This window comes from Peromyscus californicus, unplaced genomic scaffold (assembly GCF_007827085.1).
Source record: "Peromyscus californicus insignis strain IS unplaced genomic scaffold, ASM782708v3 Scaffold_3__1_contigs__length_106647218, whole genome shotgun sequence".
NCBI lineage: Eukaryota > Metazoa > Chordata > Mammalia > Rodentia > Cricetidae > Peromyscus > Peromyscus californicus.
In genome coordinates this window covers 82226987-82299075 of record NW_026294551.1, presented here as the reverse complement: position 1 = coordinate 82299075, position 72089 = coordinate 82226987, and the positions used below count along the sequence as shown (strand labels likewise).

General features: G+C 41.2%; 1 long non-coding RNA gene across 1 annotated transcript; it reads right to left on the bottom strand.

The window, feature by feature from the left end:
• Window positions 1-17987: 17987 nt before the first annotated feature.
• On the bottom strand, window positions 17988-45032 carry LOC128122988 (uncharacterized). Its single transcript, XR_008222545.1, has 4 exons — window positions 44931-45032; window positions 44070-44261; window positions 24995-25074; window positions 17988-18589 (listed from the first exon to the last, which is right to left on the bottom strand). It is a non-coding gene; the product is annotated as an uncharacterized LOC128122988 (long non-coding RNA).
• Window positions 45033-72089: the final 27057 nt, after the last annotated feature.

The following is a 72089-nucleotide window of genomic DNA, read 5'->3' as shown; positions in this document are numbered from 1 at the left end:
CTCCTGGATTCTTCTGTGTCCCAGTAACAGGAGAAGAGAGTATAGCAGTTATTGCCTTCTATTCACCTTGTCTTGGAGGAGGAAAGTGCTCAGAGACCACATCCCTCTGTGAGGCAGATAATGCTGCAAGGGGCTAGAGAGACATTATTTACAATGGTGTGGCTACTGGTAAGGCATCCATGCTTCTGTAAATAACCCTCACCCATGCTCCTGTTAGCAACCCAATGAAACTCATTGAGTCACTGTACACGTACACACACACACACACACACACACACACACACACACACACACACAAATTTAGAAGAGGGATGAGTATAGAAGAGAAATGGGATCGGCGAGCATGGGAGGGAAACAGGAGAGGGTAATGGGGAATAAACATGATCAAAATATATCATATAAATGCTTGAAATATCATAGTGAACCCTCCTATAATTGAATTTATTTTAAAACAGAAAGATTGGCTTCTTAAAACTCAAATCAAGGGAATAATATCTCTTTGCCTTTCAAAGAATGGCCAGGCACAGAGCCACAGCCAGATGGAAAGAAAATGAAATACTGAGTCGAGGCAGGCTATCCTGCCAAAGGTAGCCTTACACTGTAGAAATAACAACCTTAAATTTGGTGGACATTGTCTTCTACACTGCCATAGTTTCTTGTATGAAAGTAGCTACCCAGGAGTGGTTTTGAGATGTCAATCATTTCAAATTTTGTGGATTATTATATTACGTTGTCCTGCTTCCACATCACTAATAATGTCAAGTGATTGTTCTTCAAGATCCTGAAGGAAATTTGACCAAATAATGAAGATGTCTCATAATGTATTGTTGGGAGATGGACTGTGACATAATCACCATTGCTGAAGAAAGACACTGTTGCCATTTTCAACCTTTCCTTCACTTTGGTCCTGGTTTGGTAACAGTGGTTGGTGCCTGATTCTCTCACAGGAACTTGGAATTCAGCACCCACATAGAAATCTGGGTATAGCTGCGCGCATGCTATGGAAGGCAGAGACAAGCGGATTGCTGAGACTTTCTGGTTGCCATTTTAGCTCCAGTTTCATGGAGAGATCATTTCAAAAGAATAATATGGAGAAAGGCATAGAACAGAACACTCAATACCCTCCTCTGGCCTCCATGCACGCATACAAGTACACAGACATGCATAGTGGCACACACAGGTACCTCACTCCCATCTACATAAAATAAAAGATTAGTCTGATAGACGCCAGGTAGAAGATGTTTATGTCACTCAAGAGGGAAGATGAAGCCATACAGGCGGTCATACAGGGAAGAAGAGTCAAGTATTTGGGCCATGAATTAGATTATTCCAAAAGTCTAGTTAAAAGGATATCTGACAACACTTGCTTCCACGAAATCATATTATGTGTTCCATGAAATAGAGCTTGTAAGCTACAGCTTTTGTCCAGATGAGTAATTCATTAAGGATCCAGGGCTGGAGTTTCAACTTCTAAAATGCATGATGGAAAGTTCTGTTGATTATGGAGTGTGATTTCCTAGTCAGCATCCACCAAAAGCAGCAACTGAAAGTGTCTCTGCTGCACAGTTCTGCTGACTTATGATCCCGACTTTGCCAGTGCTCATCTGCTTCTAGGCACAGCTGTTTTCAAATGGAACAGTGCTTTATGCAGACAGTGCCAGCCCGCCTGGCCTCAGAGCAATAGAAGAGAATTTGGGCATTCGATATTTTAGAGTTGGAGCCAAGATTGTGGGCCATCACCTGCAAATTCAGATTCCTGTGATCTAGTCCTTGCCACAGCAGGTCTTAGAGTAATGCTATGAGAACCCAACTCTTTAGGTCCTTGATGACTTCTTCAAGCCTGTCAAGAAGATGAATGAAGGATAATGAAGAAGACTGGCATGTGAGGCACCTTCTCTACCTTTGCCCAAGCTGGGAGAGAAAACTGCACCCAAGTTGGTAATTACAGGATTTGGATCTACTCGAGTGTCTTGTTGCTGTTTTGCTATCAAGTTCAGCCATTCAGAGTATATATTTTAAATATTTGTTGTCGTTTTTTTTTGTGCAGAAGCCAGGAAAGGCTGGCTGTCTCATTCTCTGGACTTAGACTTACAGGTGGTTGTGAGCTGTCCAATGTGGGTGCCAGAAACTGAACTTAGATCTTCTGCAAACAGAGCACATGCTCTTAACCATTGAGCCATCTCTCCAGACCCTAGAGTATATATTTTAAAAAAATAAAATATGTAACCATGGTGAATCCACTTTGTAGAATACTTGGAAGAGAATGTAATATCCGAGCCAGCGAGACAGGCACTGATGAGAGTGAGACCCGTGAAGAGTCCCATTCCCCAAGGGTTTTAGCAATGTTTCACAGTATCAGCACTCCCTTTGTCCTCTTCTTGATGAACACCAACTGCTACTGTTCAACATCTCCCAGGACTTCCTCAAGCTGAGATTTGATCCAAAAGACCAGGTATAAATGTGTTTCAAAGCCATGGCTCTGGAGTGAGTGCACCTTTGTTCATTACACACTATTACCACTTACTATATAACAGAATGTTATTCTATTGCATTTTATCTCTTAAGCCCAATTCAAACACCAAAGCATAAAATCTAAAGACATGAATTGTGTGTGTGCTTGTGTGTGTGTGTGTGTGTGTGTGTGTGAGAGAGAGAGAGAGAGAGAGAGAGAGAGAGAGAGAGAGAGAGAGAGAGAGTGTTTACACATGAATTTGTACTCGTTAGTGTGTGTGCATATAGAGTTCATATGGTGACACTGGGTGACTTTTTCAATTACTTCCTTTGTCAGGTGGGTCTCTCACCGAATCTGAAAGGGACTGATTTGATTGGACTGGCTGTCCAATGAACTGCCCAGGTCCTCAAGTCTCTGCCCCAAACTCCATGTCAGTACTGGAACTGCAGGCACACACTACTCAGATCAACTTTCTAGATGGGGTATGGAGGTACAAACTCAGGTTTTCTTGCTTGCATGGTAGACACTTCGCCAACTGTGCCATGTCCCAGCAAAATGCATACCCTTAAAACGTTAGTGGGGCTTAGTGTGACACTAAGCATTGAATTACTTCTACTTATCTTCCTTTTCTAAAATATGCTTACAGTGATCATGTATTATTTCTGTACTAAGAAGACAACTGCATCATACAATAAGTCTAAGGGGATGGAAGTAACAGTTTTAATGGAGAAATCATTGATGGATCCAAACAATAGTTAGATCTCAATTTTTCTACTAAATATTGAAAAAATAACCAAATTCAATTTTAAAATCAGTTGGTAAACTTAATTTTTCAACGTAGGTATAATATAACAAATTAAAATATACAGTCCACTTCCCATGCTGCACACTGTCATTTGATTCCATTCCTTCAAGCCTTCACAGGCTGGTGGCTGGTTTTCTCAAAGAGCCACCTAACCTTCTGAATCAGATTCCACACTGTTCCCAAGATATATATTCCTCTTTGGTTTGCCACAAAACCACCCTTCTACTGAAATGTTTTTAAACAAGTTATTGAACCACAGAAAGGACATTGCTTTCAAAGCTGAAGTCTAGTCCAAGAGCCCTGTTGGGATTCTTGGCTCGTTCTCTGAAAGCCCTGACACAAAATCAGCAGACAGAGGCAGCCCCTTTCTGTGATGACTCCCTGCGCAGAGGGTATGTCAACCAGCCTACTCATTAAGGAAGTCCTAGAAGATAAAAAGCCCGTGCCCCAAGACTGACAGTAACTGCGAACAAACTGAGAAGCCCTCAGCTCCATGCAGACAAGAGAGAAGGCCAAAGACAGCAGAAGCCCCAGATAAAGTCAAATTTATGGTACATTGGGAACATTCTGGAGACACCATAAGACTGTTGAGATCACCAGTGAGAAAATTAATGAAGTACTAGAGGACAACTGGTTTGCTGTCCCCTTTCAAAGCCTCTTCAATATATTGGGAAAGACAAAGCTTAAATGTATTCCTATAAATAAAATTCGAGATATCCCCCAAAGACAATTTACATGAGCATGGCAAAGACTGTGTGAGACTCCTAGCATGCCACAGTCAGCTCTTGATTCATGGCATGTAAAGCTAAGCACACCTCTGAGAATTTCTAGGGTATTTTCAGAGTTTAAGCGAGTAGGGAAGACACACCTGGATACGCATGACACCATCCCATGAGATGTGGTACTGATCACAATTAAAAGGAGACAGCCCTCAGTGAGGACTAGCTTTCATGGTACCAAAATGTACTATGCAAGCCTGTAGGGGAAGGAAGCAACCAATAGTCGTACCCAGTTATGATGCCTATGTCCTCACAACAACAACCAGCATGACACAATAACCCCAAGAGTACATTAGTGTCACTCATGTTTTGGCAGTAACCAACAGCTCTCTAATTGGACTTAAGACCTGCTCAACAAGAGGGAAATCATGTCTGCTATTAGAAACCTAACCAGCTACCCAAGGTTAGTGAGATCACGGATCTTGGAGGAAAACCTACAATCACTACTTTACTAAACCAGTAAAATTCCTAACTTCATTCCAAATATTGGTCTTATACTCACAGAGAAGTGCATCTCTCCCCCTCAACAAAAAAACTTCTCCTTGTGAGAAAAGCCATTACAGAAAACCATGACTTTTCAAAATGCAGAGAACAAGTGATTGTATGGTATCCGCCTCCAACTAATCCATCTACAGCACAACTCCTGCACCTGTGGTTCAGAGAACATCACAAAAGAAGGGACAGAAAGAATGTAAGGTCCAGAGGAACAGGACTTTTGCTGTGAGATTGTGTCTCCTAGAAATGACAGGAAAGTGACACCTATAAAGTCTCTGCACCATGGCTCCCTAAACAAGACCTGAACAAGGACGACACAAACAGACGCGGTAATGTGGAAAGGAGAACCCTCCTGGGTCCCCAGCCCTAAACACAGAACTACTGGCAACTAAGGGATGCCGAAAACAAGAGAAAATAGTCTTCCCAGGGAAAAGTCTCCCAAGTGGTTAGCCAATCCCAAGTGGTCATTCCTGAAGATTGCATTTACATGTTTATATCAACAATTAAAGAAAAAGAAGGCCATGAAGAACAAGAGGAGATTGGAGGGAGGAAAGGCAAAGAGGAAATGATGTAATTCTATTTTAATCTCAGAAAAGCTACTTGTAAAGGAGGAAAGATGCGAAGCACCAGCTGTGGAAACAGTGTGACCCGCTGCCTCACACTCCTGCTACCACGCCCTCCCTGACACAATGTACTGTACACTCAAACTGTGAGCCGAGATAAGCCCTTTCCAGCTCACAGCTCTTTTGTCGGATATTCTGTTACAACCCTGAGAAAAGTGCCTAGGGAGTAAGGAATGCAAACGTGACAGAATGAACAGTCGTTGGCAAATGCAGCCACGCCCACTTGTCCATGTGTTGCCGGTGGCTGCGTTTGCACCCTGTGACACAATTGAATAGCTGTAACAGAGGCTAAGAATGTGTAAAGCCAAAACTCTTTATTTCTGGTCCAGCTACAGAAAATGTTTTCCAAACCCTGGCAAAGATTTCCTTAAAGACTGATGGATGACATACGTGTCAATGATGACAGGAAGCAAGTAGGATCTCAGGCATTGCCAGTTGGGATGCAGATTGTCAAAAGCATTTTTTGGAACTATTTGACAGTTTCTAATAAAGTTAAATGATAGTTTCTGTTATCCAGAAATCCCATATCTATGTCTGTTTCTAAAGTCATATGTATATCCCAACAAAGACACATGCAGGCAGTTGTATCCATCATAACACAGAACAACCAAATAGGGTTATATTCATATAATGAAAAAATTTTGAAATAATATGGTAATTTGAAAGAACAAACTATTATAATCCCACCACATGTATGTAACTCTAATCCATATTGGTAAGTTCCAAATTATAATGACAGACAGAATCCATATTGACAGACACAAGAGAAAATTTACCATGTGGTTTACTTATATGGAGTTCAAAAAAATTTTCTTTGCAATGATAAAAAATCAGAACTGTGGATGTTTTGAAGTATGTGTATAGGCTGTAAAAGGGCATAAGGAAGATTCTTGGGGGCCAAAGAGTCTGTTAACTCAACGTGGATGCTGACTGTACAGGAAAACACATCTGCAAAATCTCATCCAACTGTATACTTAAATTTATGCAATTTATTTTATTGCTCTAACTACACAAAATTGTTTTAAAAGCATAGGTGGGGTGGTAAAAATGGTTTTTTCAGTAAATTGCTTGCCTCACAAACACATGGGACCTGAGTTCAAATCCCAGACTCTATGTACAAATGCCAGATGTAGTGGCATACACCTGTTGTTCCAGCTCTGGTGAGGTGGAAACAGATGGATCAGACCCTGGAGCTCAATAGCGATTCATCCTGGATAACTGGAGAGCTCTAAGCCAATGAGAGACTCTCTCTCAAAAGAAATAGACAGAGTTCTCAAAGATGACACCCAAGGTTGATCTCTAGCCACAACATGCACGCACGCGCACACACACACACACACACACACACACACACACACACATTCTTTTAAAAAGTGGAGCAAGGGCAGTCAACAAGATGACTTACTGGTTGAAGTTATTGGTCAAGCGAGCCTGACAACCTGAGTTCAATCATAGAACCCACAGTGAGAAAAAAATGACTCCAGAAAGTTATCCTCTGAACTCTGCATACACACAATAGCACATGTTTACACACACACACACACACACACACACACACACACACACACACACACACACAAATGATAGCAAATAAAATACTTTTTAATAAGCATAGGTAGTCCCCAAAAATCAATGTCTTGTACATACTACAATAATCACTACCGATTAGTTTGGGGATTAACCAGACTTTGGGATCAAATGTATTTGCTAAAAACATAGGACTTAAAAATATAAACAGCTAGAATAAAATATAAACACTTCTAGACAATGAATGAAAATAAGTCAATTTCAGAAATATTCAGAAAATTGCCTAGCAAAAAAGTTTAAGACACCAAAAAAATGCACATAGTGAAAATCTATTCATACAAAATTTGAAACTAGACAGATTTAGAGCATTTATATTAGGAATACATGCTTAGGTGGTAAAATCATATAGGAACAAAGGAAAGTGAGTTCCTGTAAGTTGGGAGAGTAGGCACTGTACATGGTAATATAGTCACGATAAGGAAGTAGTGGGATGCTTCTGGCGAGCATATTATGTCTCAATCTGCTTGATGATTGCACTCATGTTCATTTTATATAATTCCTGTTTAGAAACTTTACCCAATTTTTGCTTTATTTCAAATAATAAAAGTGTCTAAAGTGTACTAAAGATATAGAGGACTTGAACACAAGTCCGGTTTTACTATTTGTCATGCGTTTGCTCTTCACATATGGGTATAAATCTGAAAGATGACGTTTACAAAGGTACTCTTAAAGATTTAGTGTGCAGCATGTCTTTTTCATACCTGTGTTTGTGTATGTACAAATATTGAAGAAGCTTTCTATTTAAATGTCCGTAACAGATTTTTCTAAAAGTCTATTCTGGGCTGGGGATATTTCATCATTGCCATGGATCGATGACTCCTGCAGATTCCTCATGTTTCATTTTCCACATGGGGTTCATCTATGAGACTACTGTGTCATTGTTTACTGGATATAGGGGATAACAACTTATCATTCAGTCAATATGCTATAAGACAGAATCACATCCAACCACATCTAGCACAGGACCACACATTACCCAGAAAGTGAGCTTTGACTCTGATGCTAACTGAATAGGACTCAGGATTGCATTTCTTAAGGAGAAGTATGAGAAGAAAGGCACTTGTATATATTAGACAGCTAAAGCAATTGACCGGAATAAGGATTAAAAGATTGTGAAAACCTGTTGCATTTCCCCCTTAAGACAACACTGTCTTGGAAAATGACTGGCTAGATGCTTCACTTATTAGTAAATAATTTGCCATTATTTGTTGATCGTGTGACTAAATGCAGCCAATAGAACATGAGCAAAACAGAAGATCTCAACTACTAGGTCAGCTACATAAACCTCCCATACAGTACTCTATTGATATTCTTTATACTTTACAGCTATCTAAAAGGGAAATTAGCCCCTTAAAGTAGTCTTAAATTTTTGTTGAAGGTAGAAAAGTTTCCTTCTGCCCAGGAACCTGAGTAACTACAGGTTCAGTCCACTCCCTAAAGTCCTAACATTGACAAAATCTTATTCTGTGAGCAAGGAAGAAATATCAGTGGTGTCTGCCATTATTTCTTTTGAACCTCTCTGCCAGAGTAGTCAGCCTACACTAATGCAGGAAGTGGTACTAGAACCCCATGTGTAGTGGGAATTAAAGGAAAGCAAGAGAGGAGAAAGTTTAGCTCAGTGTCTTTCGCTTTGTAAGTGCTGAGTGTGTGTTAGCTTAGCAAGAACCCAGGAAATCGCTGCAAACTTCAGAGTCTTCAAAATGATTAAGTTTCAAGAGATGAGCTCTTGAAAATAAAGAAAAGTGATTGATGACAGTCTGCTCAGTCCATTTCTCCCTGCTAATCACTCCTTCCTCTAAAGAATCCTCTGGGTTTGGTTATATGAGTTGCACAGTGGGCAACCGAAGCACAATTGAGCAATAACGCTGCGAAACAAGCTCAATACGCTAACCATCAGGGACAATGATGAACCAGCTGGAGACGAGAAGAGGAGGCCCGCACATCAGCACATGGAGAGTGGGAAATCATCTTGAAATATGTATATTAAAGGTTGTTATTCTTTCCCTTCTTTATCTTTCTTTATGTGGCAGGCGTATGTGTGGGAGCACACACACACATTCCCCACACACACACACACATACAAACTCACACACACTGACATGCAGATAGATTGCTGGACTGCAAAGTGTATTGGTGATTTTATTGATGGAACTCTCAAATCATCACCCAGACCAAACAAAATGAGCTGTTCACTTCACAGCTGGAGTCACATGGAGTGAAGACTGTTGTCTCCCCCTTCTCCGATGATAAATGAGCCTTCCCCTGCTTATTCGGGTCCTTGACCGAAATTCACAGTTATTCCAGTGACCCACGCAGACCTTTGAGAAGAAAAAAACCACACTCACAAATGCCTAATGAAGCTTGTCCGGGCCATTACTATTGTACCCTGTCGCTCTAACTATAATTGATTTGCTAAACTAACTTTTTTTCGTAATCATCCCAGCAGACAAAAAGCACTGGACAGAAAAGGAAACATCTTGTCCCCTTTCCCTCTTCCACTTTCCATAGCCCTGGAATCTCATGCAGATTTAAAACTTCCAGTGAAATTTCAAATTCCCTTTTCTATGATGGAAGTAAGCAGATGAGTAACTGGTCTTTTAGAGAGTCGTTGATAAAGTAGGATCTGAGGATAACATAAAGAGGAGATTTTGTCCAGGGGACAATCACTTCCATTGAGGCAGAAATCTCATTTGATGAAGAGAGGCTTTCTAGAACACTCTGACAATGTTTTAGTTAGGTATCACCTCAGGGCCTAACTGGAGAGAATGCCATAATCAAATAGCAATGTCAAATGTGACACAGTAGAGGTTATTTCATGTATTTATCCACCCTAGGAGTCAAGGTGAAGTAATACGTAGAAAATTCAAGAAAGCAATATATCTAGTCTCTTGTGTAGAGGCAGAGACATTTAATATCTACAGCCTCCAAAGAAGACAGCACAACTTGTCTTCAAAGCACTCACCTGAAAGCTGAAAACTGGTAGCTCCTTACAAACATTTACTTTGAACTCTTCACAAAGGTAAAATTAAACAACGTTCTGGGGGAGGAAATGAAAAAAAGCAAAACAACTCTTAGACGAAAGGGCCTGGGGTTTCTGTGTTCCTTTCACAGAGCCAGCTCCCCACAAGATCCTCAAGCCTGAGTATCCCCTGGAAGCCACGTGCTTTGTGACTGCTGGGCATCTTTCTCCGACAATGGGAAGGTACGTGTTAACAGCCTGTAGTGACAAGACTCCATTATTTCTACAACATAACATCTCAGAAGGACTCCTAGCCACCCAGAGGCTGCCAAGAGTTCCATTCAGCCATCTTTGTGAGCCATGAGCACCTGAGACAGGATGAAAGCAGAGGAGCCTTGCCCTGGGGAGGAAAGGGCTTTTGCTCTTTCAAGTTTCTGAACTTTTCTAGTTCTGTGGAGCTCCAAACCACAGAATCAAGAAAGCTCAAAAGGAAGGCAACAAAAGAAGTTACAAATCAAAGAGCCGTCTCCACTGCCCAGCTCCTGCTGCTCTGCTTTCATAGTGTACCAGTGTCTCCAACGGAAGGCAGCACATCAGCTTTTCTATTCAAAGTCAACACACTGTATCAAGGAGTGTTGTACAACTTGCAAAGAAGCTTGCCAGCTGCCTCTGGTCCTCCTAAGTCTCTCTCTCCCTCTCTCTCTCTCTCTCTCTCTCTCTCTCTCTCTCTCTCTCTCTCTCTCTCTCTCTCTCTCCACAGTTTTATTTATGTTTGTGGGGTCGGAACCTAGGTGTTTTCTCTGTGCTATGTTTATGGGATTTCTCTGGAATCTTTGTAATAGATTTACCCCTTACACACTCCCCTTTCACACATATGGCCATGCTTTCTCACTGCTGTGTTGGTTTCCCTAGGAAGATGAGCAGAAACACCTGGTCATTCCAGATAAGACCGTGTATCAATAGGACAAAGAAACAGTTCTGTTTGCATCCAGCTTAGTGAGCCAGGGAACTTATTGGGGTTGTTTATAGGGCCATTCGTGAAGTCTTACTCAGAGGAACCTGATTTAAGGACATCTCCATCACCAAAATGCCTCATCCCAGCATGGACGGCAACTTACAAATACTACATCACTACAGTTGCCTGCACAACATGTTGGCAAGAACAGCTGGCTGTCCATCAGTGGTTTGTTTGTTCATTTGGTTTGCTTGCTGGCTTGCTTATATTTCCTGCCTGAGGAACCTTGTGAATATCCTGGGCCTCATAAGTTTCTTTAAGTCTGATGAGCTGATATTTAGGAAATAGCTACATAGCACCCAGAGAGCTGCCCCATAGTTGAAAACTTTCTCTGCCCACCTATCATATAGTTCACTTCCCCTTTTTAATGAGTGGCATGCTTCACTAATTGCTTTTTAAACAAATCTCACTTAGTTATAGGTAACAGAGAGAAGGAACATCCAGAAATCATGTGACTAGGTTAGTTCACAAGAAGAAAGAGGAGGAGGAAGAAGAAGAAAGGAAGGAGAGAAGGAGGAGGAACAGAGATGTTGTGGTTTAAAATAAAATGGCCCTCAAAGGGAGTGGCACTATTGGGAAGTGTGGCCTTATTGGAGTAAGTGTGGTCTTGTTGGAGGATGTGTTTCACTGTGGAGGTGGGCTTTGAGGTCTTGTATATGCTCAAGCTATACCCAGTGAGACAGTCTACTTCCTGTTCCCTGCATATCAACAGATAGCAGCTCCTTCTCCAGCACCATGTCTGTCTGCATACCACCATGCTCTTCACCATGATGATAATGGACTAAACCTCTGAAAATGTAGGACACACCAATAAAGAGTTGCCATGGTCATGGTTTCTCTTCACAGCAACAGAAACCCTAACTTAGACAAGAGGCAAAACCATGTTTAGTAGAATTTGAAGATTATGCCATGGTGGTACTAATAGGGAGTGAGTCTCTTCCATTTCAAGCACAATATAAGACAATTACATAATGTAAGAAAAAGAATACTCATTAGGAATAAGAAATTACAGCATCTTGCAACAAAAACAAAATAATGCTAACAAATACCACGAAAATCCACAAAAAGTACCCTTATGTCTTTGTTAATTAAGTGGATGACTAATAAAACTTTTGTAATAAGTTTCTCCTACTCTTTTTATCTATTTGCTCTTTGATCACCCCTACAGATGACAATAATTTTTTTTTAATTTATTTTGCAATACAATTCAGTTCTACATATCAGCCACGGATTCCCTTGTTCTCCCCCCTCCCGTCCCCTTCACCTTCCCCCCAACCCCCCCCATTCCCATCTCCTCCAGGGCAAAGCCTTCCCCACAGACTGAGGTCAACCTGGTAGACTCAGTCCAGGCAGGTCCAATCCCCTCCTCCCAGGCCGAGCCAAGCGATCCTGCATAGGCCCCAGGTTTCAAACAGCCAACTCATGCAATGAGCACAGGACCCGGTCCCACTGCCTGGATGCCTCCCAAACAGATCAAGCCAATCAACTGTCTCACCCATTCAGAGGGCCTGATCCAGTGGGGACCCCTCAGCCATTGGTTCATAGTTCATGTGTTTCCATTCATTTGGCTATTTGTCCCTGTGCTTTATCCAACCTTGGTCTCAACAATTTTCGCTCATATAAACCCTCCTCATTCTCGCTAATTAGACTCCCAGAGATCCACCCAGGGCCTAGTCATGGATCTCTGCATCCAGATCCCTCAGTAGTTGGATGAGGTTTCTAGCACAACAATTAGGGTGTTTGGCCATCCCATCACCAGAGTAGGTCAGTTCAGGCTGTCTCTCGACCATTGTCAGCAGTCTGTTGTGTGGGTATCTTTGTGGATTTCTGTGGGCCTCTCTAGCACTTTGCTTCTTCCTATTCTCATGTGGCCTTCATTTACCATGGTCTCCTATTCCTTGTTCTCCCTCTCTGTTGTTGATCCAGCTGGGATCTCCCACTCCCCCAAGCTCTCTTTCCCTCAACCCTCGCCTTTCACTACCCCCACTCATGTCCAGGCTGTTCATGTAGATCTCATTCCATTTCTCTGTCATTGGGCGATCCCTGTGTCTTTCTTGGGTTCCTGTTTTCCAGGTAACCTCCCTGGTGATGTGAGTAGCAGACAAGTCATCCTTGTTTCATGTCTAGTATCCTGCTGTGAGTGAGTACATACCATGTTTGTCTTTCTGAGTCTGGGTTACCTCACTCAGGATGATTTTTTCTAGATCCATCCATTTGTCTGCAAACCTCATGATGTCATTGTTTTTCTCTGCTGAGTAGTATTCCATTGTGTATATGTACCACATTTTGTTTATCCATTCTTCAGTTGAAGGGCATCTAGGTTGTTTCCATGTTCTGGCTATTACAAACAATGCTGATATGAACATAGCTGAACAAGTGCTCTTATGGTGTGGTTGAGCATTCCTTGGGTATATGCCCAAGAGTGGTATAGCTGGATCTTGGGGGAGATGGATGACAATAATTTTTTAATATAATTTTCTCTAAGGAGATAAATAGTTTTGTCTTTCTTCCAATTTGATGGATCAAAATCTATTACTGAGGGGCAGAGAATGTAGCTCAGTTGGTAGACTATTTGCCTAAAATGGATTAAGTCCAGGGTTTGAGCTCCAGCATTGCATAAACTTGGTGTGGTAGTGTACATCTGCAATCCTAACACTTAGATAGGTGAAGGCAGGAAGGTCAAAAGTTCAAGAGCATCTTTGGCAACATAGTGAGTTCAAGGCCAGCTTAAAATACATGAGAACCTGTCATCTATAACTAAATCTGGGGTACAAAAAACACCACCACACACAGACTCGCTCACTGTAGTTCTGCCAATGGAACCATTAAAGTGGGAACTGACAAATTGTATTTGTATCAATCACCCCAAAAGAAAAATGTACATTGTATAACAATGCATATTTCTCAATCCTTTCCTTAAAACAGAATATTTCTGATGATTGCATGTACAAACCTCTCCCAAACATTTTCCCTGTTCCTTTGTAGACACATGTTTACACGTTTGTTACAGGAGTCATAAGACATGTCCAAACAGGAACCACATCACATTTCTCCGTGCTTTTCTGTAGGAAACAATCACACACTCGGAGGTAAGAGTTAGGGCTACAGAATGGAAGGAGAGGCCAGTTCAGAGGCTCATTCGGCTGTGCTTGTGAACGCAACAGAAGTGTAAGCTGACATACTCATAGTAGAGATAAAAAGTGACAGAGTGAGACATAGTCCAAAGGGAGAGCCAAAGTGATCTGCAAGCTGATGTGAGAGGCAAGAAAAATAAGTTCAGAGTGGTGCTTAGAAAATTACATCTTTACAGAGGATTATTCTCGGTGCTTAAGTCTAGCATGGGGCCTGAAACAACTGTATCTCAAGACATACCCATTGAGAAGCTAGAGAGATATTCAACAGTTAAAAGTTACTAAGCTTTTGCAAAGGAATCCAGTTCAATTCCCAATACCCACCAGTACTGGAAAACTCCAGCTCCAAGTGGATCTGAAGCCTCTGACCTACAATCACATGCACATACTCCCCAGGCACATGCACACACATACACAATTAAAAATAATAAAACAAGTACTTAAAGAAATATTAATTGAACCAGAGGTGGTTTTTCCTTCTAGATGTTCTTCACATCTAGAAAAAAATCATATGGAGGAGTCTAAATTGTTACTATTATGATCCCAGCAAATATTTCTGAAAATTTCTCCTGCCATCCCCTGACAAACCTGCTGAGACCAGAGAAGAGAATACTCAGTCTGCCATATATTAGCCTTCCTCTGGCCTCCCTGATACTTCCTGTGTTTCTTTTATCCTTAATGCAGAGTAATTTACCAAATCTTCTAGTGAGCCATGTGCAAGCCTTCATAACTGGCATTTAGAAGACCAAGCCTAAAGCAACCTTCAGATCTCATGCTCTGTAGGAAGGCTGTATGTTGGTGTTAACTGTAAATGGCACTGTTTCCTTACATAAGGCAGCAAATAGAGTGGTCCACCTACTCGATGATGTCCGTTTGTTCTACTTTCACTACCTGCCCTGAGAGATAAAAATTCACTCTTTCAGAGACCACATTGAAACTAGGGGAAAAGGATGTGACACCTTTCCAGCCAGCAAGAAGAAAATATCTCTTGGGAACTTCTAAGAAAAAAAAAAATGTCCCTTTCTGCTAGCTCTTGCCTAGGAGAGAGGCGTAACGGTTGGAATGGTACAGCTATCTCAAGATATTAAGTGAAGCAAATAAAGAGACTCACACAGACTTCAACCTGGCCATCCATGCGCAGTAGTTCACTGGTAAGGCTCACCCTGTCCCAGCATCTGTGTATGAAAAACATGGCTTTATGTATTCATCCCACTATCAGCCCACCTTTCTGAGGCAGGCAGACAATTCCTAACGGTTCCATAGGTGGTTCCCTAAAATGACTTATTTCTTGTAACTAAATCTAAATTAACTTCTCATTTGTAAATTAGCTATTTTGTCCTGATACCACAATTTAGGAAAGCATTTAATAACAATCACCTGGGAGTTCTGGATAGCAACCATTATCAACCAAAAAAAGAATCATACTAATTTTATAAACACAGTATAATTAACATACAATAAACTAGTGAAATACAAAGATCTGAAAGTAGAAGTAAGATAAAATCCCAAAGTTAAAGAGTTTGATAAATAGCAATTTGATGAATGTTCCTTACAGTCAACAGTCTTTACCTTGGAAAGCTCCAACTTTGTCACTGCTCTTTGTCAACCAACCAGATTTGCTATAATAGACCTGCCTATGTGTTCAGAACTTGAAAATATCACTAAGTTCCTCCCTAGAAATGTTTTCATCTTGTCCAGAGACATGGGAGAAGCCACACACCCCAAACAAGCAGCATGCAGGAGCTATGGAGGCTGTGAAAAGGTAATGGGCAGAAGACAATCTCACCAAGATTACATTCCATAAAGTGGAATTGGCAACATCTGCTCAATCTACTGTAGATAAACAGTGAACTATTTTCCATCTCATTAACCGAGAGGATGAGATATTAAATAAACCCCAGGGGCCTTGTGCTTTGTTATCACATTTAAGCCTTGGCCCAGACTTGCTGCATTGGCTAATCTGAGTAGTGGTTTACTAAAATCCTCTCTCTCTCTCTCTCTCTCTCTCTCTCTCTCTCTCTCTCTCTCTCTCTCTCTCTCACACACACACACACACACACACACACATGATTTCCAAATGGATTAAGACCAAAAGTCTCTGCTTAATTTGACTGTTTCTCTAATTACTAGACACTTAGCTTGCATTATTAACTATGTCTTCAGCTGTGATATATGATACCTGTAGGTCCCCAAACAGGATTCTAATAGAATTATCTAATTCTATTAAACTGCAAACAACTGTCCATTAAATATTTATTAGCCAGCTTGCATTTACTGAAGATAGAGTGGCATGTCAGCAAACCTCTGGCTCCCCTTTCTCAGAGCCCAGTGGCATGAGGGCTCAGCCACAGCAGCTCATCAGAACTATGCGTATTGATCACCTGCCAATTACCTGTTTAATCAAAATCAATGAAAACAAAAAGAGTTTAGAAGAACTTACAAGGTGTGGTATGGATTTTTTTAATACTTGGTTAAATAAGTAAATTGGTTAAAATCTAGCTAAGTTGATTGTAAACACTTAAGGCTTATTTTACCATGGGAGAAACTACTGGCAGATAAATAATCAAATTTTCTTTTTCAGATTGGTGAATTGTATTTTTAATAAAGAGTTAAAGAACTGTCGGAGTTAGTCACCAGGGAGAAGAGCTATTTGATGTCAAGGTTTGGGGCTGAAATGCCTACTTTTTTAGAGCCATATGAAAGATAACCTGACACCTTTGGCATACACCCCTTCTTCAGATGGGAAGCATGTGGGCAGTTTTAGACAATCAGATTATGCAAGATGGCATGTATTCTCTCACTAAAAATGCAAGAACCATCTGGATTCTTGCAGAGGATCTGGGAAGAATGAACAAGGAATATCAGTGCTCCAGAAAATCCACTTGGATAAGAATTGTTCAAATTGTGAAACTCTACATCCACTCTAAGCAACAAAAGGCCAGAATGGAGAAGGAGAAGGAAGGGGAGCATGTCATCTGACCTTTGTTCGACTGGTTTCTCAACAATCAGGGAAGATCAGGCCAGAAGAGAAAGGCATGGGTATAGAATGTGAGCAGCAGGGGGCGGCAGGCACTGCTCACTCCAAGTGGTTACCTTAATGGGGTCAACCCCCACCACAGCCTTAGAGTTTGGTTTTAAGAAATGCTACTGTCCAGAGTAGAGTAGTTAGGATAAACGTGAAAATTAGCACTAGACTCCCACGTCATTGAAAACAAACCAACCAACGTAAAACAAACAGCTAGTGCAATCCAAACATTAATTTCATAAACTTGCACTGAATGAAACTACACCAAAATAAATGAGTGCTCTGTATAATTTTTTATTTAAAAACAAAACAAAAAACAAAGCCAGGAAAACTTTAGCCACTTTTAAGCAGAATTGTGGCTTCTTTTGGTAATAAGTAAGCACTTAGTGACTGGATAAGGGGTAGCAGGGATGGCTTCGATATGGTTTGGTAACAATCCCATCTCGAAGCTGGTTACAAGGAACTAATCTATTTCAGTGTTTTTTTTTTTTCCACTTTCTGGGATGTATATGATTTTTCCAATAAAACGTTTACTGTCCCTGTCCGAAAAGTGAAACAACAGAGCAATTTATTTGAATGGCCTCTGGCAAGTCACTTATCTCTGGACTTCAAAGTTCCCATCATGTGTAAAATAAAGCAGTTGAACAAGATGATCTTCAGATTTCTGTTGCAGAAATGCGCTGATACTACAAAGACTGCTAGTCGCTCAAGAACAAAATGGGTCAATAAATCTGTACTGCCATCAATCCCATGTTGGCCATCCAATCTCACATTTTACACCTTCACCCTCTTCTTTGGTTAAATAAGGAAGAGAATTCTAGAAGGTTTTGAGGCATCTGTTGTCAAGGAATTATCCCACTGGCTGGATTAGATAGGTAGGAAGATATATGTCAGTAGATACATAGATGGATAAATGGTTATAGATTGATATATACATAGATACATAGAGAGACACATAGACACATAAATAGATATATAGATACATAGACAGACATGATAGATACATAGAGGAATATACAGTAATAGATACATAGAAAGCTAGTCTTAGAAAATAAGACAAAATTTTTACAGGAAAATAGATGTAACTGTAGACCATCATATTATGTGAAATAATAGTGCATCTTTTCTGCCACATATTGAACTTCAAGAAGAGAGAAAGAAAAATACACAGAGACACAAAGAGAGAGACAGAGAACATGAATGTAAAAGGGACACTATTTTAAAAAGTAGTACTCAAAGAAGTATGGAGGAGACAAGAGAAAATAACAGAGGCAAACACGATCAAGGTACATGATATATTTAAACGAATTGTCATTATGAAACCCGTTCACTTTGTATAATAAATATACGCTAGTAGGTTTATGTTTTGGTTTGTTGAAATGGGATTTTACATAATCCAGGCCGGCCTGAAACTTTCTGTGTAGCCAAGGCTAGCCTTGAACTCCTGATCCTTCTGCCTTTACCTCCCAAGGACTTCAATTTCAGGCATGTGCCACTGCATCCAGCAAAACTATTTTTTAAAAAGAAAGAAGTTCAGATGAAACAAGGGAAGGAAGACAATAAACAGGCAATTTCAACCCACTTAATCTGCTGCTTTCTTTTTAATTTTTCTGTTCTTCCTTCTTCTCAAGAATCTGCCTCAGAAGTTTCTTTCAGTTCTCCATCCACATGGAATGTGTCCCAAGTCATTTGGTCTGAAGAATTTATGATTCACGGTTCTGAAATTAGGCAGAATGGACTTCTAAGGAATGTTGAAACAAAATAATACATCCCTCTGCTTTCCCACCTAATTACCCAATGTCCCCTCCCTCCTTTAGAGAATATTCCGAGATTAAGGCAATGAGATAGATCCCAAGCTTTATCCACCCTGAAGACGATGCTAAAAGTCAAGAGCCTTGTGCATTTAGAGAAGAGGCAATACTGACACATCTCCTCATCAGCTGAGGGCGAGAAGAAAGGAGGATGTTGTGTAAAGGGTTCCATTTCTCAGCTATTAGTTACCCATGGAACTGTACCGAAGCACTGCCGAAATTTCCATTCATCTGTGGTAGGAAAAAGAGCAGAGATCTCTCTGCTCGTAGAGCTTTATTAAGGCATGTTGGAGATTCATTGGGGAATGAGTAAATGTCACCAATTCATAGCCAAAATAATGGACAGACAGAACCTAAAACCCTCAAGTATGAAATATCACAACTTTTAAATTCCCTAGCAGTGCATCTCTTAAAAGGACAAAATAAAGTACAAATCAAGAATTGTTCTTTGGAGGAATATTCCTAGATCATGTTGTCAGGAAACGAATAATATGTCATTCCTCCTTAACTTCCTGGGAGAGTAGAAGTGTCAGGAGAATATGCAATGAGCAAGCTACCTGATGCTGTGCCTTAGGAATCTTAAACAGAGACCAGAAGCAGGTGGATTGCTTTTCCTTAACAAGGCACAAGCATCTCTGGAGAGCACCCCCTCCCCAGGCAACGAGCTGCCTTTTGAAATGTCTTTGTTTGATTCTCTCCAACCTAGGGCTGAGGTTCTGCTCTCTGCAGAGGAATATTTTGAATGCACAGTTAGCCCTCCTTATCCAGAGGCTCCACATCTTCTGACACAGCTAACCACAGACCAAAAATATTCAAGGAAAAAAAAAACCCTGCATATGTCCTGAATATGTACAAGCATTTTTATGGCCATTTTACCTTAAGCAATACATCATAGCAGCTATTGATGTAGCATTTTCACTGTGTTAGAAATTGTAGGTAATCTGGAGATGGTTTGTTGAGGGGGGATTGCATAGATTATATACAAATATCACAGCATTTTACATGAGGGATTTGATCACTCATGAACTTTAGTATCCCACAGGATCCACTGTGGATACCAAGGGACAAGTGTTTATGTTTAGACATCAATCTGCTTCCCGGATCTTTGAGGGAAAATAAGGCGGGGGGAGGGATTGTTCAAATGTTATTAACCCATAACAAATATCATGAATCGAAGCCCATTAAAGAAAGAGTCTATGGCTGAACAGCCTTTCCTACCCTCTGGAAGTGGAAAGGAGTCAGTAGAAGAGACAGAAGCAAAGAAGAGAGTCTAAGAGGGAACAGGGACACACTGCTGCTGCCAGAAGTATTCCATAAGGAGCTAAGGGCTGCACGGATGCTAATCCTCATGATGCTACATGTCACCCCTCAACCACTGCTGGGCCTGAGATTTCTAACCATCCCCTGCATACTTGTTTTCCATAGTAATAGGAGTTTTATCTGTACACATAGCTGCTAAGTTAGACTCCATTCCCCAGGCTTCCTTAAAGGGAGGCACGGCTGTGTAACAAGTCAAGGGGGAATAGCAGAAATGACGTGTGCAGCTTCCTGGCCATGTTTGAAAGACAAGGCACATGCAATCGCATTATTCTTTGTCTTTCCCAATTGCTGGAACTCAGACATGGTGACAGGAGTTAAAGAACCCATCACAAACCAAGAGAAAGAAGTCACATGGTAAAGAAGGAAAAGCACCCACTAAAGAGATGGCTCGGTAGTTAAGAGTGCTTGCTGCTCTTATAGAGAAGCACCTACACAGGACAGCTCACAACTACCTGTAACTTCAGCTTCAGGACGTCTAAATCCTTCTTCTGGCCTCTGTTGGAAACCACACATGGTGACATCCACTGACACAGATACACACACATAAATAAAAATGAAAATAAAATCTACTTTTTAAAGGAATGCAGGACAACAAATAAGGGCACGAGTCCACAAGCTAAGCCTTCAGCTGATTACACTCAACAGCCAAGCCTGTATTCTATAACCATCACCATCCTTTGTGCTATTGGGAATGATGATTTTTCTCTACCCCTTACTTTGTCAGGCACCTCCATTAAACATAGATGGTCCCTCGCCAAATAGCCTTGCCCAACCCTCCACCGTCACTACCAAAACCAGACATTAAGGCATATAAACAACTTGTAGAACTGTGGTCATCTGAATCACAGGCACCGTCCAATCCAAGTGGAACCCTGATGAACCATTTCAAAAAGTGCCCACTGATGCCTTTCCCTCCAGTAAGGAAACTTAAGAGGCAAGCCTGAACAGGAGCACCTAAATATATTACAACTGCCATAAACTGGTAACTGAATAAATAAGTGCATGGGGAATGGGAATGGGAATGGCAGGGGGTGGGGCTGGACCTAAAATAAATTTAACAGGCTGCCTCCTCTTTGTGTTCTGCTTTTAATCAGCTGGTTTCCAGGCCTGGCTTTGCAGAGGAGGAGATGTGACTCACAAGCACTCTTGCCAGAGACAGATGCCTGTGGGTTTTTTTTTTTTCTTTTTAATTCTATCAGACAGGGATCTGCAAGAAATTTGGATGAGGAAAAAGGCCAATGGTAAACATGCTTGGAATCAAGGCAAATTTTCTGAGGAAACTGTGCAAGATTTTTTTTATGCACTCAGAGTTGCTAAAACTCTTTTCAAAGACAAAACTAAAGGATGGATCAAGAGTTTAAAGACTGAGATAAAATACTCAGGTCATTCGGTTCAACTCTGTTTTCCTAAACAAGCATTATGGCATATAATACAAAGTGGGCAAGCCTCGAGCATATAGATTGTTATAGTTGAATAACTTATTGTATGACTAGCAAATAAAAGGGACAAGGACCTTGTTCAAAATCACACATGATTCAGGGAAGTTGAGGACAGAGCTGACTCAGCCCCAGGCCCAGCATGTTTACTATGCTACCCTTTTTCATTCAGCAACATAATCTTTCCCTTTGAAAACTGGCATCAAAATCCATGCCTACATTTCCCCTCTCCAGGGTTTCTAGCAATTAGGATAATTCCAGCTTTAGGTAAGAGGAAACTTGCAAAAGGCAACTGAAATTATGAGATGCCTGTGACTACCTCACAGAAAACCCACTTGCACCAGGTCTGATCCAGCGTCATCCCGGGTATAGGAATTTTCCATTTTTCTGCTACCCTATTCTTCCTGCTGCTCTCACCATTGGGAATGTTTCTCCACACTCGCCTTTTTGCATCTCACAAAAGCACCAAAACAGAAGGACCACAAAGAAAGGATCCTTAACAACTTCCTTCCTATGCTGCTGTAGTCTGTTTGTTCATGTGTTTGTACAAAATCTTGCTGTGTAGCTCAGGCTGGTCTTCAATTCAAGAGCCTCCTTCCTCAGCACCTTGAGGGCTAGTATAACAAGCATGCACCACTATACCATCCATACCTATTAATAAAAAACCAAGTGTCTCCCAAAGCCTTCATACTTCTGATGGTGTCTCATTGGTTAAGATTGGATTGTGTACCTACTTCTGAGCCAATCACTGGCAAAGAAAGGAATGAGATGGCAATAAAGAGCTTAAAGCAATTGTGATTCACCAACTAACGCTAGGCGCCAGTCCGTTCCATGCAAATGTGTTAATAAAGATGGAGAGCAAATGGCTGTTTGAAATTGCCTGTGAGATTCTACCACATACCTGGGTTATTTTAACTCCTCTTCTCCCCAAGATTAAGAATAACCTATTGGTATTGAGCCCCAGCAACATTAGACATGAGAGAAGGAGTTCATTCAGTTCAACAAATATTTATGAAGCACCGCCCTTTTAAAATTATCGCTAGTTCTTTGAGAATTTCATCCAATGTGTTTTGATAACACTTACCACAACCCCCTCAACTCCTCCCAGATCCACCCCTTTCCTCCCCGCCTGAGTTTGTGTTCTCTCTTTTTTAACACATCAAATGCAAATGGTGCTTCCCACAGTCTTGGATGTGTGACCTTCTGCTGGAAAGTGGTCACCTCACCAGGGGCTACATTCCTAAAGAACACTGACTCTCTCCCAGCAGCTCTCAATTGCCCATAGCGCCATGCCTAGGAGTGGGACTTCAAATCCACCTTCCCTCTCCATGTTGCTCTGGCAGGGCCTTGCACGGGTCTACTGTATGCTTTTATGACAGGTGTGAGCTCATACGGGCAACTGCCCAGCTATGTCCAAAGGTCACTATTTCCTCGTGGTCATCCACCACCTCTGGCTCTTACACTCTTCTCCCAACCCCCTTCAGCCTCAGGAGGAAGGGATGTGATATAGATGTCCCAGTCAGGGCTTGGCATTTTTCAGTCTCTGAACCTTGGTCATTTGTGGGTCTCTGTGTTAATCATCATCTACTGGAAATAGAAGATCAATAGTGACTGAGAGATGCAATCATCTATGGGTAGAAGAGTAAGTCATTATGGGTCAGTCTAATATTGGGTCCATTCAGCAGAATAACAGTAGTAGGTTCTTTCCTAGGGCTTATGACACCTATCTAGCTGCAATTTCTTGGCTTGATAATGATGCCAGGTAAGGTTTCAGCACATGAAGTGGGTCTTAATTCCAATCTGAAATTGACTAGTTACCACCATGATGTTCTATGAAGCATTTTCCATGTGCTAGGTCTTCCCAAAGGACTGAGAACTAAAACAGCAACAGCACTGATGCTTTGCTGTAATCCTCAGGGAGGTCACACTATACAAAAGCAAATGAAGACCACAAAAGACATTACTACAATACAATATGATGCTTATGCTTATGGAGAAATCTCCTAGAACCATAGGATTGTAAAAAAAAAAAAAAAAAAAAAAAAAGACATGAGCGGGCTGGTTGTAGATGGTCATGCAAGGCTCCAAGTGCTACCTCCAGAAGCTAATATGGAGATGCAATAGGAAAAGTAGTGTGTGTTCCAGACAAAGACAAACAGGGGTCAAGTACAAGGGACCGGTGAGACTATGACGGGTCTGAAAGCTGAAAATTCAGTATGACTACAGCACAGAACGTAAGGCAGAGAGATCAATGGCGATTAGAGAGGCAAAGGCTAGAATATAAAGTAGCTTGGGAACAGTGCTGACTGATTTCAAGTTTTTGACAGTTTGATGAAGGACCTACCAACGCAGCTGTAGGTGGGGTTACAGGTGTGAAAACAACTAGAAGACAGCAGACAGAGAGGCAACCTCCTCAAGACATTGCTACTCGGTGGCTTGCAATTCCCTGTGCCAATTCTCTGTCTATTGAGGCTATTACAGACCAGGCTGAAAATAATGCACGAGTTCAGTGTGTCAACAGCTCCCCAGCAGAAGGGCTAGTGTGGGAAGCGAGTACACCCTGACAGCCCAAGGTCAAATATTTAACATTATTACAGAGCCTAAGTATGAAACACTGAGCGCTGCCTTAGCGCCTTACTTGAAAGGCTCGCAGCTGCTAATATTTACAGAAATAGGAAGCAATTACAGTTCGCTGCCACAGGAGGAACTTAAATAATTTAAGACTCATAATGCCTCTGATTCTTTTCAAGCCATCTTTTTCTCCAGAACCAGCTGCTTCTAGCGCTCAGAGAGCCCTCTCTTCAGAAGGCAGAGTCAACCTGATGTGAGGCTATACTTTCTTTCTCCCAGAAACTCAAGCACACAGCTTTCTGGCAGTTACTCCACTTCTCCCACACCCGTACTTCAGCTCTGGAAAGGACCCCTTTTTCTCACCAGCGATGAAATTCCACAGCCATCTGCCTGGGCTAATCTGGGCAAACTGGCATGAGCAGAGAGAACCGTAATGTAATTCCAGAAATTAAACTAATTTATTTCATTCGCCATTTTCATGACATAGATGTGGCAGCAAGAATCGAGAAGAAAGGGAAATGGAGGGAGAGAATTGAATGTGTTGAATGTGCCGAGGAAAGGCAATGGGAGTCAAGTTCAAAGTGCCCCATCAAACTTTATGTGTAGACAACTACGGAACCCTCATTGTATAATTCGTCTGTACGTTTGTTATATACAAATACTATATAATTCAATTGTGTCATTGTTTCTGTACAGTAGGAAACAAACTGGTGAGTGGAGCAATAGAAGGAAGACAATAGTCCATCTGGGATTTGATTTGTCCCTAGTATCACTCCACAGTTGTTATAAGAATGAAAGGATGTTGAGTTCCCTGTCTGCACTACAAAGTTTCAGCACAGCACTAACTCCCTGGCTGGGTTTACTCAGGGCCACAGTATCCACTCTTAGCATATTGGATGTTCTAGGGTTTCTGGCTTCCACCACCTTTCATTTCTCATCATCTGCTCTCATGGGATGCCATCACACTAGAAGATAATGAACTTACCCTCTGGTATCTAGAATGCTGTTTTCAGATCCCAGCTTAGCATATCTGTGGCTCCAGAGGCTGGTCACCAGCTTCTATGTCTGAAACGTAGAGATACAGTCACAAGCATGTTTTAGGAGGAATTAAATTACTGTAAGTGAAGGGATTTGACATAGATCCTCAGAATATTCAGACTATTGGAAATAGCCAGTAATGCTACCCCCTTTCCTTCTCCCACATTGCCAGTTCTTTTTTTTTTAGCATTATTTTTATTAATATGTTTTGAGATTGTCATACCAGTTCCATAATTTACAACTGGTAAACTGTGCACCTCTGTAACATCTATGATATTTGAGGGACGTGCTGGTCACCTTTTCTTCTTTGGACCTTGAAAGTAGACACAAATACATTTTTTTAAAGTTTTGTTATATAAAATGTCTGTCTCCCAAAAGGCTCATGCAGTGAAAGCTCAAAGACAGCTCAAAGATCTAATCACTGGAAAGTGATTAAAGCAAGAGGGCTTTGACCAATCCAATGAGTAAGTCTCTTGGAGGATCTGTGGTATGATGGCATTGTACGGGGGTGGTGGAAATTGGGAGGTAAGGCTAGTTGAAGGAAGTAGGTCACCTGGTAAAGGTGGGGGCAAGGTTGAAAGGTATGTCTTGTCCTAGCTCCTTCCTGTGAACCTCTCTGCTTGCTGACGATCATCAGGCAAGCTCCTCTTATCCAACACATTCTTTCCCCATGATGCTCTGCCTCACCATTGGCTCAGAGAATAATGTATCAAGTCAACCATAGACTGTAACCACTGAACCATGAACCAAAATAAATTCTTCATCCTTTTAAGTTGCTTCTCATGTACTTAGTCATAGCAGCCCAGTGCCTAACACGGACCTTTTAGTGAGTTGAGTTGCATCCCATGATATTCATCTACTGCAGTCTTAACTCCCACTATGTGACGGCATAGTTTAATGTAGAAATAGAGTCCTTGAAGATATTGTTAGTTCTTATGAGGTCATAGTGGAATGGGGCAGATTCCTAATCCAATGTGGCAGAAGGGGATATTCAGCTATAAGTACACACAAAGGGAGAATGGCATGTGAAATGGCGGTAGAAATCAGTATAATGCAGTAGATGTCTAGTCAAACTCCAGACTTAGAAAGGAGCCCAGAATGGGTAATCTCTCACAATCAATAAGAGTACAAATTCACTGACACCTCAACATCATACATCTACTATCCAGAACTGATGGATGACACATCCTTGTATGTAATCCACCTAGCTTACAGGCTACGTTACAGCATCCCTAGAAAACTAAGCCAGATCCACTGTTATTTGTATCTTGTGTACACACTAGCTGCTGTCACCATTGAAGCTCTTTTTGTAAATTTCCAATGACTGAGGAATTTGGTTGTAAATTCAATCCTATCCTGTGCAAATAGCAGCTTGACATAGGCAGGTTTGGCTGGGGGAGGGGGGACCCTAAACCACTCCTCTTTGTCTCCTCAGTCTTAGAGCACTTTACATAAGAATGCTCATTAGGCATGATAGGTTATGTCTCCAGTTCCAGGACTCAGAAGGCAGAGGCAGGAGAGATTTTCATGAATTCAGGGCTACATGGTGAGTTAAAGGCCAACCTAGTCTACCAAATGAGACCCCATGCAAGGAGGAGGGAGGTAATTCTCATTGTTTCTATTTTGGGTATATGCATGGTTTTGTGGAGACAGAGTTTCTCTGTGTAGCCCTGGCTGTCTTGGAACTTACTGTGTAGACCAGGCTGGCCTCCGACTCAGAGATCCGCCTGCCTTTGCCTCCCAAGTGCTAGGATTAAAGGTGTGTGCCTCCACATCCACTTTGATTCTATTTTTGAATCCAGTTTTCCACTAGATTTCAAGCTTCCTGGAGCTTGTCTTTCTTTTCTTCATATTCCCAGCATAAAGATGGGAATGATTATAACATCTTTTGAATGCCTAACTTTTACCAAGGACTATGGTAACTACTTTGAAACTAGAGTCTACGAATTGCTCCTTATACCTGTCATATGCCAGGCATCTCCCCCTCTCATTGCCCTTAAAAATAGCCTGGGACCAATTTGGGCACCTGAGTAACTAAACACTTGAAAGTGGTTTTCCAGTGACTGTGGTAGGCACTTTGAATTTAGAGTCTACAAACAGATCCTTGTGACTGGCCTATGCAAGACATGTCCCCTAGACCCTGAGAGGAAGGCACTACTATTCTGTTTTATAACAGGTGAAATTGGGCTCCAAACATTAAGATAGCGGATGATGACATCTTTTTAATCTGTTGGTTTCAGGAACAAATAAAAAAAAAAAAGCCAAATTGAAAGTGGAGGCTTGCTTGAATCATGGATTCAGTAAGGGCAAGAAGTGTGATAGAGAACGAGTAACTGGAAGATACAGTCTCCCAAATCATCTATAAGTAAAGCACAGACTATATCAATAAGCCCCACTGGGTAAAGACACAGTTCCATCTCTGAGCAAATAAATGTAAAATCTAGAATGTCATTGTTTTTGTAAGGAAGTCTGACTCAAAATGACTGCTTCTCTTCAATTATGTGTTAATTAACCCTAACCCTAAGATTATTATCTAAAATGCCAAGTTAAAGTTGTAACTTTCTTTTAACTCTTCAACACAGCAACTTGTGAAGCAGATAAATATTTCAAGACCAAAACTAGATCAAATGCATATGTACAGATATAGATTAAGTTGGGGGGGGGGGGGTTTCTGTACCTTTGAAACTTTGAAATCATTTTAGTACAGATTTCTTTAAATGAACTCATTTCTCCAACATAATATTTTTATTAATCATTTGGAAATTTCATACAATGCACCTCAATAACACTCCCTATTCCTCCCAGGTCCACCCTACCACCCTGTGCCCTCCCCCTCCAAAAAAATACATCAAGTCCAATTTGTGTTGCCCATATACTCAGTGGAGCATTGTAGCACAAATTCTAATTGGTCTTAATAATAAAAACCCCCAAGTTAGATATCTGGGTAAATGCTGAAAGATCAGGAAAGCAGAGCAGCCAGCCACTAGAAAGACTTCTTACCTCTACTGAATCCTCAGCCTCAAAAGGACCAGCTCCTGTGTCCACTCTGCCCTGCCACTTCCTCTCTCTGCCCAGTCACATCACTTCCTGTTTCTTCATCCCATGTGCTGGGATTACAGGTATGTGCCACCACTGCCTGACCCCTAGTGGCTAGCTCTGCACTCTGATCTCCAGAAAGCTTTATTCGTGAGAGCACAAACAAAAACAGAGGGTGGCCAAACTCCCAGTGGCCTTCTCCTTAAAGAAAACTGAGTCCTTCCCCACTCTACCACCCCCCAGAAGCCATCAACCGTGAAGGGCAACATTTCAGCATCTTTATTACAATTTTTAAGGACTCTCTTCAAAAGCTTCCTGTCTGAACTGTTTCTTTGAGGCAGGGAGGGTTGTCACAGACACCCTTAATGTCTCTCATTTTCAATTATGAGTCTGTAGTCATCAATACCACTGCCAAAGAATCTTCCTTGCCCATAGTAGCCAGCCACAGCTTGGATCATGAACTTTCATGTGGTTCCTGGTGGCATCATGGACCACGGACATCCATATAGCCTCTGGCAGCAGCATATAATACAGACCTCCACACGGCTTCTGGCAGCAGTATGGACCACGGCGACAACAACACGGATTATATTTATAACCTGAGTATCATGATTCTTTATTGACAGCAGACATATTTGCTAGCACAAATAAGGGGCAGCCCAAGAATGATGGCTAGGTAGCATCCACAGTGCCTTCTAGTTGCCTTTCAAAATGGCCCAGAACCAACCTGGACTATCTGAGTGCCTAACCACCCCAGTAAGCACTCTGAGTTTCAAATTTCTTGTGCCAACTTCACTGCTTAGAAATCGCTTTGCTTCCCTTCCAAGCTCCTCTTTGGGGGGCTGTTCTGTAAAGAAACACAGGACAGAATTACAAAATTCTTAAAAACCCTAAAGCACCCCCTATATCATGCCCTTGAAAACAAACACTTACTCACAAATTTCCAAATTCACTCTAGACAGTTCAAGGGGAAAAAATCTCAACTGTGGATATTCACAGAGAATTACTGCTGAATCAACACCCAACTGGATGCTTAATGATTAACTACATTTCCATGTTAAAATATTCACTACAACCTTGCCTAGCAATTACATCTTGTTTTAGAGCACTTCTTAGGAGTAATGGTGAAGGATAACCAATTTACAATCTTTCTTCTATAAATAAAAACACACATAAGTAATGGAACTCAATGTCTACAGCAGATTTTCTTCCAAAGCAAGGAAGTAACTCTCTGGGGACAGGTATTACAGATAAATAACAGTATTGAAACCCATCATGCTGTTTGGCATACTATTTGCTTCTAATAGACACTGGGTAAGTACTAGTGAATATGCTGAGGAGGTATATGCGTTTTGATGATTATGACTGATATCAAAAGTGATCAGAAGCTATCAGCAAATGCATATATTTGCATATCAATTCCCTAAAATTGTGGATATTTTTTAATTTTTAATTTCATTTTATGTGTATGAAATATGTTTGCCTACTTTATATCTATAAACTGTATCTACACCTTGTGCCCATGGAGGCCAGAGATGGGGTGTCAATTCCATGAAGTAGAGTTATAGCTGGTGGTCTAGAGTTATAGATGATTCTGAGTCACGATGTGGGCGCCAGGGATCCCGGGTCCTCTGGAAATGAAGCTAATGCTCTTACCCACTGAGTCTTCTCTCCAGAGCCAGTGGATGTGTTTTTAGTACTTGCAGTGTCGTTAAGGATTGAAAGCAATGATTTTCCAAGTCTGATTCCCTAATGACAAATTATAAGATAATCATTCACTTCGAAGCCACGTTCAGTGTAAGATGATAACTGAAAAAATAAGACTTGACTGTGTCAGCTGAACAATTAACAACATTTTTTGAACTATACATGTGTAATGTGCTTGTTCATCCTGCCCACTTACACATTGGAAGATTTTGAATTATGTCAGTAGAAATGTATAAAAATACAAGTTAAGCTTGTATTTTTAAACATTTCTAAATGCAAGCAATTATACACACTAGGACAGAGAATGATGTTACTGAAAGTCCTTTTAACACAAAGGTCATTACTCAGTTTGTTTATTCCATAATGCATTCATCTGATACTACATATAATTTAATTCAAAAATGGGATCATATATATTCTGTTCTTAATGAGATTTTTTTTTCATTTGTTTCTTTCTCTGTCTGCCTCCTATGGTTTCTTAAATCAGATTAAAGCATTAAGTGATTAACTAGCAAGCCTATACTAGTAGGCAGTTATTGATTATTTTGCTGAATAATAAGCTAATTACTGATTATTTTTCCAAGTAATAAGTTCATGATATGTATGTTCAAACTGCTAGTCAACTGAAGAATGTAGAGATGGCATTCCATTCAGAAATATAGGAAAACTTTAACACAAGTTTTATGTTAAAGTTCAAGACTTGTCAACAAAAAGCCGAATTGTGTAATGCGGGTTAACCCTGGGTGACTCTGATTGACCTAAACCTTTTCCTTACAAGATAAGGAAAGGTCTTATTACCACATCAACTCTGCATTTAGGCTTTGAAGCACCTGACATCAGGGATGAGGTTGAGAAGAAAGAGAAATGAGACATCCAGACATTGAAGCATTTCCCTGGTAGATTCCGAGTCTACAGTACACAGGCCCATCAATTATATAAACTCCCACAACATCGTTTAAAGCAATAAACAAAGAAAAGGTCATTGTATTAACAGCAACCCGCCAAGCTAGTCAAAGAGAACAGCTGCCAGTGGCAGGCAATGCTTGGCCAATCTAAAACAGAAAACAGGAGCCTTGAGGACTACTGCGGGGTTTAAGACTTTGCTTAGTGATTTCCCTCTGCTGGCTGCCGTGCCTGCAAAGACAGCAACCAAAATGGTTAACCCAGGGGCCCTCTCAACAGTTCTCCCTCCCCAAAATGCAGGCCCCATTTTGTGGGCCTCCAGGTCTGGAGTTTGGGTTATAGTCTATGACATGCTGGAAGGCCTTAAAGGCCCCAAAAGCTAAATCTGTGACCTACAAATCGTCCACAAGTCCTCCTTTGAGGGAAAGTAATTTTATATGGATGATCTCCAGAATGAATCTCTGGTTTAGGTAACAAAAAGAGTGATTACGTTTATGTCGATTTCTGCCTCTCACATGGATAAATGAGAATATAACATTTGGAGGTTTCAGTTCCAAGAACGGAGGTAATTTCACTGTCAGCAGTGAAAGTGCAGAAAGAAAGCAAGGTGATTAAAAAGAGTTATCAAATTGCTGCTGCTTATTAACACTTTCGATGGCTCTTATTCATATCCACGATGGTTAGTGTTGTCAAACTTTGTAGAATCTAGAATCACCTGGGAGACGGACCTCTGGGCATGGCTATGGGGAATTATCTTGGTTTTGTTCTTTGAGGTGGAAGACCTGCCAATTATGGGTGTCACTGTTCCCTGGGTGGGATCCTGGGCTGCATAAATGGGAAACAAACATTGAACAACAGCATGCATTCATACTTTCGGATTCCTGATGTGCCCAGCTGCTTCAAGTTCCTGCTGCACCGGCTTCCTTGCTATGATGGACTGTACCCTGGAATCATGAGTCTATCCAATTCCCCCTTAAGTTTCTTTTGTCAGAGTATTTTATCACAGCAACAGGGAAAGAAATAAAGAACAAGCTTAAGACTGTTTCTAATGATTAACTGATATCTGTACATTAGCTGCTTTACTGATGCTATGATAAAACACCGTGATCAAGGCAATGTATAGAAAGCATTTAGTTGGGCTTAGTAGTTCCAGAGGCTTAGAGTCCATGGTGTTAGGGACAGCATGGCAGCAAGCAGCAGGCATGATGTCAGAAGCAGAAAGCTGAGCGTTCATGTCTTGAATCACAAGCATGAAGCAGCAAGAATGAACTGGAAGTAGGGACAGGATTTTTGTTTGTTTGGTTGGTTGCTTTTGTTTTTTGGTGTGTGTGTGTGTGTGTGTGTGTGTGTGTGTGTGTGTGTGTGTGTGTGTGTGTTCTTTAAGACAAAGTCTTACTATGTAGCTCTGGCTGTCCTAGAATTCACTAGGTAGATCACGCATGCCTGAGACTCACCGGGATACTCCCGCTTCTGCCTCCCAAGTGTTGGGATTAAAGAATGTGCCACCATGAAGGCAGGGGGCAAGATTTTAGCTCTGAAAGTTTGCCCCAGTAACACATTTCCTCTAGCAAGGTTGTGTATCCTAAACCACCCCAAATAAAGCCAACAGCTGAAGACCAAGTGTTCAAATGCCAGAGCTTATAGAGGATAGTCTCACTCAAACAAAACAATCTGTACACATATTGATGAAAACTGGTAGGCACATCCCCTTTTCTTATGTAAAATATTACAAGAACAGATTTTGACACCATGTCCATATAGACCCATCTTGGTCTAGACACAACCTCAGGGATCTCCTTTCAACAACCCCCAGGACATAAGTCACAATTCAGCCGATAGGTTTTGTATAAGTCCCACTTCGTGTCTTGTTGTTTCTCTTGTTTCTGTTTTGGCACTTGCCAATGCCTTATCCAGACAAACTCCATACCAGCCCTTTAATCCCACTTTGCCATCTTCTAAGGACACCAAACCCTTGCATGCTACTCCTTCAGCGAAACAGCCACAAAATGGAGCTGACTCTGAAGACCTCTGACTTGGGTTTGCATCCCGGCTCCACTCTCTAGTAATTTCTCAAACTTCCCTGTGCCTGTGTTTTCTCAACTCTAGCATGTGTGTGAAAAAATAACAGCTGGAAATGTTGAGAATTTTGAACAAGGTAATATATTAATCAGGTCATTCTGAGAGACATCCTAAGAGCTCAGAAACCATTAGCTATTGCCACCACCATTGCCGGGTACACAATCATACCATCATCCATCTTTAAGACTCCATCTAAAGATGCCTCTGCTAAACACAACTTCTTCCCTAATACATTGACTGCTTATTCTTTCGTCCCACCCTTGACACTTGGGCATAAAGCTTAGATGGTTCTAATAGAAAAATCAAGTTTTTTTTGCATATCTCCTTCCTGCGTTAAACCCTCTCAAGAATGGGCAGAACATTTTATTCATCTCTGTATTCTCAATAGGCACTGATGTCTGACACATGGGAGAGCCAAAAATAAATATCAGCTGAATTAATTAATGATGAAAAAAGTTCCTAAAAATTCAGCTGAAAGCTGAACACTGATCAATCGAGTTGTGTTTAACTGCACTAAGGAAATCTGCTCATCTAAAACCATAAGGAAAAAAATTAAGGACCAAGTAAAACAATGGCAACTCCATGAAAAAGGCAAGCCTGAATTAGAATCTCAGCTCCACTTGTAAGCTCTTGACCAAGTTCATGGACCTCTCAGAGCCTCTGCACTATCCTTAGTAAGAAGAAACACCTGCCTCATAAAGTCAACAATAAGTGTTTCAATGTAAGCAAACTGCTCTTTCTTTAAGGAATGTATGTCCCTTCAATTTTTATCAGCAATTATTTTTGTAAATTTAACTATTGCTTCCTAAATTGTCACTGAGTTTGGATCTCTTGAAATGCTTCTCACATCACTGCCATGACAGTGGTACTATTTTTATTCCTTGTCCTGTTTCAATGTTCTTAATGACCCATACATACACCATCAATATCCACTGCCTACAAAAAGATCACACCCATGGATTTTCGTACTAATGAGAGTTATTGGATTTAGGAGAACTGCTCAAAACGCTAATTTTAACATTACTTTGTGGAAGGAAGATCAGTAGTCCTGGCCTGATGTTCTGGGAACTCAGGATTGGACATAGCACAAAGAATTCCAATGAACTAAACAACCTCACATAGAGAAGACAGTACAAGCAAGAGAAGAGGACGGCCAAGTCAAAAGGGCTGCTGGGATAACTCAGTTGTACAGTGTTTGCCTGGCATGTGCAGGCCTGGCTTGCTCCCCAGCATTCTGGGTGGAGAAAAATGAAAAATGAAAGTAAGTCTCATCTCTCCTGTTAATTTGAACAAATTAACTTGACCCTAATCATGGAAATTTTCCACGCTCACTTGGCTAAAAAAGAAAATGTATTCATTATTTTTTTCTGCCAATCACACTAGAGACACTGTACATAAATGTCAAGATTGCCAAATGAGCCTATGCCTTCCTAAAGAAAGAGCATGAATTAGTCATGAACTCCAACCATGTGTTCAGGTCTAGCAGGGAAGTTAAAAGGGTAGATATGGTAAGGATTGACAGCTTCTGATCTCACAAATCCAGGGCACTGACATTTTATCCCTAGTCATTTATCTCCAACCAGTTTATCGCAGTGGTCCTTTGTTCTTGCCCAAGAATAAAGAGAACAAATAGAATACAGTACCAATGTCACCATTCGTAAAGGAGAAGTTCATTAAATCTATCCAAAGTCTCAAGATCCACCAGACAGGTTTGGATTATGCTTATATATCCAACTTCTCTTGAAGTCCTAAATCCTGACTTTCAGAGGACTGCACTGGCAAGGAATGGAAACCCAGAAAATTTGAGTGTGGCTAGAGAGAGTCAACATCTGTGTGGAACCTGTAGCATCATATGCTGTGTGCAATGAAGATACAGGTGTCATTAAAATCAGAAAATATGTAGTCCTCTTTGAGCTGAGAAGTAAACAGATTGCTTTCATCCTATTCCAAGGATATGAGCAGGAATGATAGACTGATAGCTATATTTTCAAAAAAATGCCTATCTAGAACTATAGCAGTGTGGCCATTAACAAATATCTCCAGTATAGGACTTAAATCCAAAAACATGCGGCTTTGCAGCTTTATTTAAAATACAACGTACAACAGAGTCAGTACATCAATACCACGTCCTGGAATTTAATCAAACTAAAAAGAACAGTTGTTCTGTCTTTAAGAAAAAAGGAAGGCGAAGTGTGTAATATTTTTAATATATGGATGGCTGGGTAGAATAAATGACGGTTGCACAGAAGGTTTATCTGTAAACACTGCAGCAAGTCTGGGGTTTTTAAACACAATAAATGACTGGTTTCAATCAGATGCAGCTAGCAGGAAATCCATGGCCCATAGGAGCAATTACCCAGCTCTTGACTGAAGCACGGGGCAATTACAAGCTAGCGAAGTACACTCACTACACCGGAGCACTTGACGGCATGATGCTAATGGAACCGGGACAAGAAACAGCAGTTTGTGGCTTCATTTCTCAGCTTCAACCCTTCCCCAATCTCCATCTTGTTCCTCTTATCGCTCAGGACAGCAGCTTAGACAGAGAAATTGTGTCTGTAAAAGCACTATCATCTTTAACCAAACCACAGGCATTAGGGTTTTCTCTGCCCCACACTCTGCTCCAACACCTTAGAAGTATTACACTCCCCCTGATTTTCGTTAACTGTATCATCCGCGATCAGCGGTGGGGCCGGGGACTTCTCACCAGAGTCACCGGTTGAACATTTGGTGTTCATTCTTGATTAAAACTATTAGCCGAATCAACATTTCTAATGTTAAGGAAATGAAAAGAAACTGTCAGGGAAACAAATTAGAAACTATTCTCTTCGATCACTGTGAGAAACAGCCCAACTATATCTTTGGAGAGTTAAGCTTAAAGAAAGAAAAATGAGAAGATAGTAAGTGCTCTATCAAACTGATCTTCCATCCTCACTACTTTTACTTTTAATATCTAATGCTTCCAGAAGACCTTGTTTGCTGAGAATTAAATGCTGTGATACAGCCAGGCAAATGTGGTGATTCTCTGTAAGTTTGAGGCCAACTTGATCTACATAGCAAGTTCAAGGACAGCAGGGTTACATAGAAAGACCCTGTCTCAAAAATATAAATAAATAAACATTAAAAAAATAACTGTTGTGCTATAAATACATTATCTCACTAAAGTTTTACAAAACCACAAAATATCTGCTATTATCCCCATTGGAAGAATAAAATGCAAGACAGGTAGGGTAAGTTCCTCAAGACACCATTGTTAAATGTGCCATGACTCATAAATATCATATCATCTTGTCCCTGTTATTAAGTAACTTTGTGAGTCATAACTATTATGAATAATTGGCAAAGCTACAACATCATGTTCCCATGACAGACATTAACAACCAATCCCAACATCATTTCTCATTCAGTGTTGACAGAACCACAGAATCACTCATCACAGTATTTTAGGAAGCTAAGAGCCTTCAGCTCTTTTGTTCCTGGTGTGTGTGTATGTGTGTGTGTGTGTGTGTGTGTGTGTGTGTGTGTGTGTGTGTGTGTGTGCCTCATCATGTAGGTTATGCCAACCTCCAACTCATAATATTTCCTTCTTTCCTTTTAGCTTTTTGGTACAGGGTCTTACTATGTAGACCAGACTGACCTTGAACGCATAGAGATCTATCTGTCTCTGCCTCCTCAGTGCTAGGATTAAAGGCATGAACCAGCACATCCAGCAAACTCACAATCTTTCTGCTTCAGCACCTGGATTTGCAAGCATGTGCCACTATGCCCAACCCAACTCCAACTATGCAAACTGGAATTTAAAATTCCTCAATAAACGGTGTTGATATGGTGCTTGATTATAGAATTCAGTAAATACTGGAAGTTTAAGGAATCACCTACAGAAAGAGTATAGATACATTTAGACCCAGACTGACAAGTGTTCAGTTTGTAACTCTCCAATTTCCTAGTCACATGCGTTAAGCACATTATCTACTCTCCAAATCTTTGTGACCTTATCTGTAAAGGACATTACTTCCAACCTTGCAGAGCTATCATGAGACTAGATAAGATGATATCTAGTCTTAAGAGGAAACCAACCTTTCAGAAATACCAAACCTAATAATATTTTTAAAGAGATTAATTTTGTATGAAACTACTTGAATCTCCAAATACTGAAGGAAAATCAAGAAATATTCCTAAGAAGGAGGAGTGGAATTAGAAACAGCAGTGCAAAGCGGTTACTGGCTGAAACCATAACTGTGAAGACCGGATAGACTTCACGTCCAGGGAAAACCTACAGCATTAAATAACAAGAGAAACTGAAAAACTGCTCAGATCTTGAATTTATAGAGAGAAATGAAAAAGGCACCATTGAGGAATGGGTCAGGGGTTGGAATATCTGTCATGACATGTGACCAAAGGAATGAAAACCTAAAGAAAATAATGTGCTTCTTCTGGATCTTGGACCCAGCCAGCAACATTAAATTTTTGTTCACATCAAATTGAAAACCTCTTAAGAGGCCATAATAGCATATAGCATAAACTGTGGATTTCATTGTACCAAGCTTTTTCTTTTGGGCCACCAACCAACTCCCAAATCATGACACAGAGACTTACTAGTTTTGAATGCTCAGCCTAGCTTAGGCACATTTCTGGCCAGCTTTTTTTAAATTTAAATTAACCTGTTTCTCTTTAGCTACCTTTTGTTTCAGGGCTTATTACCTTTCTTGCTTCTGTATATCTTTTTTTTTGTTGTTTTTGTTTGTTTGTTTGTTTGTTTTGTTTTTCGAGACAGGGTTTCTCCGTGTAGCTTTGCGCCTTTCCTGGAACTCACTCTGTAGACCAGGCTGGCCTCGAACTCACAGAGATCTGCCTGGCTCTGCCTCCCAAGTGCTGGGATTAAAGGTGTGTGCCACCACTGCCCAGCACTTCTGTATATCTTACTTTCACTGCTTCTCAATGTCTGGCTGGCAGCTGCCTGGCTTCTCACCCCAGGCCTGTCCCTCACTCTCTCCTTACTCTCTCCTTCTTCTCTCCTTCTTCCCCTTCTTCTCTCAAGCCCAGATTTCTCCTCCTATTTATTCTCTTTGCCTGTTAACCCCACCTAGCTCTCTCCTGCCTAGCTATTGGCCATTCAGCTCTTTATTAAACCAATCAGGTGCCTTAGGCAGGTGAGGTGAAACAGATGCAACACACATCCTTTCATAATTCAACAAATGTGGCATAAAAAAAAAGTAACATACCTTTACACAGTAATACTCTGCAGCATAAATAAATGTAACATGTCTTGGCCTACTTAAAGTAATATTCTACAACAATTCATTTTAAATACCATTAATCCTTTCCAGAATATTGGTGGCCCAGTGTTCTGGTGATTATAACTTCATACTGAGGGAGCATCGAGCACTATATTAGTCTCAAACAAAGTCCTCAATGTGGGTCACTTCTCACTCACCCTTTCCCTAAAAAAAAAAGAAAACATGATTCTTATTTTTCCAAATGTACCTCAGGGTCCTCCCTACATGGAAGTATATCATTTCTGCCTCTCAGTAACTAAGTTCCCATGCCTAGGATAGAAACAACATTGTGCCTAGTCAAGTTTCTGAGAGTGTCAGACACTGGGATTCCAGTATATATATTTGCATATTCTCTTGTTCCAAGCAGTTAAAAAAGCACAGAAAATGTACTCTTGTCAAATCTGGATGAAAGTGAACAGCAAAGAAGTGATTATTCTGTCTGCTATGGCCACATGCATTGGTGTGGTCCTCCCTGGGCCTCTAATGATGATGGTTGAAAAAAACTGACAAATTTGAGTCATAGAAGAATTAATAGAGATGGCTCAGTGATGGCTTTTCCAAAGGACCCAGGTTTGATTCCCAGCACCCACATGACAGCTCTGTAATTCCAGGTCCAGGGAATTTGATCATTGCTTCTGGCCTTCACAGGCACTACATACATGTGATATACAGACGTACACTCAGGAAAAACACTCATACACATGAAAATTAAGGTTTAAAAAAAGACAGCAAATAGACTTACTTACCCTCACAGACCTTATAGACATAGATAAAACATAAGAACATGGCTTTGCAAGGAGTCCAGAACAGTTAGGTATATACTAATGCATGTCAACCCATTCTTTCATATCTTGTTTCTCTTTCCTATCTTTCCCTTTCTTTGCTTTGTGATTAAAGGCATACAGTCATATATTAGAAGAATGGCACCATACCATCTTGTAGTAACGGGTTATCATTGCTGCCTAAGCCCCAAGACCCATCACGGACAACCCCTGTCTTGTCAACGTCCCTACTTTTATTCCTAAAAGATGTATGTTAGTGACCAAAAGTGTTTCATCATAGAAAGTGAATGAATGAAGACTTTATGGAAGTCTGATGACAATCATTCCTATATGTATAAAGTGATACTTCAGAGGGAAAAAAAAGATTTGGGATCTTTACGGCCTCACTTGTTAAAATAGTTTTAAACTGATAGGAGTGCTTGAGTTACTGACATCTAAACAAATAGAAACATATTCTAGTAGATCTCAAAGGTCAACTACCTTTGAGGATTTTTGATATCTCTAAACTGAGGTGCTAGCCTAATTTTCGTGACAAAATATACACATTATTCACTCCTCGCCTTGTAGATGGTTTGTGTTACTCCTTTACAAAGTGAGCGTGCGACGGCATTATTCCTGATCTTCTTAGCCTCCTGGTTTCCACAACCCTTCCCATCGCCCTCAAAAAAAAGGAGCCACAAAATTAAGAAAAAATATCCAGCTGAAAGGGCAAGGTTTTCTAGAAGAGGAAAAAGAGTGGGGAAATGAATTATTTCAGACCAAAAGCAATTATATTTTGAAGGCAGAAGCAGACATCTTCTGGCACAACTGTCAAGATGTTACAAAAAGATTAAAGGAGGGTTTTTTTGTCATTTAAAATCTGTTTCTGGTTTGAAAAAAAAAGTGTGCTGTTCAGTTTGTGATTTTTAATAAGATTTCTCAAAGACTCGCTGCTTTAAAAAAAAAAAGTGTGAGGGAAAAAAAGAAGCAAAAAACTCGAAGGCCATGCAACCAACACTGTTGCAACTTTGATACAGTATCATTCATTTTCACCATTCTTGAGGATTTAGACAAGGTTTTTGTGGGAGGTTATACCCCATACAATAACCTGTCAACAAAATATACTTTTTGCAACGACTTTTCAGGATTTAAGCTTCTATGTGGTGAAAGTAGAAACATCAGATTAATTCCTTTCAAAACACTGTGAACTTTCACTTAGGCAGGCAAAGGCTGGTACTTTCCTCTGTTAACAGCATACCAACCTCTCCCTCATCCAGCCTCAAATGGCTATGTACTATTTTGTACCCATTCTTTGCAATTGTGGTTCCTTCTATTCTGTATCAAGGTTGTATATCAAACTTCTGCCTGGAGAAAGTGAGAAAGACATTGTAAAGACCTGACCAAGGTTATCCAGTCAAAGTGGACATGATTTCCAGAATATCCCCTGCCTTCTCCCCACCTTTGTGAAATATGTTCTGCTTTGGAACAGGTTCAGAGTCCTAATTTTATATACGAAAAGTGAACCACTTCTAAGTCGTTGTCTTCTTCACCCAGCTTTTCGTCCCTCCCGTTGGTAGAGTTCAGTATTCCCACTTGAAGGCTTCTCCTCTTCACCCTTGGTGGAAAGCCCTTTCTCCTGGTGCAAACAGGGGGTCCAAGTCCTGGCCCAGGTGTAGCTTAACAAATTGAGAAACTGAGGGACCCTGCAGGAGGAACTCGGTTGCTGAGTTCTCTCCTGATATTTTGTGTCTAATGACCAAGATCTTATGTGGCTTAAGGCTTGAGTAGGGTGAGTCTAGGAACTGTGCAAGGCCACATAAAATAAACATGTGAGGTGAGTCTTCCATGCAAATATTTTACACTCCTTTGAAAGAAGTAAGCTCTTTGCTCCGGAAGCAACTGGAGACAGGGTAGGACAATAATCACGGATGTACTATGGGTGCCTTCAGTAAGATCTATACCAAGGGAGCAGTGGATGACCACTCCCAGGGTCTCTACTCCTTCCATTTATATCTCATCCAGGGAAAGGTCAGATACCAACTTTCCCTGGAAAAGTGGACCTAGAAAATAGCCAAGTTCCCAAGTTCTCTCCCCTGACTGATACCAGTGATAACCTTCATCTTTCTTTTATTTCACTCAAACCCCTATCAAAATTATCTTCCTCGATCATTTCATTTCATCAGATATACCCCAGGCCCCTCTAAAATACTGACAGGCTTGAGCATGCCTTCGCTTGATTCTTACACCACTTTTAAATAACATGCAAATCAATCCTTCGGCATTCAAGTCGGCAAACTAAAATTTTAACATGTGTTTTTGTTTGGTTTTGTTTTTTGTTCTTTTAATTTTAATGTTTCCCAAATGGAAAAGCTAAGAATCTAAGGAAGGTTATTTTGAGTGAAGAAATACGACACTCCCAGAAATTTAGAATTAAAAAAATATCTACTTTCTCATTGAACTGAGCTTTATGCCTTTGGCCAGTCATCCCTACCAGCTAGTAATGTGAAAGAAGAGAGATGATAAAACTTAACTCAGCATATATTAATTGCTAGAATGTGTCTTTTAAAAAGAAAATTTGCTAAGAAAGCAGTTGAAAATAATATGGGTGTTTTTTTGGTTTTTGTTTTTTGTTTTTTTGACATTTTAGACCACTTCATATTTCCTGGAGTCACGTGGCAAATAAAACGAAAAGAAGATTACAATGAGACAAAGGAAGTATTTTTAAAGAGCATAATTACCGCACACTAACAATGTATCATACCATCGCCTAGACTTTCCCTATACAGTGTCTTATCCAGTCCACATAACAATATCCAAACATGGGGTTCTGATCTTATTTGATGAAGCACTAGGAAGAGATAAGGGAACTAAGTCAATGCTGTGAACTGAATGTTTGTGATTTCTTTCCCTAGATTCACGCCGAGAAACCATAACCATCCATAAAACATGGTGAGAGAAGAGGCCTTTGGACAATGACCAGACCATGATGTCATTGCCTTCATGAATAGGGCTTGTATCCTTCCTAGGAGAGATATGAGGGTTAGAAGTGTGACTTAGTGGGAGAAAACACATGCCTGGTACTTATGACACCCTGAGTTTAATCCCTGGAACCAGAGAGAGAGATTGAGAAAGATAGAGGCAGAGATAGACAGAGACAGAGACAGAGAAAGACAATCAGACAGAGAGAGACAGAGGCAGAGGCAGAGAGAGAGAGATGGAGATAGACACAGAGAGAGAGCACTTCCTTCCCATCTCTCTTGTATCCTGAGGATATGGTGGGAAGGCATCATCTGCAGATGAGGAAGCGCACCCTCCCTCCGGAGACACCAGATCTGCCAATGCCTAGATCTTGAACTTCCAAGCCTCCAGGACTATGAGAATAAATTTCTGTCATTTAAGCCACCCAATCCACAGTAGTTTGTTATAGCAACTCAAACTAGCTAATAAGTACAGAACTGCAAAGCTCGGCTAACCAGATGACACAGTGAAGACATGGGGAAGTACTCGATCCTTTTTCCCTCCCCTTCCATTACCTCCCAGGTCTCATTGCACATCCACAGACAGCAGCCCAGTGGCCTGGCCCATCAAAGAGAGTGAAAGCCCAAGCCACCAGGGTAGACAGAGATCAGGAGGGAGAGCCTGGGATCATCAATCAATCTCCAGTTCAGCGTGAACCTCCTCATGACCCAGCAACCATGTGGAAGATAGAATTCCCCACTCCAGCTCCCTGCCTTCGGAAGCCGGACCGCAACAATCAAGCGATCATAATTCCCTGGGGCAAACCTACCTGCTCAGTGTATCTAATTGAGAGGAAGGGGTGACACAGGTACACACAAACGGGGAAAAAATGTGCTCAGGGTATTTTGTATTTGTCAATGCGCAGTTGGCACGGGAGTGACCCATGGTATTGAAGCGGGACTGGCTGAGGGAAGACAGGGCTGCTGCACGGAAAGGGGATTGCGGAGGATGAAAGTGAGGCCGACAACTCAGAATTTCTCCCTTTTGAATTTCAACCTGTTGGATAAAAACAATAGCAAATGAGGCACTGAATATGCATGAGGCAGGGAAGGTATTTTAAGTTTTGCAGGAGACAGCTCGCTGAACGGAATTGCTAATTATGTCTCACATTGCTCCGTCCAATTCAGTTAGCTTGATTATGGCTGAGTTGTCAACTCCCCTGCTCTTGAGGTTCCACGGTTTCGGCCCGTTCTGAGGCTTAATACTAAATTAGAATTACATTTTTCAAAAAAAAAAAATGTTTTCCCTTATTGAAGTGCCTGCTTTAACCATTGTGACAATATAACCTTTCTCAACAAAAATAAAATTAAAGCCGCCAAGGGTTCAGATTCAAGGGTTTTTGGAGTTGGTGGAATGTGAGGAATGTAATCGCAGCTGTGACAATTGCAAATTAAGATTGAACAATGAGCCAAATTAAAAGGGTGAGAAGGAGCAGAACACCATATGGAAAGACTTGCTGCTGCCCCCACAGGATATCTTTGATTTCTTAGGATGAGCAGGATTAGCCAACTGAGGAATGGACTAAAGAGAGCCTGGGCTCTCACTAGCCCCAACCACTGCCTTCACTAGAGCAACCCAGGAGCCTCCCTTTGCTTTTAAAGTGGAACTTCACTTCAACCATGGTACTGGTCCAAGAGAGGGAGTAGAGTAAAGCCCTCTTGGGACAGTTAAACCAGTTCTGGGCCCCTTCTGACTGAGCGAGAGTCTTCAGCACTGCTACAGAACAGCTGAGAAAACAATCAAAGTGGAGAAGGATCTGTTTTGCTACCAGGTCGGATGTTTGAGGCCGTCATGGCAGGGAGGTTGTGTTGGAGCAAGGCAGCTTGCCGTATGGTAAACAGGAAGCAGAGGAAGGAGAAAAGACAGGACACAGCCCCAGCTACCTTTTATCGCCTTCTAATCGCACCATCATATCTGTTAGTTCATTGAGGAATTAATCTGATGGGTAGGTCAGGGCCCTTGAAATGCAATCACTATCCACAAACCCAACAGCTGCCAATAAGCTCTCAGTGCAAGAGCCTTTGAGTGAGCCTTTTAGGAGTTTGGGAAGAGTTCACCATAAACGTAAAGGAAAGAGTGCATGAGAGACTCCATCAAATGACTATTATTAGAGTAAGTCCAGCCATAGCTTTTTGTCAACTGCATTATATTCTCATCAAGCCTTTCACCAACATGCGAAGGACAATGGATAGTAGAGAGGAGAAAAAAAAATGAGGACACAAGCAATGTGCCTGGGACCCACCTAATGCTTCACCTCAAAGGGAAAGTAGCACTGTTCCCACCTCTTTGCAGAAAGAAACACTGCTTGAGAGACATGAAGGTCCGGAGCACAGGTCCAGAGCAAGGATGCAGGCAGAAATGTCTGCAGTGGCAGCCCTCCTGTGCTGGAGTGCATCAAGTGGCAGGCAACAGCAGCAGCAGCTGGCCGAGCAGCCTAATTTCAAGAGAAGGGTCTTATCTGAGAACATTTATAACATATCCCCCAGAAATGATCTGGGCAAGGGGGTGAAATATTTCTTAAGAGGGTTGGGCATTATGGTAGAGTGGGGAAATTATGGCTATAATATAAGAAGCCCAGATTATCCTATCTAGGAGTCACGGAAAGAGATCCAAGTCTCTCTGGCCTAGAGCTCCAGCCAGTTGCTAAGCAGACTGCTGACCACAAATATATCAGGGAGTTCAGCCTGTATCACATGGAACAGAGATGAGCTACCCCAGCTGAGCTGTGCCCAACAGCAAAAGTATAAGTAATAAATGGTGGTTATTTTATGATACTGTGCATGGTACTAGATAACTGATACAGTCAGTACTAAATATACTACATTTATTCCTGGTAAACCCCACTTTCGAGTCAGGGGAAAAAATAGATTTTGAAAGCAATCCTAATTGTTCCCAAGCAATGTCTGAGGCTGACCTTAATCAGTGGCACTAGAGCAGTAACAATCATCTTTCATACTAAAATTCAAGTTTCAGCTACAGTGCATCGTTCTGCCTGAGCAGAAAAGTCTCCAATAGCAACAGATTCTATGCCCACATCTGTCTTCCCTGAATAGCATCAGAAGAGTGTTATGTGCATGCACTTCAGTCTCCGAGATGTACCAACCTCAAAAATGAGTCAGGGGCTCAGGGTACCACTGCTTTATTCAGGCTTGGTCATTCACTGTACTGGGTTGCTAGCAGAACTGACCCCAAACATCCCCATCTGGAAAAGAGAAAATAAAAGTCACATCTATAACTAAAGCAGCCAAGTGACAGGAGAAGGGGGAGAGAAGCCAGCTGCAAAAAAAAAAAAAAAATAGCAAACAAACACATTCAATGTTATGGTGGTGGATGCTGTTTTCAAATGCGGTGGGTGGTTCTGGTAGTTCACCTGTCTCAAGAGCATAACCAGAAGATATCTTAAGCAATATGCAGGATTGTTTTTATTTTTTTCTTTTGAAACCTAAGTAATGGGGAAGTTGGAAGGTGTCATTTTTTTAAATCTGAAATTTTCCTTATTTCTGTTTCTTATCCTGTCCCACTTTGACCTAAACTCAAGTATCATCGTTGGGGCAGACGCTTTCTTAAACAGGCTGTCCCCCACACCACCCCCTACCTCAATTGACTCTTCTGTGTCCTCATGCATCTCCATTGCTCCAGCTCAATTAAGGTTCTATTAGCTCTATCTGAGCTTACAATCCAACTTGAACACTCAGTGATTGTGGAAATACAGATATATTTCTTATTTTCAATGATATTGGATTAGGCTGTCATCCTTAAGCAGCCAAGGTGGAGAAATTAAAATCACATCATGAAATGCAGCAACTGTTTATTCACTTGAACTCTTCCTCACAGAGGCTCTAGAGGCAAGTACATCAAGATGTTGTTTATAATTAAGTAAAATTACCCCAAAAATACATCCTGTTGCATATGATTTGTTATGTCTCTGGATGCCTGTCTTTAAAGAGAGAGTAATTGGTTGTATTGCAATGGGTTTGCCTGCTTGCTGTGATGATGGATGCCAGTTGGAAGGCTCAACTCTAAGTTGATGGTGCTTATAAGAAAAGCATTCCCATGATTCTAGTCAAAAGGTTTAGCCCCTGCTTTTCAGTTTCAACAACATAACACACACCGAAAAACTAAACTAAACTCCATTCCCTGCATGTTGATATTGAACTTCATCTCTGTAACTAAAGACAGCAAGAAAGGAAAAGTCCAAACTAAGGCAAACCTAAGCCCCAGCAGGAACAAAGAACGAAAGTCTGAGAATATCCGAATAACCAATGGGAAGAACCAGAAAGGAGTCTCTGTCTGATGTCACTTAAATCATATTCAAGATGCATCCTCTGAGTAGAAGAGAGGTCAGGGACTCAAGATGGTGTTCCTGCAGCCGCCACTGAAGTGAGCATTTATCATGACTAGCTCCAGGTGAGAAGAAAGGGCCTTCCTTCCTCTCCCCTAATCCTCTTATGGTGTGGCCTGCTGGAGATCTTTCCTTGATGTTTACAATAAACTCCTTCAAAGGCTGTTTAACTACTACAGTTCTGAAGGCAACTCTGAGATGCCCAGGATCAAATACCATCCTATAAATAACAAAGCCTAGCTGTTTTCTTTTTCTTCCTAAAAATTTTAATACTTACAATGTATCAGGCAATGGCACAAAAAAGTTTTACATCAGCTATTTCTGACCATGAATGCAGCTTGTACCATCCATTCCTCCAGGAAGCCACTGCATCCATTCTTTAGTCACATGACAGTGGGATAAGGGACACTCCTAATGCCATTTGGTCAGGACTAGGCAACATAATAAGATTTAAATGACCAATACTATTCATGGCACTACAGGTCCAGAGCAGTGATATGGCCCAGGTACAATCAATCACATTATTTCCTTATACTTTTTAATTTTTTCATTGCTGAGAATCAAACCCAGGACCTTTAGTATTAAGTAAAACATCATGATTTTGTGTGTGTTTGTGTGTGCCCTCATATGTGTGTGTGTTACAGATGGTTGTGAGATGCCCAATATGGGTGCTCAGACCTCTGGAAGAGCAGTAAGCACTCCTAACCCCTAATCCACCTCTTCAACCCCACATCATGATTTCTTTAAGCCAATGAAGCATTTAATTTTAAATTAGAGAACCTGGTGGCAATGAAATACCATTATCCTCAACATATCCAATCCCTGTTTGCAATAAATGATTGAGCCTAAAAGAAGCAAATCAAAGAAAGGGAACAGATCACATGTGAGTCTCTGGATAGTTCCCATCCTAACTACTTGTGAGAGCATCATTAAATTATAGACATATGTAGTAGAAGTTTTTCTGTGTCCCAGCCTGCCGGCAGTTGGGACAAATCTCTCCCACTAGCGTCCCCCAAGTAAACACACAGAGGCTTATATTAATTAAAACTGCTCAGCCATTAGCTCAGGCCTGCTACTGACTAGCTCTGACACTTAAACTCAGCCCATTTCTGTTAATCTATATGTCGACACGTGTTCCCGTGGCTTTACCTGTGTGTCATTACATGCTGGATGGCGGGCTGGCGTCCCCTGATTCAGCCTTCCTCTTCCCAGAATTCTCCTTGTCTGCTTATCCTACCTATACTTCCTCTCTGGCTACTGGCCAATCAGCATTTTATTAAACCATTACACATTAAACAATAATGCTAATGTACAAAAGCATTATTCCACAGCAGACATGTGGAGATGTCTGTGCAAATATAGATACTGAAGAGGATTAGCTACCACACTCTCTTTTGCTTCAGCAAAAGTTGCTGACATAACCAAAGAGCCCTGATTATTGGCATAGTTGTTATTATTTTTCTCTCCAAAGATGGGAAAATTGAAACACCAAAGAGTTAAATAATATTTCCAAGATCACAATGATGTGAATGACAGAAACTTGGTTCAAACTAAACTCACTGTAACTCCAGAGTCAGGGCCCTTAATGATCACAATATATAATCTATTAAGTAAATCTATTGTGCTAGCCATTTTCAGAATAAAACCAGAAACAAAAATGTTCTTTGAAAAACAGTTCTGAAGGAGAAGTAGAAAGGAGCTGATGGTATAACAGATCCTGGGCTGATATTGTGTTAACAGCTGCATGGTGAGTTTTCAGTGCCAAGCTGATATGAGCTAGAGTCATCTGGGAAGAGGGAAGGACCTTCCACTGAAAATTCGCTTCATCAAATTGGCCTATAGCCATATCTTCCAGAGACTCTCTTCAAATGATGATTGGTGTGGGAAGACCCAGCCCACTGTGGGCAGCACCATCCGTAGGCAGATAAGCCTGGGCTATATAAGAAAACTATCTGAGCACGAACAGAAAGCAGCATCCTCCATGGTTTCTGCTTCAGTTCCGGCTTGACTTCCCTCAATAATAGTTTGTGATCTGGAAACGTAAGCCAAATTAGCCCTTTCCTCTTCCAACTTGCTTTTGGTCATGATGCTTATTAAAGCAAGAAGAGAGCAAACTAAAACAATGGCAGTCTTCAAAAACACATTATGTTTGTCATTACTTGATTTATTCTTCAAAACAGCTCTGTGGAGTGATAGTGCAAGGATTTTGCTATCTACTTTGCAGGTAAGGACAGTATCTCCCAAGGTAGTTATGGGATGAAATGAAACCAAGTCTGGACACTGTCCCTCTAAATCCAAGCCAGTTCTTATCTCGTCACTATACTAATTATTGCCTTTTAAGTCACAGAAGCATTGTTATGACATTCAGAAAAAAGACAAAGTTCAGAGACCAAGAATTTAAATCTCCCACTCAATACCAAACCACTTGGGCAGTTTCTGATTTAAAATATATAAATATATAAATATATATCCAAAGCTGTAAACAGTAAGGAATTTTTTTCAGCCATAGTAATTCTTATACTCATATTCATTTCAATATATTTTTAATTGAAACAGAATTATATCACTTTTCCCTTCTGTCCTTCCTCCCGTCTCTCCAAGCCACCCTCCCTCAAACCCCCTCCATGCCTCTCACGCTCTCAAGTTCACAGCATCTTTCTTTGATTTTTATTGTTACATACATAACATTGGTTATCCAATGTAGAGGGGTCAGCCTTGTAACTGTATACACACTGACTCCTATACACGTATGTACTGAGTATTTTCTTCTAATTCTTTTGTATATCTTAAGTTTGGAATATATTTTTAAGTAAGGTGTTATATGAAAGTAGCTTTCATCCTTCTATGAAATTGACAATTCATGAGCATATGTTACAGATTCATCTAATTATTTTACTCTCTCTCTCTCTCTCTCTCTCTCTCTCTCTCTCTCTATATATATATATATATATATATATATATATATATACTCTCTTTGTTTTTTTCTGAGCTATTATTTCTATAATCTTAGTATAGGAAACTAAATTTAAAAGACAGCTGGACAGTGGTGGTGCGTGCCTTTAATCCCAGCACTCAGGAGGCAGACTTAGGCAGATCTTTGAGTTCAAGGCTAGCTTGGTTTATAGAGTGAGTTCTAGGAAAGCCAGGGCTACACAAAGAAGCTCTATCTGGAAAAACCAATAAATAAATAATTAAATGACAAAGAACAAAATGGGAAAAGACAAAGACTTTTTATTTGTGAAAACACACAATATCAACTGATTTTTAAAAATGTAGGTCTACAAACTAGAAATATGTATATTTGCATATATATGAGATGATTGAACAAAACCCTTAATTTACAGAATTGTTACATATACTGAAAGACGTGTTCAAGTAAAAAGGTGATGGGGACTATTAGTAACAGTAATTTACAGGAAAAAAAAAACATAGAAACTGATGACAAACCACTGTAACAACTTCACTAGTGACATGGAGAAATTGTCACCTTCATCTGCTGCTACAAACTCAGAAATAATTGGTACCTTTGTGAAATTCAGAGAGTATCTAAAAGATTGATGTATACTGTCTATTGATTATCTTCCTAGGAACTTCCCTAAAGAAACAAGGATGTGGGAAAGTTGTTTCCTTCCAAGGTGCCCATTAGCCCACTTTATCGGCCAACAAAGAATTGCAATGGTAAACAATACCTGATTGTATTAGCTACTTCTCTTGTCACTATGACGTAGCATCTAACAGAAGCAATGTAAGAATGAAAAGGTTTGTTTAGACTTACGGTCTAGAGGGTTTGGAGCATCATGATGGGAAAGCATGGCAGCTGAATGCTTGGTCTATGGTAGTAGGAGTTTGCCTTGTGGCTGATTCACATCTTGGCAGACCAGAAAGTACAGAACTCAGGCCAGAAGCAGAACCAAACTACAAACTTCAAGACCCAATTCCCAACAACAGTCCTCCTCCTTCCAGGCCCTAACTCCTTAAGGTTCCTCAACCTCCCAAAATAGCACCGCCAACAGGGCCCAAGTATTCAAACACATGAGCCTACGGTGGACATTTGGCTTTCAAGCCATAACAATAACCAAGCAATAGTTTATAATATTGCAATGGAATATTTTAGAGTCCTGAAAATATATTCATCTAAAGTTCACAAAGGACTGTGTGTCAGGCATCATGCTACACTTTGGAAATACACAGACCCTACCATTATTCAATTCATGGTCTAGTGGGACAATCAAAATAACACACAGAAATAAAAAGACATAATGGTGACTCATGGCTAGAAGAATTCCACTACACCTGGAAAGCCTTGTTTGGGAAACAGGTAAGTCGGGGAAGTCAGGGGAGTTTCCCAAGTCAAGTAGTTCTAAACTGAGACATGAAAGAAGAATCTCACACTTTGGATCTTCAGTGTTCCCCATAGACCCAAGTCTTGTTCACTAATGTGGCACTATGAGGGCATAGTGGAAACTTAGGAGGTGGGGCCTCATGGGAGGTCTTCAAGTCATTGGCAACATGACCTCAAAAATGGTGGGACCCAGGCACCTTCTTTTTCCTCTCACTTCCTAAGATAAGCAGTGTCAACATCACTATACCACTATGCCACAGGTTCCCAACATGATACCCTGCCCTGTCCCAGCAATGGGTCTGCCTGATCATATACTACATCCTCCCAAACCATGAATCAAAATAGTAAGACTTTCTCCCTTATAAGCTGAGTATCTCAGCTATTTGCTAGAGTGAGGGAAAGCTCACCAACACAGAGAAGGAGAGTTACCTGGGTAACCAAAGGCTAGGCCAGTAAAGAATCGAAACAAATAATACTTAACTATTCACTGTTTTTTGCATAATGTGTATATTGCTGAAGAAAGTATAGGGATGCAGAAAATAAAAGAATGACTAGAGTGGAACAGAACAAAAAGCTGGGTGTTTGCTTAAGGATACGACCCACCTATGTGTGGGATGTTGTGGTATCCAACCCTTCTCAGAGACAAGCTCTAAACTGTTTTAACTAGTAGAGTTAAAAAAAAAAAAACTATAAACTCCAGAGTGAGCCATACTTCCACACTTGCGTATCTTTAGTTACAAATGACTATTTACCTGTCAGTTGGGCTGAGAACACCATCGGTTTGCCTTTGAAGTGAACCTCTCAGATTTAAAGAGTTCTTTTTTTTTTAAAGCTGTTGAAGGCTTACTTGATCTGAGTCTCAGGCACGTTTGAAGTTGTGACTTAATGGAAGATTATTTTTACTCACAGTGATCAAGCAGTTAATGAGATAAAGTAGTGAGGAGACAAGCTTAATAGAATATGTGCTTGCACCGCATGTTAATCTTTCTAAAAGGCAGAATGAAAATAACAGGAAACCAGGAAGAAATTGGGACAGATGGCTGAACAGCTCCAAGACAGGAAAAACAACTCTTCCCTACATGGGCTTTTCAAAAGCAAGCCCTTCTCATGATCGATTCAATACATAAAATGGCACCAAAGAACGGGAAGATGGGAAACCCAGGCTGAAAGCTTCCCAGCGACTGTTCCCTTGTAACCCCCATCTAACCCTGTCCCTTCCCTGCCACTCCTCTGAAGGGCAAAAGCCCTCTGGAGCAGTGACTACAGGTTTTCAATAAAGAAAGAGGATAGATCGCACAGTCACCATCTCTGTCCTAACTCTGAAAAATTTTGAGAAAATGGCAAAACTGAATCTCCCAATGGTCTTCCAGCAGCCTCTGTATCTTACTCCTCTCCAGAGTGTGTTAAAGATCCCTGGCCAGGCACAGTAGTACACACCCCAGCACTCAGGAGGCAGAGGCAGGTATATCTCCGTGCTTTAGTCTACATAGTGAGTTCCAATACAGCCAGACATAGCAAGACACTATCTCAAAAAATGAAAAAAAAAAGGAGGATGAAAGAAGAAAAGGGGGGGGGGGGTAAAAAGTACATATTCCTAACCTTGCATCCTCAAATATTTTGATTTGTTGGAATAAAAGTAAACCATGAGAATCAAGGCTCTTCAAACATTTGACCATACTTCCTGTCTGTAGCTTTCACTTTCGGTGTCTACAGTGATTGGAGGATTGTATTTCTGCTGGAGCTTGTTAAAGGTGGTTTTGAGAACTAGAACCAGTGATAACTGGGCTTTATACCTGGAACCCAGAGATACTAGTGGAGATGGCAGCCCTTAAGGGAAATTTATCTTGGCTTTTTTCCTCCATGCCTCAGTTCCATTAATCCAAGTACTCAGAGTTCGTGCCAGGGCTTCTGTATTTGAGGATGAATTAAGGAATGTGACATCACAAAAGGGCAAGCTGGCAGAACTCAAATCAGGATAGCTCTAAATCACTTCCTCATTCAATGGTACATGTTTCTTCCAGTCTGCATAAGAATGAAAGCTACATAGGAGACTGACATCTGGGTGATCTCACCTCCCATTCCCCACCAAGGTCACCTTCAAATCATACCACACATCCCTTTCTAGTCTCAAATGCAGGACTCCGCTTATCCCCCAGAGCAGATGGTCTTAACATTCAGTTACCTCTCTATGTCATTGCTCTCCATCACAGCTTCCAACCACGGGAATGTTCCTTTATTGTGCATGAGTTCAGTCTTTCATTAAGAGTGATTATGACTATATTTTATTTAGAATTTCCAGGAGTTGTGGAGTGGGAACGGTATGCAGGCTTTTGGTGCTTTATTTTTGGATTGCTGGAAATAGACTTTCTTAGCAAGCACCACAAGTGATTCTTATCCACACTCTAAAGTTTGAGAACATTTACAGCCATCAGTTAATAATGAGACTTACTCATGGCATAACAGCAGGGTATAAAACACTTTCATTTGTTTCATTTCATCCTGTAACAAGCTTGCAAAATAACTAGTGCTAATATCATCGTTCTGATTTTTTCCAGACAAAGCCTAGTCAGACTTTCTTGCCAAAGATATAAAAGCAATTAAACAGCCACAAATAAATAGGCCTCAGATCCTCCGATGCTTGGCCCATTGCATTGTATTTCATCATTTCCAAAGTTATGAGTTAGCTTTCCAGGACATCATTATCTGTCAGAAGATCTGAATCAATATGAAAGAAGATTGGTAAACTTTATCCAAAGGCTAGGAATCTATGCTTTCCTCTTCTGTGTCTGCTGGACACTGACACCCTCGTACATGACCATAGAATCCCTCAAAAGCAACTTCTCCAGTCCTAGTGCGGTACCAGACACCTGTCATCCCAGCCACTCAGAAGGATAAAGAAGGAGGATCACAAAGGCTAACCATGGCACCAAATGGAGACCTGTCTCAAAAATAAATAAATAAATAAACAAACAGATAAACAGATAAATAAATAAAAATATTTTAAAATAATTTCTCTGAGTGATGATATCTATTTTTACTAAGCAAGGTGACTCATGGCTATAAATCTGAACACTCAGGGAGCTAAAAATTTTCATGAGTTTGGGGCTCACCGGAAGTACATTATGACTTAAGACCAGCCCTGACTGTATAGCAAAACCCTGTCTGGAAAACAAACAAACAAAGAGAAGAACCAAATAACCATTGGGAATATAGAGAATTTAATTTTGAATTAAATATGGGTTGACAGGGATTATTAGTACATCCCTGGCTTTTCATGATCCGGTCAGTCCTCAGGACTCATGTTCCCAGAAACACTGAACATGAGAACTCAGCCCCTCCTCAGCCTCCTGCTGAGCACATATAGTCCACAAACACTCACTGTATGCCTGGAGACAGCTAGAGATTTTCTCTTCTCCAGACTAACTCTTGAGGCTCTGTAAGGAAATTTACAATGGAATCAACACTACAGCCGTGGATCTCAACCTTCCTAATGCTGTGGCCCCTTAATACAGTTCCTCATGTGGTGACCCCTAAGCACAAAATTATTTTTTTTCTGCTACCTCATAACTGTAATTCTGCTACTGTTATAAATCATAATGCAAATATCTTTGGAGATAGAGGTTTGTCAAAGAATTTGAGACCCACCAGTGCATTAGAGGGTTCAGCTTGTTCCAAAGGGCCTTTTAGCACAAGCCATACAACTATACTCTGCCCAGGGTCAACAGCACTCTCTTTTTCTCCTTACAATTCTCTCCTCTGCCTCTTAACTTTAAAGTTCACAGTGAATGGCTGCCTTTCCTGCAGAAGGCACGCCAAGGATTTTCACGCACAATCAAATTGCCATGAAAACTTAAAAGAATTTGTTTAAAGGGGAGTTAATTAATTTTATTTTAGTATTGTTGTTAGAGTGCCTTTGAAATTGCTGCCTCTGTTTTTTTCCTTCAGGGCCAAGCTGGTTCCCTTTAGTCCCTTTAGCACAGTGTAATTTGCATGAATGTAAAAACGTATTATCTGCATTAACATTCAGAACATGATTGGTCTATATAGTTAGGCTCAGACCAGACAGGAAAACTAAGTATTCGCAAGTGTAAGGGCAGACATTGTTTATTCCTTCAACCTCACACTCAGCTGCCATCCCAGAATGAGGTAGCCTTTTCCTGTCAGTTCTCACCGTGAAAGAACAAGTTACGGCATTAAACGAATAAAGTTAAGCAGAATGATAGGCACAAACCTGAGAGTACAGCTCCGTTGGGAGAGGGCTTGCCTGGCATTCACAACACCCTGAGTTGAAGTCGTAGAATAAAAACATCCATGTAAACCAGGTGCGCATGCCTATAATCCCTCCAGCACTCAGGAGACAGAAGCAGGAGGATCAGACATTTAAGGCCAACCTGAGCCACAAGAGACCCTATGGAAAGCAAAGGAAAAGAGGCACAGACATACTTGATTGGGGCACTTGTTTAATCCCATCACTTGGCAAGTGGAAGCAGATTGGGAGTTTAAGGCCATTATTGGCTCTGTCATGAGTTTGAGGGCAGCCTGGGCTACATGAGACTGTAGTGGGTAGCCATTCCAGCTTTGATCTGGAAGTTCCAACCCCCACTGAGACTTCGGCAACTGTCACGCCTACAAGGCGGGGCCAAGGGAGGCGCCTGGAGACCCGAGATCTGGATGGGCCAGCGCTCTCTCGGGACCCTGGACGGTGGAGGTGGGCCAAGCAGAGCTCCAGAGAACACCGCTGGACTGCGATACACCTTCCCCAGACCCCGCGACATACATATCCCTTAATTTGTAAGTTACACCATTAAATAAATCTCCTTTTAACTACGTAGAGTGGCCTTAATAATTTCACCACTATGAGACCATTTCTAAAAATACAAAAACAAAAAAACCAGAAAGCAATGAAGGAAGAGACAGAGAGGTGGAAAGGAGAGAGAAGATGGCTCAAAGTTTGGCAACAGTTATAAAAATACTTAGAATCATCTCCTGGTGAATAAAGAGGAGAATCAAAGAGTCACGGAGTTCTCACTTTTCAATTCAGAACTGCATCAGTAAATGGAAAAATCTGAAAACATTTTTAAAAGTAGGCATTATTTCTAGATAGAAAGGGTAGCTTAAGCCCTACCTAAGCTTGAATATGGTGGCTTAAAATAACTGTTAAAAAATAGATCATTGTCTGCAAGCCGCAGAGTCCATAAGCGATTGTCAGCTGTACGAACTGTCCACGGCACCTCTGATACTCCGGGATGAGAAAATCCCTGAAGGGGAAAAAGCTGCATTGTCTCCAGAAACAGAATTTAGCTTGAGACTGGTGGAAGATTCTCAAACTCAACAAGGTTTCGGACAGCTGTCCAGATGCAGTGTTACAGCAGATACAGGCCGTGGGTGTAGCAACAGCTTGACAGCTTCCAAGTGTGTATGTATGTACATAGAGTGTGTCCTTGCCCTTGACCAACTTACAGTTGTTCTCCCATCAAGGGTCTCTGAAGTAATACGGGTGGAGGATAAACCTGTTTTTGTTAGTTTCTGTCCCATTGAGGGTTGATGGTGATGGCTGTGTACATGTAACTCACCATGCTGGCTTGGCATCACCAACAGGACTCTCCTAACAGGAAGAGCCCACTGATGTTTACTCACTGATAGGTCACAACCATGACAGATTGCTGCAAAAGTCTCTAAGTACAGTACTTAATTCACGTTCTCTTGATCTCAACAAGAAACACACAATGCTGGACCACAGAATACACTTCAAATATCACTGGTAAAAAGTGTAGAAGTGGGGCTGAGGGGTTGCTCAGCAATTAAGAACAAATGCCACTCTGACAGAAGTCCTGAGTTCAGTTCCCAGCACCCACATGGGGCAGCTGACAACCACAAACTCCAGCTCCAGGAGATCTGACATCCTCTTCTGGCCTCTGTAGACACTGTACTCCTGCACAAACCCACACAAAGACATAATTAAAAATAAAAATGAAATTATTTTTAAAACATAATGGCTTCATCTCGGTTATTAGTTACAAATATTACAAAATTTAGCACTGACTAAAACAGATAATTAAAGAAAAAAAGTGTTGTAGTTCTTGTTAACTTTTTGATCAGTTTACTTGATAGCTATCCTGACACAGAAAAAGAACCTGATTTTATAAAAGTTTTGTACCGACAGATTTTTTTCAGTTCTGGTTTTCTTGATTTATAAATTCAAATATCCATTAACAAACATGTAGGCATTGATTTATTATTAATCTCAAAATAGAATATTAGCCAGTAATATAAAAGAATAAAGTATGAGTTTAACTATAGAGACATTCTATTATAATTATCGTATAACCAATTAAAGAATTAAGAACTGTTCAGTCAGTAAACGTTTTCAATTAAATATGCTTTTAGGCATTGCATCTAAAGTAACAAGATGATTTAAAGGGTTCAGTGGTCTGATTTGGTCATTGTATTCAGATATTATCACATCAGAAGTGGGTGTGGTGGGGGACATCTGTGTTCCTAGGTCTCAGGCAGGTCAAGGCCAGTCTGAAGCCACATAGCAAGTGCCAGGCCAGCCTGAACTACACAATGAGACTTTGTCTCAAAAGAAAATAAATCATATCACTTTGTACCCCAAAATTTCAGCTATGACTTGTTAATATGCAATAAAAAATAAAACACAAGCAGTAAATGGAAAAGAAAAAAAGGTGCTTCCTTAACCTGATAAATAATTTCAAAACAGAAACTTACAGCAAACCGAATATATAAGGAAGAAAGGCCAAAATGTTTCCTTTCAAGTTGGAAGCTAGCCCTGGCTCAATCGTGCAGAGCTGAACTAGAGAGAGAGAAGTCAATAGGAAAGCCTGCATGCAAGCTATCAGAGGGAAGAATTGTCATTATTTGTAGATATACAGAATTTCCTATGGAAAACCAATTTAAACTAATATGAAGACTCAGACATGGTGTTAGAAATATGATCGATTGTGTTTCATTTCTATTACATGTATTTAGTGGAAAGGGAATGTGTATGCACACAGCACAACACAGCGTGGAGGTCAGTGGACAACTTGTGAGAGTCTGTTCTCTCCCTCCACTTCATGGGCTCCAGAGCTTGAACTCGGGTCTTCAGGCTTGGTAACAAGAGTCATTATCCCCTGAGCCAACTCACCAGATGTAGGATCAATTTTTTAAGATCACATTCTAAGATATCAACAAGTTAAGAATGTTATGGGGAAATATGATGCTGTTATCCTCACAGCCTGCCTTTCAAAGTGACATTGGAACTGCAACTAAGCTGAAGGGAATCTTGAAGTCCTAGGAATCACACACAAAATGCTAACCTTTTGTTGAGGACCGTACTTTGGGCCTCTGCTATTTTCGTCATGGAATGTCCCCTAATGGACCATAAATTAAAGGCCTGGTCTCCAGCTTGGCCCTGTTTGGAAATGATGGAACCTTGAAGAGGCAAGTCCCAATAGAAGTTTTTAGCCCCTCCAGTCTCCTTGCCTTTCACCCTGAGGCTGCTTGCCTGCTCTCTTGACTTTCTCCACAGCATACACCCACCAAGGTTTTCTGCCTTGCCACAAGATCAAACTCAACAAGGCCAACCAAGCCCAGACTGAGAAACCTCTGCAGCCTTGACTTAAATAAGTCTTTCTTCCTTGTAAGTTGTTTATATCAAATATTTTGTCACAGTGACAGAAATCTGACACACACAAACCTATATGTGCTATGGAGACTCATTCTAGCTGCAGTGGGTTGGCAAGAGAAAGTTAGGCTACAATACTCTGTCCAAGCTATGACTGCACTTTTCAATTTTCGGGTGTGTCCTGAAGACAGTTACTGTCTACACAATAGCCAGCTTAAACCAAAAGGAGGAAAATTCCATTAGTATAAGTCAAATTCTGCCTTTTGATTCACCAAGGAATTGATTCAAATATGAGACAGGAGGCTAACAAGAGTTTATGAAATACAGATGTGAGGCGACTGATGGATAGGCACCCACAGTGGGTGACAGCTATTAGAAAAGCTATTAGGAGATTGTAAATTGCAATAACAGCCACAAGATGGAAAAAAAAAAATCTCCTGGCCTCGGCAATAGCCTGTCTGGTAAGCTATAATGTCCTACTTCCTGTATTAGACCCTTCAGCCACATTTGAAGAGGTGACTTTAGACATCATCATCAGGAAGCCTTGTAGCAAAGGGCCAGGTGCTCATAAATTTTTTTTCCTGCTCCCATGCCACCAACCCTGTATCCCTTCCCCTTGCATCTGAGCGGGCTCTATGACAGCTCTGATCAGTAAAATGCAGCAGGGTCTCTAACAGCCTCTGGGCCCAGAGTTGAAAGTACTGGCAGCCTCCACTTCTCTGATAAGGGTAGTTACCTACCAAGTGAAAGGTCCAGTTTCCCTGAGACTTCCATGCTATGAGGAAGCCAAATCACATAAAGAGGTCCTGTAGAAAGGTAGACCCCTATCTGGTCACAAGTTTTTCCAGACTGGTTATTCAAATCATCCCAGACCAGTGGCCAAAGACGTTGAAGGATAAAGCCGTCTTGGAAAGCAAGTCCAAGCCAAGCCAGGCCCACTGTCAATCTGACAGTGACCTCATAAAGACTGAAGCAAGATCCATCTAACTGAATCCAGGCAGCCTCCAGATTTGCAAGCTGTAATTATTGCATTATTATTCCACATATCTTTATAGCACATATAACAACAGGATGGAGCAGCAGGTAATGGTGCTTGCCACCAGTGTTCACTCACAATACAAGTTTGATCCCCAGAATCTATATAGTAAAAGGAAAGAATCGATTCTTGCAAACTGTACTCTGCCCTCCACGTGTATACTATGGCATAGGCGCGCGCGCGCGCGCGCGCGCGCACACACACACACACACACAAATAAATAAATAAATAAAAATGTAAGTGTTTTTGTTTTGAGTTGGGGATCAAATCTAAGAGTCTTGTGTATCTGAAGCAAGTGCCCTACCATTGGACTCCACTAAGCCTATTAGGTTTATTACACAACAATAGAAACCTAGAATGTGAGGTTCTGGATTACAGGCTGTTTCCAGCCATATATGGAAATGTTGAGAGAACAGCATATGTTCAGCCTAGAAAGAAACATTCCAGAAAGGGTAATAATCATCTTCAAATATTTAAAACACTTATCTGTGGGATAATGAAGAGTTTTCTTTTCCAAAGGACAGAACTGGGTCCAAGTCCATGTTAATAGTAAAGTAGATAGCATCAGTATCCAAAAACAAGACTGTCCAAATGATAATATTGTCCTAAAGGTGCAAGAGTGCCTTCATTTCCTCTGGGCATGTTTGAGTGTGTACAGGAGACATCTGATCAATTAAGATATTGAAAATGAACCTGAAGAGTCTAGAAGCTATGATAATATTCATTTAAACTAAAAATGTTTTGCTCCATTTCTTTTATTTATTTATTTATTTAATTGTACCACCCAACCACAGTTTCCTCTCCTTCCTCTCCTCCCATTTCCTGTCCCCCCAATCCATTTCTCCTCTGTTTCTGTTCAAAGAGGGACAGGCCTCCCATGGGTATCAACAAAGCATGGCATATCAAGTTGCAGTAAGACTGAGCACCTCCCTTTGTACTAAGGCTGGGCAAGACAACCCAGTCTGAAGAATACGGTCCTAAGAACTTTGCTCCATTTCTACTTGTTTAAAATACTGGTTTGAGGGCTAATGAGATGGTTCAGTCAGTAAAGTACTTACCGTGCAAGCGTGAGGCCTGGAGTTCAAATCCTTAGAACACACATTAAAAGACTGGTACAGCAGAATACCTATCTTCTCAGCCCCAGGGAGGCAGAAACAGCAAGATTCCCGGGCTCAGCAGCCATTCAACCTAGCCAACCATCAAGATCCAAGTTAGCGAGAGACCCTATCTCAAAAAGGAAAGTGAAGAATAATTAGGGAAAACACTTAATATTGCGCGCGCGCGCGCGCGCACACACACGAGAGAGAGAGAGAGAGAGAGAGAGAGAGAGAGAGAGAGAGAGAGACAGAGAGAGAGACAGAGAGAGAGACAGAGAGAGAGACAGAGAGAGAGACAGAGAGAGAGACAGAGAGAGAGAGACAGAGAGAGAGAGACACAGAGACACAGAGACACAGAGAGAGAAGAAACAGAAATAATAAAATACAGACTTGAGAACAAATTCATGACCTTGACTTCAACTAATAGTGTGTTTAAAGAAGATTTTCTTAGAAACTTTTAATATGCTCACGGAAGTGGCTCTCACATGTACTGTTTTTCTTTTACAGTGTTTATGTAAACAACTATATGGAAAAGGTTTAAGATGGAGGAAGATGACCTTCACCTCCACCCTAACTATCCATCTCCTTCTATTGGATAACTCACTGTAGTCCAAAGATGATGCTAATCTAATCGGTTCACAGTATTCTCTTATTTGTGCAACATTAAATTCTATAGGATAATGTCCTATACCTCATTATATCCTATTATTTCATGTTTCTGTTTTATAGATGAAGAAACTGAGGCCCACAGAGCTTGAGTAAGCTGCTCAAATATGCAGACAGGGAGCTCCTACCCCACTGCTCTGCCACCTAGGCAGATAGAGAAAATTTTCTTTGTAAAAGCAGTGACTTGATTTTAAGAAGTTCTGGGAAGCTTGTTCCTTTGTTTCCAAAAATCCTTTTATTTCATTTTCAGATGACAATTGATGGTGTTAGGAAAAGCAGAAAGACAGTAGATTGAGAATGAAGATCTCTCCTTATAGAGATGTCAGCTTATTGAGGCTGAGTGTCCTGGGTAGTGCTTACAAGATTGTAAACAACCCTGCCTGGTTCCCCCCACCCCCACCAAAATCAGACAAATACTCTATGGCATAGTGCACCTCAATGAAAGCTAGGGAATAAATTGCACTGACCCAAAGATAACAAGTGCTAAACAATGCCATTCATTATTATTCATTCCCATTAAGAACTACAGGCACAACAACAAAGATATTAAAAGAACCTGCCCTAGAATCAAACAAAAGACACTCTTGTTGTACTTAAGAATCAGTTCACCAAAAAGCTCCTACATATCTCTCAGGGATAAATGAAAAGTTCATTCATTTCAGGACCCTGCTTGGATTTGTTATCATTATGATATTGCCCTTGTGAAGACCTCTCGGGGCAATCAATTGGCTCTTGTGATGTGTAAGCTTAACGCTGATGAGCCATCTTTGGATCTTCTGGAGGATACAGCTCTTTGTGGAGTTGTTTTCTGTTTTCTTGGAAGGAAAAGACCCTTCAAGGTGGCCGAGTGTCTTTCACCTACAAGGCTGTGTGTATACTCAATCTCAGACCAGACGAGCTTGACAAACCACAGAAGTTGGGACAGAAGCCAGATTCATCCCACACATCTCTGTGGTCCTCCTGCCTTCTGGCAAACTCCAGGACCAGATTGGAAAATCTGTGCCCAGTTTGGGGGCCAAGTTTGGTGTGATCTGGGATGATTTATAAGGCTCTGGGTGGAGTCCACATGATATGTGCTCCTTTGGCCAAGTTTAGCTTGGGAGTTTCTGACTCATTTAAAGGAAAATGTATTAGGTGGGGACAGATGGGCTCCCTAACAGGGACCAGAGGAGTCTCCTCCAAATCCTATGAGACCCAAAAGCAACTGATTTTTCCACCTCTTTATTCAAAAGTCTGAAAACCATGTAACACACGTGGTGTCAAGAAGAAGTTGGATGTACAAGCGCTTTCCAAGATTTGCCAAAAATAAAAATAAATTGCTTTTAATTTCTGAAGGGAGAAAGGCTGGATTGATTTTACAGGCTCTCCTCTAAACAGCAATTTACATGCTGAAACTGTAAAGCTGAGGGTAAAATATCCCTTCCTGGTGATTTGAAATCCGTTGATTAATTTCAAGTTGATGACCTTGTTCCCCTACAACAATAGAACTTTGATTCATCTCACTCTGGCTGCCTCTAACTAGTTTCCAACAATCACTAAACAAGAGGCAAGTCATGGCTATCCGATGGATGGAATCCCTATTAATAAATACAAATTAAATGAAGCATATCAAAAGAACCTGATCCTCATACCAAACTGAATAAGGTTTTTCCCATGCATTTAAAAGAGAAAAATACATCCCCAGCTGAAAGAATCTCCAGCATTCTAAAGCAGTGTTGTTCCACAGAAATACAATGGGAGCCACGTATGTAGCTTCACATAATTCCAATAGGCACATTAAAATGTAAGCGCTCAGGAAATCAATTTTTAAAATGTCCTTCTATTTAGTCCAATAGATCCAAAATATTGTTATTTCAACATGTAACCAGTATAAAACTTTGATGAGACTTTTATTTTTGTATCTCTTCCATAAGAGTCTTTGAAATCTGCCGTGTATTTTGTTTACCCTTAACAGCATTCAATCTGCACTTTGCACATTTCAAGTGCTCAATGGACTTGTGTAGCTATTGGCTACCATTAGCAGACAGTGAGACTTTAAAGTAATATCCATACTGTGTACATTTCAGTAAGGACACCTTATAGTTAACACAGATATGAGTTATAAGAATACAAGACATGGGATAGGGGTGTAGTGCAGTAGAGTTTGCTAGAGTGCTAGCAAAGTATAAATGAGGTCCTGAGCATGCCCTTCAATACCACATAACCAGACTTGATGATGCATACGTATAATCCCAGATTTGGGGAGGGGGAAGCAGAAATATCATTAAGTTCAACGCCATCCTCAGCTACGCAGTGAATTTGATATCAGGCTGGAATCTCAGAGCTTGTCTCATTAAAGAGTTTTTTATTTTATGAGGAATGATTTTGACTTCACTGAAATGACAATATGTAAAAGCAGTTTATCATTAAGAAGTCCCAGGATTCCAAGAAGAACCTTCCCAGAGCTTCACTGCCAGTTGCCTCAGTTTCCCCATCTGTCACATAAAGGCAAGGCAAGATATCTTTCAGATCTAAGTGACTTAAATAAGTTAGTAAATCCCAAGAGCTTTGAACAGCACCCAGAATATCCTAATAATCAACAAGCCGTCACAAGAAAAGTCTGACCAAAATGTCTTAAAAGTAAGAGTGTCACTCATCACTGTAAGCTCCAGCACCTATCACAATCCTAGTGCCTAGAAAATAATCAAGACTTTATCTGAAGACGGTCAAGGTGGTGGACACTTTAAAAATAAAAGGCATCTGGGAATGTTGCCTACCAATAGACCTTAGGAATCATGAGCTGTTGGGGATGGCCTTTATAAGTGCCATTATCAGGGAAATCTAAGTCAAAACCACAGTGAAATGCCGTCTTTCCCCAATTAAAATGGGCATTACTAAAAAGATTTTTTTAAAAAAAAGTGCTAACAAAGATGTAGAGAAAGGGTAACTCACATCTGAGGTTCCTGATAATGCAAACTAGTACCACTGTGATGCTCAATAATGTGGAGGTTCCTCATAAAACTAGAAACAGAACTGCTCTAGGGTCCAATAATTCCCTAGTGCATAAACATCCAAAGACAATTAAACCAGTGTGAGAAGGCATCTGTACAGGTAGGTTTACTGCAGCACTACTCACAAAAGCCAAGATGTGGAATCAACGGGCATCCAGCCACAGGTCACTACGTAGAGAAACATGGTACAGAAATACAACAGAAGGCTATTCATCCATAGAGATGAATGAAATCCTGTCATTTGGATCTGGAGGACATTATGTTAAGTTGAATAAGTCAATCACAGGAAAACAAATATCATGTTTTCTACTCAGGGTGAAAGCTAAAGAGTTGGTCTCAAAGTGGTAGAATCGCATAGTGGTTACCAGAGCCTGGAGAAAGAACAGGGAAGGAAGATGGAGAGAGAGCAGTTAATGGTACTGGGGGTGTGGCCAGTATTCTACAGCAGTGGGAAATTTATGGTTAACAATAACTCATTGAATGTTTCAAAAACTAGAAGGGATGATTTTGAAAGTTGTTAACATAAACAATTCTGAAGTAACAGGAATGCCAGCTACCCTCACCTAATCATTTATGTGTATGTACCACAATGTACCCCATAAATAGTTACGGTGGGAATTAAAAATGTAAAAATCCAGCCGGGCGGTGGTGGCGCACGCCTTTAATCCCAGCACTCGGGAGGCAGAGCCAGGTGGATCTCTGTGAGTTCAAGGCCAGCCTGGGCTACCAAGTGAGTTCCAGGAAAAGGCGCAAAGCTACACAGAGAAACCCTGTCTCGAAAAACCAAAAAAAAAAAAAAAAAAATGTAAAAATCCAACCGGGCAGCAGCGGCACACGCTTTTATTCCCAGCACTCGGGAAGCAGAGCCAGGCGGATCTCTGTGAGTTCGAGGCCAGCCTGGTCTACAGAGCGAGCTCCAGGACAGGCACCAAAGCTACACAGAGAAAGCCTGTCTCGGAAAACCAAAAAAAAAAAAAAAAAAAAAAAAAAAGTAAAAATCCTTCTTGTAGGGGGTTAGGTGGGTGGGTGAAGGCTGAAGGGGTGGGAGGAGGAAAGAGGGGGCTCTGTGATTGGTATGTAAAATGAATAAATAATTTCTTAATGAAAATAAATAAATAAAATAAAAATGTAAAAGTAAATCATAATCAGTGTCTTCCAAAGCCCTTGTCCAAGGCATTTAGTTTACTGTCTTGGCTTGAACGTAATATCCCACATGAGTTTGGGTGTTAGAGTATTTGTTCAACAACTGGTGGCACCGTTTTGGGAGGCTGCAAAACCTTTAAGACATGGAGCTTTGGGGGAGAAATTAAGCCACTAGGTATGGGTGTGCTGTTCCTGCTCCAGTTCCTCTCCGCTGTCTGTGAATGTAATGTGACTAGAGCCTCCACACCTTCCCCTCCATGATGTGTCCCTTCTTAAATGCTAAACCAAAGGGAAACCTTCCTCCCTTCACTTGCTTCTTGTCAAGTATTTTGTTTCAGCGATGAGGAAAGTAATTAATAAATTTCATACAATACTGACAAGTTCTCCCTTGTGGTCATGTGTACTGACTGTTTTTGTCTATCAACTGGACACAAGCTAGAGTCTTCAGAAAGGAAGGAGCCTCAGGTGAGGAAAGTCCTGCATGAGATCCAGCTGCAAGACATTTTCTTAATTAGTGATCAATGGGGGAAGGTCCAGCCCATGGTGGGGGGTGCCATCTCTGGGCTGTTGGTCCTGGGTTGTATAAGAAAGCGGGCTGAGCAAGCCATGGGAGTAAGCCAGTAAGGAGCACTCCTCCATGGCCTCTGCTTCAGCTCCTACCTCTAGGACCCTTCCCTATTTGAGTTCCTGTCCTGACTTCCTTTGATGATATAACAGCAATGTGAAAGTGTAAGTTGAATAAACCCTTTCCTCCCCAACTTCCTTTTTGGTCATGGTGTTTCATCAAAGCCATGGAAATGCTAACTAATACAGCATGGCTGCTGGCTCAACTTCTCTCTCCCAGTCCTGTTTCACCCCTTCTTATCACTGGCACTGATTCTAAATGCACTCCCCACTGAACACCCTGAATGTTAGTAAACAATACCCACAACCACTCCTAATGAGAGAACAGCTGCCTGTTGAAAAAAGAGTTAGAACAGTGTACAAGGCTGGATGGTGCACCTAGCTGGAGAGAGGTCCCAAGAGAAAATATAAAAAATAGTCAATGTATAATATTTTACCATTTTTGCCTTGCAATTTGTATTAACTGGGTCAATGCAGATGATACTGTTGCTATATGCCACACCTTGTGGATTCTCTCTCTCTCTCTCTCTCTCTCTCTCTCTCTCTCTGACTTCCCTACCAGCATCTCATTTCTTTTCCAAGCTACACAACCAAGCCGTGACAGAAGAAATGAGAACAGCTGGGAGCACTGAGACTCTTTCAAGAAAGCTTCTTTCTTCTTTGGGTTATCCAAGACCACACGATACAACCAGATGCATGCCGGCATGAGCCCAAACCACTGAATTCTCTCGAATCTCGGACTTTCAAAAATCTTAAATTTGCCCTTTACTTAAAAAAGTCAATGATTTCACCAAGAAAGTTTGATTAGTTTCTTTTACTTTCTGTAATGAAGTGCCATCCTTTTCACACTTGAAAGGATCTTTGTAATAATGCAACATTGATCTTTTGAATACAGATGAGCTAACCTAGATAATAGGATTTAGAATGTGAAAACTGGACTTGCAGCGATATTTAAGGCTCCAGTGCCATCAAGAGGAATTATGGCACAAAACATCTGTTTCCTGAGACGGTGTCTGAGTCTCCATAAATAAATGTAGAATCGTGTTTCCTCCTACAAACAGTGTTTATTTTGTTCGGCATCCTAAGAGAAGTCACATGCTGTGTCCCCAGGTGTCAATCATCCAGTTGAGAGGGAGGGAAGAAGGGTGTTTAGCTCTCAGATCTGTCTTCTTCTGTTTTTAGTTTTATGCCTCGAAGTTCTCGAAAGAGGACTCAGATCTAATACTAGAAAGCAGTTCTAATAACACAAAATGGAGAGCTGTTCATTCAAACAGTCTTGGATAGTCTCTGTTAGAGGTTGGGGTACAAAATGATTAAACACAGTGCAATCTCCTGAAGAGCTACCAAGGGAATATGGAGGGGAGGAGCTCTGGAAAATGAAGTAAGTTCTCCAGAGAGCAGTAAAATGTATTGCTGGGTTGGCATCTCCCATTCCTTGGAGGGGCATGGAGGGGGGCTTCTGTGCTCCCACCCTCCAAGAAAGGCAGAGCAGACACCTCTTTATATTAATCTTTACACATAGGGAGGAAATCATACTGTTGGGGCCAATGTTGTGCCACCTATTAGAGTTAACAGGAGAGGGCCAGTGAGATGGGCAGAGCGGGCAGAGGTGCTTGCCAGGTGTACAATTATAAAAGGGTGAAACTAGGATTTAAATTCAGTTTGTCTGGCCCCAAAGCCTGAAATATTTGATAACTAAGCTATACCAAATATTTGACAGGGTTAAGTTAGGTCAGCAAGGCATAGATCCAAAAATGAAGACCAGAACACCCAGATCGGCCTATCAAGAATGGCTAAATTGAGAAAAAGACCGAGCGAGGTCTAAGTGGTGTCCAGGGTGAAGACAAGTAATATGAAGTTCAGTTTGGGAAGAGGGTCAGGTGCCAGACCTCGCAATGACGCATCAGATCAAGGAAATGAGGGTACTGCACAAGAGGACGTCGACGCAGGGATGCACTCACTGGACCGCCTCCTAAAGCAAGGTCTTGGGGAGGAGGCAAGACAGCCACAACATGAATCTAAATGCAAAATGTGAGTTTTGCAGAGCAGTAGCTTGGCTGACTGTTGCCCTCATCACAGCCAGATGAGGAATACAATTAGCCCCAGAAGCCGGTCTTCAGCAAATCCTACTTAGGAATTCAGTAACCTTAGCCGTAATGGTCAGAGCTGTATCCACCAGAAAACACCCACTAAGATATTGAAGCCCAATGGGAATAAGGCTCTTTATTTTGTTCTTTGGCTTTTGTTTCTTTTTTTTTTAAGTAAGGACATTCTAACTGTATATAAGTTTATCGAGTTGTATAGACTTTGGGTATGGCTAATTTGGGCATGTAATCTTTTTATTTATTAGGAGGTGTTGTTTGTTTTTTTTTTACAATAAAGTGTATTTAAAAGAAAAGAAAAATAAAGGAAACATGGCAAGAAAGAAGTGGGGAGGAATAAAGTGAAAGGGAGGAAGGATATAAGGAAAGGGAACGACTGGAGGGAAGGGATTTCTTTATCCAGGCCTAGGGAAGGTGGTTCAGTGGGCAGCGATTGCTCCGCAAGCATAAAGATGTGAGTTTGATCTGTAGCATCCTGAAAAACAGCATAAGGTTATAACACTAGTACTAAAGTTAGTTGCAGACAGATCCTGATGCAGTCTAGCCAAACAACAAGCTTCAGGTTCAGTAAAAGACCCTGTCTCCAGGAAACTACACCCATGGAAACTCAACAATATGGCTACCTAAACAAGACCTGAAAAAGAGGTCATAAATTTGAGAGGAAGAGAAGGAAGAGGGACATGAGAAGAGTTGGAGGGAGGAGAGGAAGGGAGAAATGATGTAATTATATTTTAATTTTTTAAAATTATAAATAAAAAAGTTTAAGGGGAAGAGAGAGACCCTGTCTCAAAAATAAGGTAAAGAAGTGATCACAGAAAGACATTCTGGTGTTGACCTTTGACTTCTCTGTATGCCCACACAGGCAAGTGCACCCACACGTGTACATATGCACACTCATGCTCAATTTCTGAGGTCAAACGCTGGAGAAACCTGGCATGAAGTCATATCCTTTGAGAAAGTTATGGTGTTCATTAGCATAAACTCAATTTAAACAAGCAATCATTTTCCAGGTTTCTTTGACTGCTGAACCCCACAGGGTACATTCTAGGAAAGTACAGTGAGAACTGTGCTACATTTTGGAGGACAATGAAGAGAACTGCAGAAGATGTCGACAGCCTGAGAACAAAAGGCTGGAAGAAAAGCAAAGGTTGGTGGAATTGCAGTCAAGAAGAGCTGACGATTCAGTCTGAAAGAATTGGGTCCCGATCACAAAACTGGAAAACCTGAATGGAGGGAGGGCATTTTCTGAAGAAAGAATTATATCCCAAGCAGCCAAGAAGGAAAACCCCTGGTTTACTAACTCAAACCTGCACCAGAACACGATGTTGGGAAGGGTGGGAGAGGGGCCTTGGTGATGTGGGCTGTGTTTTCACTGCGTATGCTGCAAAGTGGTAGGGCTTCGAAACCCATTTCATGCAGGTCATGTCTGTTTTAACGTCAGCCCTATCATTTACTTCCTGTGTTACTATAGGCAAGGACCTGGCCCTCTCCTCATCCCATTTCTAGCAGGAGGGAAAACTAAGTTTTAAAGAAGCAGCTAACACACCCAGCATTGCACTGTGAGAAAGCATCCTAGCCAGGACTTGGCAGCAGGTGGATCTTCCCCCAGAGGAGTCGGTCCTGACCCTTTGAGTTCAAGTCCTCCTTCAACAAAACTGGTCATTTACCTAATCCCCTTGGTGCCCTCTGACATGGATGAGTTCTCTGTTGTGTTAAAAAAAAAAAATCTCCTTTGCCTCACTTCCCACACAGGAAAGTGTTTGCCGAACAGAGAGTAACAGAACATCTGTGCTATTATTTTTTTAATTCTCCAAATTCTACCTTTAAGCAACATTATTTTCTATTCCAAATACTAGCAATTACTATAGGTCTTTCATTTCAAGCTAACAGATGCACTCTTTCAAGTATAATGTTGGACATTGTGCAGGTGACATCAATAGCGTCTCTTGAAGATACATATCTTAAATGGCTTCTGCACTTTGAGAGGCCTGCTTTTAACACCTGTGTGCGCTCGATTTCCCTATGTATGTATTCATTGGCTTGGGTTTGTTTTTGAAAACAAGAGTCTCACTATGTGGCTCAGACTGACCATAAATTCATGGCAATTCTTCTGTCTCCGTCTCTACATGAGGCTCCATTTCTTTTTCCCGTCTCCTTACTCTGCAGTAAAATATTATAGTACATTCTGGACTCACCAGATCTTAGGGTGTTTGTGTTTTGTTGTTCTTTCCTTTTCCCTAAATTCTCCCTCCCCGCTCCCCCCGCCCCGCCCCACGAAAGCTCGGAGTGAGCATCCTGCAGAACCTCGGGTAGAGTCTGTTCTCCATCCCAGGGGCTACAGTCTGAAGCCAGCAGCTGGAGCAAGTGTCTCCAGTAACAAAGGGCTAGAGGCTCTGCCTGCGGAAGTGAAGGTGCTGCAGTGAAACTCGGCTTTGACTTGTAAACACCGGCTTTGAAGGAGCAAAGTTGTGAGTTTGTCTCCACAAAAGCAAACTTGCCGAGCAGTTTGTTTTGGGCGGTTTGCCGAGGCACGTGCATCCGGGAATGGATTTCCTGTCTGATCCTCCAGCCACTACTGGCTCTTCTTGGCTCAGCTGCCACCGAAGCTGGAGAGCTGGCGTGGAGAGGCATCCATGTCAGAAGCCCAGGAGCCTCAGCCCTCTTCTTCAGCTGCTCTTCTCTAACCTGCTTTTCCTCCCAGCCCAGGCAGGCAGTGACTCTCCAGCTTGCTAGTTAGAGGTTCCGTGGGCCACCACTCCCAAAAATAAAGTAAGAAAAAAAAAAAAAAACTAGGGCGTGGCCGACCTCCCAATGAGTTCTCCCCCGACTACCCTCCCCCCCCGGGGGGGTGCATCCTGCTAAGCCGGGCACAGGGACAACAAAGTGGACGCATCCTAGAACTGGTTGGAAGAAAAACTTTGTATCCAAGGTCCAGCTTGAAGCCCGCCAGGCCCCAGACGGAGGAGCTCTCTCAGGTGCTGAAATTCCAACCGGGAGAGGTCAGATTATTTCTCCTAGGCATGAATCTCTCCCTGCTTAAAAACAGATGTGGGTACTAAATTACCATTTTCCTTTGTTTGATAAAAACTTCAAATGTGATTACTAAGGCATTTCTCTTTGTTTCTAAAACAAAGGCAGGGCGGGGTGGGGGGGGGGCGCGGCTACATGTGTAGTGACTACAGTACCACAAAGAAGGTGGGTGCCCCTGGTAGTCACAGGCACTGTTCTGGCTAGCACTACTACACTGTCCAATGTTGCCAGAAATGCAAGAAATCTGGATCTTTAATGAGAACCGTTTGCATTTAAGTGTTGACAGCTAATTTGAAAAGCCTGCACGGGCCAATACCGCATGACAGACCACATATGCCCAAGGCAAGAATCCTAAAACTGTCTACCTTTACAACAACGCATGACTCTCGGCTTTATCCCACCTTGGGAAGAGGGAGCTGATTAGCTTTGAGTTAAGAGCTGCAGAACCCAGAGGGGGGCAAGGACATTAGGAACCCAGCAGGATTCAGCCCATCTGTGAAAGGGACACTTCAGAGTTTCTATGATCATGGGGTTAAGAAAGGTCACACAACACCATCCGCAGAGAAAGCTTGCTGGATTGTAGCTACTTAAAGGTGCAGAAGCAGATAAAACACAAGGACGTCCTGGGAACCACAGGATCTGAAAGGTACTGGAAGGCTGGGTTGAGGATGAGTTTTGCATTATCTTTGTGACATTTCCAATTAAATGTAAAGTCAACAGAACATCTTCTGCGGGGTTGTAGTGACTGAGAACGCTCACCTAAGCTTGTTCGCACACTAATCCCTCAAAACAGCAAAAAAGGAAGATAAATCAACTGCCTTTGCTACCTTTACCAGCATAGACAAAGAGATAAAAATACGGTATAAAATTTTAACTATCTTTGCCCATCCTACCTGCAAATGTGAAATTCCCCTGTGCTTCAATAAAGGGAAAATACATCCAATGAAGTCTAACAAATGTGCCATCTGTTCAGAAAGTAGTAGACAGGCATTTTTTTACATGTGACACAATTGCCCTCTTGTGGTTAAAGAAAATAGTGCATCTGTTTTCCAATGAGGTTTTAAAGGTTATACCTAAAAATGTACTTTTCACAAATATAAATCACTTATAAATAGAGCAATATGTGCAGAAACTTACATTTTAAATAGTATGAGTATTATTTATAATAAAATCTCTATTCAAATCAGACCTTGTACTCAGCTTCATTTCACATTGAGTTTCCTTATGGAAGGGAAAGGAAATCAAGAGGAAAATAAAATGTCA